At 40.1% G+C, this 72,089-nt stretch overlaps 1 protein-coding gene and 1 long non-coding RNA gene across 3 annotated transcripts; both read right to left on the bottom strand.

Moving 5' to 3' along the window:
- Positions 1–6,962: 6,962 nt before the first annotated feature.
- Positions 6,963–9,068, bottom strand: LOC121977542. Of its 2 annotated transcripts, XR_006110908.1 has the most exons (4): positions 8,586–9,068; positions 8,426–8,498; positions 7,965–8,069; positions 6,963–7,078 (listed from the first exon to the last, which is right to left on the bottom strand). It is a non-coding gene; the product is annotated as an uncharacterized LOC121977542 (long non-coding RNA). The 2 variants fall into 2 exon arrangements; XR_006110907.1 differs by having other exon boundaries at positions 8,426–9,068.
- A 10,951-nt stretch (positions 9,069–20,019) lies between these two features.
- On the bottom strand, positions 20,020–29,092 carry LOC121977541 (B3 domain-containing protein Os04g0386900-like). The gene is made up of 3 exons (XM_042530060.1): positions 28,905–29,092; positions 28,381–28,581; positions 20,020–20,560 (listed from the first exon to the last, which is right to left on the bottom strand). Exons 1-3 carry the CDS (start codon positions 28,905–28,907, stop codon positions 20,261–20,263), a joined length of 504 nt encoding a protein of 167 aa, XP_042385994.1. The 5' UTR covers positions 28,908–29,092; the 3' UTR covers positions 20,020–20,260.
- Between the last annotated feature and the right edge of the window lie 42,997 nt (positions 29,093–72,089).

Below are 72,089 nucleotides of genomic sequence, written 5' to 3'. Positions count from 1 at the left end.
AGGTAATCTCCATGTTATATAATCTGTTTAACAAAGATTTTGTTGGTGCCGAGAGTGCCAGCTCCATAGAATTTATTGGTGCTGGAAGTACCAATTCTGTAGAACCAAAAGCTCCTTCTCCTCTAACTTAACTTGGGTTGCTCACATCAAAAAGGGGGAGATTGTTGGAATCCCAAGTTGTTTTGATGTGATCAAACAAGCTAAGTTAGGTCTTGCGTTTGTTTAACCCTTGTGTCTAAGTGTGCAGGAGCTTAGGAACACAGGAAGTCGAGCGGAAGACGCGGCTAGCGAGAAGGACGGTACGGGAGAGAGCCGACGGGCTCGGTGCGTCCGAGGGACGAGGTGACCGCGGAAGAGTACACCGGTGGACGAGAAGAACGTGCGCGGCGTTCGAGGGACGAGAAATCGAGAAGGAAGGCTGCTCGAGGAGAAGGCCGGAACATGGGTTCGGGTGAGATCACCCAAGCTAGTGGAGCCGGAACAGAAGACCTAGACCGAGACGAGCTGAACCGAAGCGAAGCGACCGGACAGAAAAAGTCAACCAGAGTTGACTTTTGGGGTCCGGGGCGCCCTGAGCAGTAAAGTTGACCAGATCGAGTTTTGACTCGATCTGACTCGATCTGAACGTTGGGGGATAAGTTTTATCCCCCCAGGGCGCCCGGAACCCTTCCAAGCGGCCCGAATAAGGCTATAAATATAGCCTTGGTCTAGAAGCTTTTCAATGAACTCACTGATTGTAAATCCAGTGCTTGCACGCTCTCTTTTAGTCTAAGCTTCTGTTTTCTGCGCTATATTGCTGTACGAGGCTTCTCCGCCTGAAGGAGATTTTTAGTGAGCTTAATCTTCCTTGGATTAACAACCACATCGGTTGTAACCAAGTAAACCTTTTGTCCCTCGCTTTTTTTCTTTATGCTTTTAATTTATCAGCTTACTTTATATATACAAGTGTTAGCTTAAAGAGTTCGAGGAGGGTTTGTCTTTTTATGTTTGCAGGATATCCAACCCCCTCCTAGCCGGCCGCAACGGTCCTACAACATCATCTCCAAGGATGGTATTATGGTAGACCCCAGTAAAATAGAGGCTATGAGTAACTGGAAAAGACCCAAGAACGTCAGTGAGATCAGAAGTTTTTTGGGACTAGCAGGTTATTACAGAAAATTCGTAGAGGACTTCTCCAGGATAGCCTCCCCACTGACAGCTCTTACTAGAAAGAACAGAAAATTTCAGTGGACAGAGAACTGTGAGAACAGCTTCAGTGAGCTAAAGAGGAGATTGACCAGTGCTCCCATTCTGGCTCTACCAGAAAACACAGACAGCTTTGACATTTATAGTGATGCCTCTAAGTTGGGACTAGGAGCAGTACTGATGCAAAATGGCAAGGTGATCGCCTATGCCTCCAGACAACTCAAGGATTATGAAAGGAACTACCCTACTCATGACCTCGAGCTTGCAGCAGTTGTCTTCGCTCTCAAAATTTGGAGACATTACTTGTATGGAGCTCAGTGCAGAGTGTATACAGATCATCAGAGTTTGAAGTACTTCTTCACTCAGAAGGATCTGAATATGCGACAGCGTAGATGACTCGAGCTGGTCAAGGACTACGATATAGACATCCTCTACCACCCAGGGAAGGCCAATAAGGTGGCAGACGCACTTAGCAGGAAGTCCAGTGCCACCTTACTATCCCTGGCAGCCATGTCACCAACCCTACAGAAGGAGATTACCGATTTTGGTCTCGAACTTATAGCGGGATAGCTCTCTACTATGACTTTAGCATCTACCCTGCTTGGTGACATCCAGACAGCTCAGGGTCAAGACCTTGAAATTTAGAAAATCAAGCAAGGGTTGACAGAATCAGAAAGGGGAGAGTTCAGGGTCTCAGATAGTGGAGTATTATATTTTGGTGACAGACTTTGTGTTCCAGATCAGGAGGAACTAAAGAGAAAGATTTTAGACGAGGCTCACAGGACTCCTTATGCGATGCATCCGAGCTCCACCAAAATGTACCAAGACCTGAAGAAACGTTTGTGGTGGCCTGGGATGAAAAGAGACATCGCTAGATATGTTAGTATTTGTCTGACCTGCCAGAGGGTCAAGGCAGAACATCAGAGACCAGGAGGAGTTCTGCAGCCCATTCAGATCCCGGAATGGAAGTGGGAGGATATTTCCATGGATTTCATAGTGGGATTACCCAGAACCACGAATGGTTTTGATTCCATCTAGGTAATAATTGACAGGTTGACTAAATCAGCCCATTTCTTAGCTATCAGGATGTCCTACTCCATGGAGCAGCTAGCTCAGTTGTATCTCAAGGAGATCGTTAGGCTACATGGATTCCCACGGACCATTATTTCAGACAGAGACAGTAGATTCACATCACACTTCTGGGAGTGTGTACAGTCAGCATTGGGCACCAAGTTAAAATTTAGTACAGCCTTCCATCCTCAGACAGATGGTCAGACGGAGCGAGTGAATCAGGTACTTGAAGATATGCTCCGAGCATATGCCCTAGACTTCAAGGGAAGTTGGTGCAAATATCTGAGTTTAGCAGAATTTGCATACAACAATACCTATCAGGCCACTATTGGTATGACACCTTACGAGGCTCTCTATGGGCGGAGGTGTAGATCTCCAATCTGCTGGTATGAAAGTGATGAAGTGAAGAACTAGAACTTCAGACGCATCTAGTAGCAGATACCACAGCCCTATACAGCAGATCCACTGAGGAGAGACAACCTGTAAAAGCTATGTTGATACACGGCGCAGACCCCTAGAGTTTTCAGTTGGGGATATAGTATTTCTCCGAGTGTCTCCCATGAAGGGAGTAATGCATTTTGGGAAGAAGGGCAAATTAAGTCCCAGATATGTGGGACCATACCTTATCACTAGAAGAGTGGGCAAGGTAGCATATGAGCTAGAGCTACCCCATGAGATGTCAGCTATCCACAATGTATTTCATATCTCTATGCTGAAGAAGCATATCCCAGATGTCACCCAGGTGATTGAGCCCCAATCGGTACAAGTCCGCGAAGACCTCAGCTATGACAGTCGACCTATTCAGATACTAGACCGAGCAGTTAAGAAATTACGGAATAAAGAGTTACCATTAGTAAAAGTTATTTGGCAAAGTCACACAGCAGAAGAGGTAACTTGGGAGACAGAAGTCAGTATGAGACAGTAGTACCCAGAGTTATTCTAAGTTCGAGGACGAACTTTTTATAAGGTATGGGGGATTGTAACGCCCGAAAATTTCCAAATAAATTAGTAGAAGTATTCTATTATTTTCCTGGAATTTTAGGATATTTTTAAGGAATTTTTAGAGTAGCGGAGGTAACAAAAATAAATAAGAAACGAAAACAGCTTAAGCGGGAATCGAACCCGAGACCTATCGGACCTTATGACTTTTAGATAGATTAAGTAACCATGTGGCCCAGCAGGGGTGTGCTGAAAGAAGAGAGGATCAATTATATTTATGTTTGAGTTGGCCAAATAAATCACTTAATATAAATAGGAAACAATTAAGTGATGAGGGATTTGGGAACGCAACTTTTCTTTTCCCTCAAACCCTCACCGCCGACGCCACTTCTCTTCCTCACCCTCTCGGCACATTAAGCCAAGGAAAGGCTAAGGTTTCATCTCTAGGGTCATAAGGGCTCCCTCCGGCAACAACTCCGACACGAGGACGCTCTTCTCCGCGAGAAGAACACGTAGACGCAAGGAGATCGTCGAAAATATCTTCTTCACCGGAAAACTAGCGATTAGAATCGTAAGAAAACTAGCGCAAGAGGTAAGAAACCCCTCACCTGCAGTATAAGTAGCTCTTCGTACGTTTTATGCATTAGTTTGGGTATATGCAGAATTTTCAGTATATAGGGTGTGAATTAGCGCACACCAAGTGTTTGGTTTAATGCTTAGTTCAGTAATATGCCACTATAGGCATTTCCATAGTTTAGATAAATGCAAAAGAAGCATTTTATAGTACATTTAGTCTTGCTACAATTTTTATGGGACTACGGTCCAATGGGTGGGCTCCCACAGTCGCCTCTAGGTTCAGATAACCTAGAAATAGCAAGATAAGATAATCCAGCTATAACCAGTATTTTATTTTCAGCAGTGGCACTGTACTGGACTAGATGTCCATTGGGTTGGGCTCCCATAGTCGTCCCTAGGTTTAGATAACCTAGTAAACCCTACTAGATTCGGAATTTGCAACCTCGGATTTAGTTAGGGATGCGCGCACAGCAAGTACAGTTGCCGGGCCCATCAGTAGCATGATTATGTATTTTCATCTATTTATGATAAATAGCTTTCAAAACTTCACAATATAGTTTATGTGAATATAGAGCAGCTTAGCATCAGTTAGCAGTAGTGTAGTTTAGTTTTTATTTCAGTTTTGTTCTTATGGATCCACATGATGGTTTTATGCTCAGCTATGATTGCCATGTATCGTATGTGATTATGCCATGTTTTAGAATCCATGTTTAGAAATGCCAGCATATATTTCAAATAGCATGTTTTAAAAGCATAAGTTGCATCGTATGCATGTTTTGTGAGGTAGATGGTTTCTTACTAAGCTCTTGAGCTTACAGATACTCCTTTTCCTTATACTGCAGATAAAGGTAAAGGAAGGATGGATTAGAGGAGGCTTGAGGACAATGCAAGGAAGATGTGTGTGGATGGAACTTGGAATAAAGATCTTGGAGAAACTAAAAAAAAATTAGAAACCTTTAGCATTTTCTTAAGTTATTACGTTTCCGCACTTCTAGTTATTTTAATGTTTGGAATCATGAAAGACCTGTTTAGATTGTTAGTGAGCATGCTTAGAATGTCCGTTAATTGTTATTGGTATGTTTATAGCCATGTTAGAACTTATGTGTGTGAGTTTGGCAAGAAATAGTGCTGAAATCAGACTCCTGATATGAAATCAGAAACCCCGATCGATCAGCCGATCGATTGGGGGTCTTCAGTCGATCAGTTGATTGATTGAGGAGTTTGTACCATGAACAGTAAGCTCCGGGATCGATCCGCCGATCGATTCCGGACGCGTTCTGTCGCGAACAGAAGGCCCTGGAATCGATCACTGGATCGATTGGCAAGTCTGGATCGATCAGTCGATCGATCCAGAATATTACCCCCGCGCACAGTAGCGCGCTGAATTGATCAAGGGATCGATTAGTCAGGATGGATCGATCAGCCGATCGATCCAGAATCTTGTCCGTGCACAGTAGCACGCTGAATCGATCAGCGGATCGATCATATGACTCCAATCGATCAGCTGATCGATTGGAGTGTCGGATTTTAGCTGGAAGGGTCTCATTTCAGTCTTTCGATCAAATCGAAGGTTCGGGTTCCTTCCCTAGTGTATGCATGTCAATGGAAAGGTCTTTGAACTTAGTCCTACAGACTGTAATAGTCATTAGCAGAGTAAGATTTTAATTAGTACGGTTTTGAGCTCCCCCTACAGCTCTTAGCGTTAGCCACCTCGTTAGGTGACTCATCTATTGTGGTTAAACCACAATGATGTCTCTTAGAAGATTTCCTTATCTTCTTGACCTTGGACATATCATCCTTGCTATAGTCATATGCAACCCTAGCATAAGACTTTCCCTTAGCCTTGGATGATCCTCCCTTGCTATGATCATTTGCCACCCTAGCATATGATCTCTCTTTGGCCTTTGAGGTGCTAGATCGGTATCCCAAACCCGATCTATCATTATTGGGTCTTTGACTATCCAACACCATATTTAATCCCTTAGATCCAATAGTGAATCTCTTAAGGAATTTCTCCAAATTATCAAACTTTGACTTTAAAGCTTGATTTTCCCTTTCTAGGTTCCTAACCCTAGAGTCAACATGTCCACCTTGGATATTCTTAGACCTACCCTTTCTAGGCATGTGCCTCCCCTTCTTGGGATTAATTTCTTGGTTCTCTATTACCTTTTTCTCCTTAGGTAATGAGAATTTAACTTGCCTAGGTCTATCATGCATAGGTCTCCTAGGGTTTTGATCGACATTTACGCTACTCCTATCATGATATTTGAAATCAAAATTTTGCATGAGCATATAATGATTAACATTATTTTTCCTAACATGCATGGGAACATAAGAATTTGAATTTGAATTACACTTCAAATTAGGGTATACCTCCCTTACCTTTGAAGCTCCCCCTTGACTTGAGCTTTTCTTCTTCTTCTCTTTCTCCCATTTCTTTAATTGCGCAAGCTTCTTGATCTCCCTCTCACTACAAAAAAATAAACTTTTAGAAGCGGTTTTAAGACACCTATAGCAACGGTTTTCAACCGCTGCTAAATTTATTGCACCGGTTAAAAATCATTGCAGATGTTGGCGACGCTAAAGCCAACAGATGCGGTAAAGTTGACCGGTGGTTCATGACTAAGAGCCGATTCTGATGGGTACCTATAGAAGCGGTTTATGATCGATCTTGATGAATACCTATAGAAGCGGTTAATGATCGATCCTGATGCATACCTATAGAAGCGGTTAATGACCGATCCTGATGAATACCTACATAAGCGGTTAATGACTGATCCTGATGAATACCTACATAAGCAGTTAATGGCTGCCTCTATAGAATTTTCCAATCTAGAAAACTACCCTTTAGAAGTGGTTATAACCGGTTCTAGAGATCTAGTTATAGGAACGGTTAAAATCGCTACTATTATTGAATTACCAATTTTACAAAAAAAAATCCTATTTCCTATTATACCTGTAGAATTCCAAATCAAATGCTCAAATTAAATCAATTGACAATATTCATATTTTATTTCACAAACCTAATTTATTTCCATAACACATAAATTGGATTACAAAATCAACACATATAATTTGTATTTCATTTCAAAATATTCCCAACATATAACATTTAACTCCACACTATAACATAAACACAATATTTTTTTCAATCTCCAAAATATATACAACCTTCAATAACAAATTTTTTCCACCAAAAAAACATCAAAAGGCATATGCTCCAAGCAACAAAAGGCATGTGCTCCAAACGACAAAAGACATTTGCTTCAAGCGCGAAAAGTCATTTGCTCCAACCATCAATAGAAACCTTCAATAGAACCACCAAAGTATATTCTATCAGCATATTTCAATATATAATGAAAAAAATATTTAACAAAAGCTTGTACCAAATTAAAAATGTTGAATTAAGTGTAAGAGGTATGAAAAATTGCATGAATCAGAGAAACAAATTTTATTTTGAATATAACAATAGCTTATGCCTAATTAGAATTGAGAATTGTGCCTAAACAGGTTCTATTTTCCCTCTTGTTGTGCATCCTGCCTCAGCAAGATACTGAGTCACTAGTGTTGTCTTCCATGAGCATGTCTACACAACTTTTTTTTTCAAAAAAAATATAAAAGAGAAAAAACCTGACCTACGACGCTTATTACAAAGACCTTAACTGCTTTACAAGAACCTCAGAAATAATATCAACAGATCCTAACAAACCTGAACTAATTATTAGATAGATGTAGATCAAGTAGTACATGTACAATCAAGTCTTCTTTCATCATGACTCTTCTATTTCTCCTGCTCAAGTCTTCTTTCAATTCCATCAACACATACTAAAAATGTTCTCCTACACTTTAATTTCATCTGTCATGTTGCTTTTGAATTATATTTCCACAACATACTAAAACTAACTGGGATTATATTTTCACATTTGAGCTTCCACAATATTCTCCTACACTTTAATTTCATCAAAATAAAAACTAAAATATTGCTTTTGAATTTTGGCAAGGAGGTAATTTATACAAGCTAGGAAACATCTGATAAAGATAATTATTGCATACATATGCACAAGTTTATAACCACAAGTAAACTTGGTGTCTATTTTGAAACAAACATTATCATAACTTCCAAAATATTACTGTACACAATGAATAAAAAAGCATTGTATTAGGAAATAATGCAAGCCTATTAAAAGTCTTACTTGTTATTGCGGCTAACCCTGAATTTGTTCTCTTGCAACAATCCAAATTAAGTGATTTGATAGAAGTTAACCCAGTCTTTAACCGGTAAGAAAGTATGATTCCATCTGATAGCATGAACCATGGAACAAAATTAGAAGAAAAGTTTCCATTTTTATTAAAGACAAGGTATGCTTATGTTATCATGCTAACGCCACCAATGCAGATATCAAGCAACCTAATCCAGGACAGATTAAAAAGGTATCTAGATTATCATAGCCAACCTATAATTATGCTAACAATCACATAAACATGGGTCTCATTGAATAGAGAACATGTTCCACTCTCATACAACTTGAAGTCTATTTCCTTTTACAATATTAAAATAGATGAAGATTCATAGAGAAGAAACATAAGTTAAAAGAATGAATTCTTTAGCAATGAAAACTAACAGAATACGAATTGAGAAGTTAACAATACTAACCCTTTTAAATCGGCCCTGTTAAGGATGATCAGCATTTACGAGGTTCAATTTCAAAAGATGCCCTTTTCCGGACCTGCAACAAAGGCAAGTCTTTCAGCAGGGAAATATAAGATTACAAACTCAGTTAGGTATTTGATTAAACTGGAGGAGGGTGGGTGACATGTCTCAGCCGGAAGAGCTTCTGGACAAGGGACATCGGGATCTCTGGCAGCAGCGGCGGACCCACTTCAAGGCCTTCATGGATTCGGTCGCTGCGGGAGGTCGGAGGTCGGATAGCTCTTTCCTGATCGCAGTGCCATCATAGGAGGCACAAATGGGGGGAGGGTGCGCCATTCCCTCTTCGGCCTCCTATGCTCGTCCTCTTTAGTTATGGGAGATGTTGCGCTCACGAAGTGCGATGAGCGCAAAAGAATGGAATAGAGGAGCTTGACGGGGACCCAAGGCGCCGAGGAGCAACCACACCGCCACAGGAGAACAAGCTCGAACATCAGCGCAAGGGCGGCTTCGCTAGCACTATACGAATAGACTAATCCTAGGTGTGGGCGGCGCAGATGAGAGTTTAGGCGGAAGACGTTTTTCGTGGATGGTTTTGTCGGAGGAGGTTAGGTCGCGGAGGGTGGGTTTTGGCGAAGAAGGGTTCTAGAGAAAAATAATTAGGGATTTGGGTAGGATTTAGGAAATTTAAAATTTTAAAAAATTTGGAAGATTATTAACCGCCCGCGCTTTGCACATTGTTGTCCACGCTTTACATATTGTTAATATTTTAATAATAACTAGTCATAACCTATATTTTTTACATCATCATTTATATAACCTATATTTTTTACATCATCATTTATATAAGTATAATAATATTAACAACATACTCTATAAATCGTTAATATTAAATTTTAACAACGCACTATGTAAGAAGTAGAAAAGATTATTGACAGTATACTTTTTCTACACGCCGTCATTTGTACAAATATAATACTATCTATAGCGTATTTTATTAGGCGTGTCGTAAAAACTATTATTAACGGCATGTATTAATTGTGTGTCATTGATGGCGCGCTGTATAAAGTCACATTTGTTGTAGTGACGATATGATTGCAACACTGTACAATTAGAGAGAATATATCTATAAGCTTGAGTTAGAGTTTTGTCATCCAAGGTAACTACTTGAAGCCCTTTTGTTAGTCGCTCTACATGTAGAAACATCGGGAGTGTGAGAAATTCATCATTTGGTGTCTCTTTATGTCGTGTTCTGGGATTGTTTAATGAGTTGTTACCATATACATAACTAGAACAAAACACAACACATTCATTTGCTAAATATGTCTCTGCAATGTTGGCCTCTGGTCGTGCTTTATTTCTAACAAAATTTTTAAGTTTCCCTAGATATATTTCTATTGGGTACATCCACCGATAATGTACATGCCCAACAATTCTTGCTTCATGCGCTAAATGTACCACCAAATAAACCATTATTGTGAAAAAAGATGGTGGAAATATTCTCTCTAATTGACATAAAATCAAAATAACTCCTTCAGCCTTCTGTAATTCTTCTTCTTGTAGGGTCTTTGCACACACTGTTCTAAAATATTCACACAAAATAATAAGTGGAACAGTTACCTTTTTTGATAACATGCGACAAAGAGCAATTGGAAGAAATTGTTCCATCATAATATGACAATCATGGCTTTTCAAGCCCATAATCCTACAACGTCCAACATCCACACACTTTGAGATATTATATAACATACCATCAGGAACATGAATATCTTTCAAAATATCTTTTTTTTCATCTTTACACATAGAGAAAATGAAGCTTAGCATCATAGATATGCTATAAGCAAACTACAATAATAAACTTGAAAAATAATACGAATAACTTATAAAAAAAGACAAATTAAATTAAGGAATTCATTGAAAAAATTTACAAATCTACCGGCCAGCACAAATTAAACCCTAATCGATTATAATTTTATCATCATTAACATATAAAAACATTGTCACCATACGAAAACTAAACCAAGAAATTACCTCGAGAAACAAAATCAAATGCGATTTATGATGTGAATGTCGAAGGATGATGTTCGGGTGCAATTAATCTGATGGGTCGCTAGAATAGAGAGGATTGATGGAATATAGATGGTCGATAGAAAAAGAGAAGGTCGTTGGAACAAAGAGGGTCGCCGAAATAGAAAGGTTTGCTGGAATTGTGAAAATAATATGAGATGCGAGCATATTTTTTTTATTAATCTCATATGTAACCTTTAGAAGCGGTTTAGAACCGCTTCTAAAACAAACTTATAGGAACGGTTCTAATAACCGGTTCTATATGTGTCCAATAGCAACGGTTTACCAACCGCTTCAAAAAAACTCAATTGAAGCGGTTTTAAGAGCGGTTACACATGACCAATTCTATTGGGTCTGCTTTTACAACCGCTTCATCAACCGCTGCTAATATTTCGGTCCTAATGTCCAATTTTTTTGTAGTGTCTTCTTGGGGCATTTTGTGTGGTAATGTCCCTTCTCCCCACACGTGAAGCATATGATACACATCCTTTTTCCTTGGGTTTCTTTATTCCTACAACCCTTGTTAGTGTTTAAATTAACTTGAACGGGTTTAGGATTTACCTTCTTCTTACCCAATGGACATCTACTCTTGTAGTGTCCCTTCTCATTGCACCCAAAGCATATTATATGGTCTTTTGACTTCACTTTGGTGGAGGTGCTTGCTAGGTTGATTTCCAAGACTTCTTCTTCTTCTTCGCTTGTCTTGGATTGTTCTTCAACCTTTGAGGATGTCTCCTCATCCACACTAGTGGATGGCATTTCTTCATCCTTCTCCTCTTTCTCCTCGGAAGTTGAGTGCTCTTCACCTTCCGATTGCTCCTCCTCTACTTGAGCTTCTTCATCCGTTTCTTCGGATTTTTCTTCTTCTTGTGTATGCATAGGTTCTTCCCATTGAGCCTTCTTTATCTTGCTCCACAAATCGTGAGCATTCTCGTATTTACCTACAAGGCTCATTACGTCATTAGGCAAAATATCAATTAATATAGATATTACCTTGTCGTTTGCCTTTGACCGAGAGGTTTGCTCCTCCGTCCAATGTCGTGGTCGGAGCTTCTTCCCTTTCTTGTCCTTCGGGACTTCAAACGGCTCTTTGACCACCATCATGGTGTTCCAATCCGTGTTGAAGAAGACCTCCATTTTCATCATCCAATATGTGATGTCCCATAAGCCTCTGCCTTCAAGCTTTGGCGGTTCAATCAAGTCGGTCATCTTTGCTTCCTTGGCGGTTAGTCCAATAGAGAGCGACCTCGCTCTGATACCACTTGTTGGGGATCGGACGGCCGACTTGAAGGGGGGTTGGATAGACGGCACCCCCAAATACTCGCTTCTTTCTACAACGTTAGTGCGCAAGCGGAAATGCAAACAAAGCAAGTAGAAAGCTAAATACTAAAGGAAAGAATGCAAACCAAGCTACACGATCATTTACGTGGTTCGGAGATAAAGCTCCTACTCCACGGCGTGTCCGTAAGGTGGACGATCCCTATCTGTCGGTGGATTACTCCCCGGAAGATCTCCGGCTAAATCAAACCTCCTTGTGGGTGGAGAAACCTCACCACAAACTCACCAAGACCTCTTGGACACAAGGGAAACTCTTGAGCACTTGTAGACTACTAATTAGACCTTAACCAAGTCTAATTTCGTCAGGGATAACCAAGCTTCCAAACCATGGTTATATAGGTCGCGGGTTGGAAAACCCCGCCTACCAGTCGACTGCTAAAACATGCAGTCGACTGTCCTCTATGGAAATTCGACCGTTACATCCCAACGGCTCGATTCCACACTGTCAGTCAACTACCCCAGTCGACTTCACCAGTCGACTGCTACAGTACTGCTACAGTAAAACCCTAAAACTAGGATTTTACTCCGAGTACAATCTCTCATGCACTCGTACCCTCACTCTTATGACTCACTTGATGCTTCTTTGCAGCCTTGACATCTTGCCTTCAAGCTTACTTCCTTTGGCTCTCGTCCCTCGGATGCATTCAAGCCCTCGGCTCGTCCCCAATGTCATCCTTCGCGTATGCCTCGAAGTCGCTTCCCTCGGCCCTTGTCCTCGCTGTCTTGTCCACGGTCCCTCGGATGCTCCATCCTTCATCAGACCCGAAGCCATCAACCTGAGTCACATGTGTATCCTGCATACATGCACACTCACATACACATATCAAATAACAAGGGTGAACCTAACTTAAACTCTTTGCCCAAACACCAAAACACATGATCGCACGGACCATTGGGATTGCTCCAACAGGTGTCATATAAACTTCTTCATAAGATCACTATTTAGAAATGCATTCTTGGTATTCATCTGAGATATTCTCCATCGACAAACAGAAGCAACAACAATCAGAGTACGAACAGTTGTCATTTTTGCAACAGGAGCAAATATTTCTTCACAATCTATGTCATACTCTTGAGAATAACCTTTAGCCATAAGACGAGCTTTGTATCGTTCAATAGATCCATCAAATTTAGTTTTGATCTTATATACCCAACGAGAATCAATAGTATATTTTCCTGGTGGCAATGGAACCAAATCTCATGTATGCCTATGATACAAAGCAGTTAGTTCCTCAGCCATAGCACTCTGCCAAAGTGGGTTACAAACAGCTTCTCTATAGGATTCAGGTTCAGAAAGACAATGAATAGATGCAACAAATGAAGCAAAAGAACGAGAATAACAAGAGTAAGCAAAATTTGATAATTTAGTAGACTTACGAACACGAGTGGATTGACGATGGTGGAGAGAAGGATCATCCGCAACCTTAGGAGATAATTGGGTAGTGGCAGAAGGAGGAACATGTGTAGCGGATATCTCGAGATCAAAGTACTAGATTTAATTGAACTACCAGTAGGATTTATAGATGAATCTTCCTTAGTATCGGTATTGAAGGGATCAATGCAAAACATATCTGACTTTGTTATATTATGCGAACTAGCCGAAATAGAAAAAAATGGAATATGCTCAAGAAACATAACATGACGAGAGACATACAATTTTTTACTAATGAGATCAAAGCAACGATATCCTTTTTTACTAACACTATAATCTAGAAAGACACAAAGAGCAGACCAAGATGCTAACTTATTACGCTCTGCATGTGGCCGAAGGACAAAGCAAGTATAACCAAAAACACGCAAAGAGGAATAGACAGGAGCATGCCCATACAATTTTTCAAAAGCTAACAAACCTGAATTGTGTGAGGTTGGAATTCTATTAATGACATGAGTAGTAGTAAGGATTGCTTCCCCCTAAAAAGCGCTAGGAACACTGGCAGACAATAAAAATGAACAGGCTATTTCAACAAGATGTCTTTGTTTTCGTTCAGCCACGCCATTTTGTTCAGGAGTATCTATACACGAGATTTGATGAATAGTACCATCAGAAGCAAGTAAATGTGAAAATTGATTCGAAGTGTATTCATCCCCCCTCCCAAAATTACAACGAAAATACTTTATGACACTAGAATGTTGAGTTTTCACTAGAGCTCTAAAGTTGTTGAAAATTATAAGATAATCAAACATGTGTTTCATAAAATATATCCAAGAGTAACGAGTGCAATCATCAATAAACGAAACATAATACCTTGACCACCTTTTGTAGAAACATAATACCGCACATTAGAATGGATAAGATCAAATGGAGCAGAAGAAAAAGAAAGATTTTTAAAAAATCATAAGGCAGAAAATTTGGCCATTTACAACCACTACAATCAGAAATATCAAAACTTTTTAAAGATCCTAATGCTCCTGTAGATGCTAAAAACTTTAAACGAGATGCTGAAACATGACCTAAACGAGAGTGCCATAAATAAAAATCAGAAGATCAACGACTCAGATGAAAAGACGATAAATCCACACTCGAAGCTACAATTCTAGTAATTTGAGTTAATCTAAAACATAGGATCCTCCTTGCTTATGGCCTGTCACAATCAGCCTCCGAGATTGTAAGTCTTGAACATAACAATTGGATGAAGAAAAAGAAACTATGTATCCAGACTCACATAATTGTTTAATAGAAACAAGATTTAAAGTAAGACTCGGAATATAATAAATATTAGTAAGAGATAAAGAAGATGTAACAATTGAACCAATATCTACTAATGACATAGGAGTACCATCAGCAGTCGCAATAGATATAAATGAACTGAAAGAAAAAGAAACAAAAGATGACAAATTGGATGGCATATGATGGGAGGCACCAGAGTCCAAATTCTACAAGGATGAAAATATACCTGAAATACCAATTGATGACAAACCTATATGAGAGGAAGCTAACATAGCAGAGGGTTGTGAAGCAAGGAACTGTTGAAATTGCTCAAATATATATGAATTAGATTTCCATGAAGCATTTGCATGACCAGACATGATGACAGAATGAATAATTCTCAAATATCCAAACTATAAGGATACACATTTGTATGATCCGCAAAAACTGATGTCAGGATGACCCGTGATCACATAAAGAATCTGAGGTAGAAAAGGATGTCAAATGTAAAAATCAGTAGCATAGGGTGTTGGTGTCAAAATCAATAGAAAAGGACGTCAGTGTCAAAATCAGCAGCATAGGGCTTCAACACCAAAATCGACAGAAAATAGTGTCGGCGCTGAAATCGACAGAAAATAATGTCAGCGCCAAAATCGACAAAAAAATAGATGTCGGCGTCGAAATCAACAACAGCAGGACAGAAAATAGATGTTGGTGTCAAAATCAATAGCAGCAGTAGGAGACGGCAGCGGTAACAGAAAAGAATAATAGGAGGCGGTAAAAAAATTAGGTTAGAGAAGGAGAACCGCTCAGATAACATGTAGAAATTAAGAGAAGGAAAAAAATTAACCATATTATTGGATCTTAAAATTGATACAGAGTATAAAGTATTATATAGTTAAATTAAGAAACCCTAAACTCTATAAAAAAAAGTCCAAATTATCTTAAAAATTATAAACAAATAAATATATAATATAACAACTTGTTGTCCATTTATTTTGGTATGTTTGTTAATGTGGTGTTGATACGGTTTGGTTGTTGATAAGTTTTGGAATTTGTATTGTTTTGGTTGTTGTTAATGTTGATATGTTGTTCTGTATTGTTTTGATAAGTTTTGGTCGTTTGTGGAATTTGTATTGTTTTGTAGGGTTGTTTACAAGTTTTGGAAGCATAAATCTGCTGAAAAAATAGAGTTTGCAATGAATTTTGTAACAAATTTGTTGGCTGCAAAATTTTGCAAATTGGCGACAAAAAAATTGTTGGAAATTTTGTGAAAAAAAAAATCGTCACAAATTTGCGTTTGCGAAAGTGAAAATTTTACCACGAATTAGAGATAAATTTTATTTTTGGTGCAAATTTTACGATAAATTTATGTTTTCGTCGCTAATTTTATGATGAATTTATATTTTCATCATAAATTTTACAACAAATTTTGTGACAAAAATATATTCGTTGTAAATTTATGATGATATTTTTTTCGTCGCAAAAATTTACGATGAAAATTTTTTATTGCAAAATTTGCCACAAATGTTTCACATATTTTCATCATAAATTTTGTCCCAAAAACCTTTTTTTAGTTAATTTTCTTGATTTCCATTTGTTTAGATAGCCTATTTTACTTTTGAACTAGTACTCGACTTTAGGATCCCAGTGGACGATATTTATTACTTAACTACAATGGTGAACTCGTAGAAATCACACATCATGACACTCATATGAATGACTAACTAGGTATAGTTGTCCTATGCAAGTGTAATTACACATTAATTTCATTTTGGAGGGACATAACTATGGTTGACTTTTAGTCAATCAAATGTGTATATTCCATATATTAATATATATGTACATTTTAGATTAAAAAAAACTAGTGTAAATGGGACATGAATTAACTAGAAGCTTAAAGTAGTTTGTGTTCATGATGGAAAACAAAATGAAGGCTAGTTGATAATTTATAAATAAGGGACAAATAAGCAATTAAAAGGCTATTAAAAAAACTCAAATTCTTTCTTTTATCTTAACTATTTTTTTATCTCACTTGTTCTACTTATGCCTTTATTCTTGTACCAAGTATTCTTTTTATAAGAGGAATTTGTAAGAAATTTCTCCGTCCCTTAGAAGGTGTTCTAGGAAAAGAAAATATAGTAATTTTCGAGAGGTAGTTCACGGAAGAGTCATAGGCTATAAAGTAGGTAGGAGTTGAGAGTAAAAAATTTCATTAGTTAGCATTGCTCTATAATTTAGTTTATATTTTCTATTTGTTTTTGCTACATACTAATCAAATTATAGATAAACAAATGATACACTATTCATCACCCTCTAACATCACATATAAATCTAACAGCTACTAATCAAATTGTAAATGATAAAATGATACCTCTAGTCTCACATATTGATCTAACACATGCTATGATAATGCCTTATTGTTTCTTGAGCTTGCTTTTTTTACTTGGTTATACATGCTTCTTTATTTCTAAAAGAAATCTTCTTGGAAAAATGACCAAGTTCACTATATTGCAAGTTTCGATCCAATGAACTTAGGCAAAATATTTATAGAATAATCACATAAGATAATTTCTTCTATAATAGTCAAGATGATTTGTATCGTCTTCTCATTGTAGTAAAAGATGATTGTACTTATCTAAGACGTCCCTCACAATTCGTCCCTGGATTATGTAAAGGGAGGTAACTCACAGGGTCAACTTATAACCGTCTGTCAAGTAGTTAGGGGGTGGGAAGAATTTTTTTTTCCGGGCATGCCCCTGTTGAAAATTGATTTCTGTCCCATTATAGTAAAATTATCATCTTCTAACCAATTGAGCATCCCCATGGTGACTACATCGTCCTCTCATGTACATTGAGTATGAAGTATTAAATTATGCTATAAGAATATGGCTTTCTCTTCTGTTCACTTGGTATGTTTTAGTCTACTTGAACTACTTGTGTTGGTTGTCATGACTTTTCTAATATTTTGTGATAGGAGCTCAATCATCTTGTTGAACGAGGACTGCAACTTTTGGAGGTACAACAACCGTCAATTATGATATTGTTCTTCTCAATGTTAAAGGTGCATCTACTGTCTCTAGTCACCTTTGTTGATGTGGGCATCGCCCTTAGTTGTGATGCCAATAGTCGTGGAGCCACATGTTATGAAATGGATTTAGTTGAAATTGAAGTTGCTCTAGCTATTCTTCTGGTTTCATAAAATTTGGAGGATATATTTGTTTTTGTTGAAACTTAACGACCTTAAACATTTTGCTCATGACTTTTATGACCTCATCAAGTTTTTTAGATAGGGATTATATACCATTCTCCTTATCATTGAGGTAGTTGTTTAAACCTCTTGACAATGTCATCCCTCAAGCCTTTGTGATGATAGAGAGTTGGAATGTACTTCATAGATTTCTCCTTTTAAGTCTGCTTGTGGTGCCTAGTTCCTGCAGTAGCAAGCTATAAAGCAAGGCCAAAAACCTAGCCACCGGACGGCATGACTTAGCAAGGATGTGGCTCGGACAAGTACACTCCACCTCGCCATGTCTTATCGTGTATCACGAAATCAAAACCAAAGATAGTCTACAAGGAATGGGTTTGAACCTCAATGCTATAAATTATAGTTCAGACCGGCTCAAGGCATAAGCCATTAAGGTCTATACCTAGGGCTCCAATATTATTGGGGCCCCTAAAGACATTAAAAAAAATAAATTGAGTCATTAATATTAATTAATGATAAACATCTTATTAATTAATTCATTATTCTTATTTACACATTACACACACGTATCCTTATTTCCTCATAATTACAACTAACCAAGATTTTATTTTATTTAATCTTATTTCCTCATAATTATACTTAGTCTAGATTTTATTCTATTTAATTATATATCTTATAAAACTAATAAACTCTTTCCTTATCAATATCTCTAAAAAAAACCTAATTATTCTTTCACCAATGGCTATTTCTTTTCTCCTCATTAATTTTGTATGTTTATATTCTCTTGTCGATATTTTTTTTTCTTTTCTTATCAATAATTTTATACGTTTATGCTTTATTATCGATGATACTCTCATAGAACGTACTTCACCTCCTTTTTTGATAATATTTCTTTCTCACTCTTGTTTTTTTCTTTCTTGATAATAACATGAATCAGAGATTTTTTTATCCATACAACGTAAAGTAAAAATAATTTTATAATGTTAAAAAAATATCTAAATATTAGCAAGAAAACTAAATTTTATATAAAAATAATATTTTATTTTTTAAAAAATAAATTAAGTTTTTTTAAAACCAGTCATTCTCAATCCCAAAATTAAATGAAAAAAAAACTTGAGAAAATTTTTTTTAAATAGATTAAAGGATTTTTTTTTAAAAATTATTTTTTGCTAGGACCTTGGGGAATCTTGAGATGGCCCTGTTGTGGTTCTGCAAAAATGTAAGGGGGACAACAAACCATACCTTTTGTTTACTGGTAAGTCCTCAGAACAAAACGGTGATCGATACTTTCTGTCAGGCCTGGATCTAGATAGTTTGGGGTAGAAATTATCTGATTCCAAATTGAAGGGGAAGTTCAGATGTAAGCATGGTGGTGGTAAGGAAGAAAATGTTGTGCCGGTTGATTCGCATATATACCGCAAAGGCGCAGCCATTCTTGGCACACTAGATGGAAGTTGGTAACAAACACATTAGACATTAATTTCTAATGCATTTTACTCTATCGAAACTGTATTTGAAACTCTAAATCAAGTGTAGTTAATAAATACCTGTTTTCGTTTCAAGAAGGAAACATTTCAAAAAAACAGAAAACTAGATACAATCACAAATTGTTAACCAACTCAAAAGTTGGCATCAAATTCACAATACGAATACATAACTAGAATAACATAAGTTCCAACTAACAAGTTCCAAACACCAACATCGCAAATTCATAATGGGAATTAAGAAACAAACAATATTCACCACATAAATAAAAGTTAAACCTACCAACCAACAGACGATTGCCCTCAGCTCATGAACTTAGAGTACAAATATACTTTGTTGGCATAGAACAAAATTTTCATGATAAATAAAAGAGTGCAATGGGCAGTATAAAACAAGTAATAACTCAAATTTTATATATATATATATATATATATATATATGCAGAAAGCATAGAATAACATATAACAAAGTTGTGTTATGCCAATAACAAACTAAGGATGCGAGTGCCGAAGTGCCTTTCCTTTACTGTAGTCCCTTAAAAGAAGCTCGGGTGACTAAGAAAATAAATTTAAGTGATGAAGTAAGCTCTCGACACAAGTATAAACAAAACCGAAAGATTCCAACAAAAGACTACTGATGCCAACAAGAGTACTAGTAAGAAGTTATCCCTTCTCTTAAATCTGAAAAAAATAAAAATAAAAATAAAAATAAAAATAAAAAAGCCATATGGCAAACTAAGGAGATGAAAAGGTCATTTTTTGTATGTGAGTGCCCAGATATTTTTAGGCATAAATGTCAAACAATGTGTTTTGTGCACACAACTTCGGACTAAGGTTAAAATGTAAATACATAATGACCTATTGAAGTTGCGGGGGTGCCAAATACACTGATCAGATAACCAAAATGAGATCTCATTTGTAACAAAAACTAGTAATCTCATGTAATATATATTCATACTTGTAATACAAAAGGATGCAACATCCCCACATGGATTAAAACATAACCTAGAGAAAGAAGAGGAGAACAAAAGTTGCATTTGATTGATCATTGCATGATTTCTTATATTTATCTGTCGATGTTGAGCATGATCCAAGATCTAATCTATCAAAATAGGGTTGTCAGTTGAGCCTCCATCATCGCCATCTTTAGCATGAAAATGAACATCCACATGCAAAATTTGCACTCTGAAATGCAAATTCTTCTTATGTATCAATTCAAACACGACTCCATCTCCTTCACGTATATCATTATCAAAGATAAAATTGTTCAGTCCAGATCCAAAATACTTAGAAACTCGATCTCCAAAGTACATGACCTCCCATGTCTTGCCTTCACAAGAGAAGATTGCTGTGATAAGAATATCCCGCAGATGATTGTAAAATCCCTTAGGAATAACCTATACATCAAAGCAAAAAAACAAAGAATTGCTATTTAGTTACATCTGAACTTCTTCACGCAATCATATTAATATATAATTCCTTAACCCTATGATAATATCTTCTCTCACAGAAGTAGAGAAAATTTCCATGAAAAAGTAATAACCAACCACACAAATGAAGAAACAATTATTTAATAGGTCTAACAGACAATACTTATCAAACACACTTAACCAGAGAACCAGCCAAATAAGTTGAGATTTGACACTCAAGAAATCTTAAATCCAAGTTTGTAATAGATAGCTCGTCAAAATCACACCACCTATTATATGATTGCTAAAGTAGAATATCATAGCCCCCGGGCTATGATGTAGTGGAAAGGCGCCCAGTTGCCACCCAAGCGGGTGGCACACACATTTTGATTCCCAGCTACAACGCATTTACAGATATTTTTCTTCCAAATGGAACTCGCAACCAAGGGATGTTGGGCTTCTGGGCCACCGACCGCAGACGCTTCCCGATTTACTCTAGCGGCCAGCGGAAAACTTCCGTCGGGCCAAACCAGTCGCCCCAGGTTCGACGTTACCTGGTTAATCATTTTTTTTTAATTAAAGTAGAATACCACAACTTATTTCATTTGAGACTTGGCCTCGCATCAAAAACTCAATTTAATAGTCCAGAAATAACCAAGCAACATGTGACAATGTACCTCCACCATAGTCTATAGGCAGTCCTCACTAAACAAGCATACAATTTGTCTGAATTATTCAAATCTGCTCGAGTCAGAAACTGATCACTAACTCATGGAGGTCATGTTAATCCTCTTGATTATCAGATGATTATCCTTATGAAACTAATCTAGTGGGAGGTGAAAGTACTGCCAAAAGTTTAAACTATATAGATTGACAAGCATTAATGGATCAATAAAATTCATGTAAGTGGCCTAGAGAGTTAGAACAAGCACACTTGATGATAATGAAACACAACCAATATGATGAAGAATCGAATTAGTCATTGATGTGGGTTGTCACCTCCACCTTCCTGCCCGACCACACCTTCCCCTACAAGTTCAAATCCAGTAGAACTCTCCCATCCACACTGGCAAGCTGCTCTAAAACTTGCACACCAATAGCTCTCATCCTCTTGCACCCGAGCAGGTCCTTCATCTGCAAATTAACACTGATGGGGCGACGTAGCCGACGTGACCCCTCCAATGTGATGTCCTAGTTAACCAGGCACTGGCTAAGTCCTAGTGAAGTTAGGCAACTGAAGTCCTAGTAAAGTTAGGCAACTGATGTCCTAGTTGGAAACAAGACAATGATTATCTCCTAATGGAGCTAGGCAACTAAAAACCTAATTGGGAATCGGACATAAATCTTGATTAGGAATCGGACATAAATCTTGATTGGGAACCAAGTAAGAAAGACATAATTGGGAACTAGGTGAATCAAGTCAGTTGAGAGTTGTAGCTTGGCACCTCAGTGATAGTTCAGCTAGGAGCTGAGCAGCTAGAGCCAAAGTAAGTATGAATAACTTTACATTTTCTATCATACTCATTACGTGTAACAACGGAACAAAAATTTAACAGTTCCATGTGATCGGAGGGAGTCCAGATGACTGATTGGTGATAAGTCTCGATGAGGAAAATCGAAGGGCATCTAGGTCGAAGCGACTGAAGCATGCAGACAATCAGAGCCGCTTCCAGGCGACCAAGAGATGATGTTATCCAGCGATCAAGTCAGGTCAAGATCAAATTTAACTCCTCTCTAGGCGATCGGAAGACTTCCAATCGACCGGAGAATGCAGTTAACATTATATATCAAAAAAACATTACAACCACATCAGCAACTTTAAGGCGACTAGAGAGGCTCAATCGACTAGGACTTGCCACATCATCAACAGAGAAGGCTATATAAAGGGCATTGTGTCTTTTGTGCTGCAACACATTGCAACCTCACGCTTCAATTCTAATCGACAACACCTAGTGTAACTTTTCATTATTTTATGTGTTATCGTATCTGTTTTATTTATTCTTAACTTTTTAGATTCTTTGTCACTAAGATTTCTCCGGAGCAATTGAAGAAACAAAAATTACTTTTTATAATTGTTGTGTGATGGTACGGACATTTACTTAGACGGTCAATAAATACTCCAGTTAGGCAATGTGAAACTATGATAAACATGCATATCAAACAAGGAAGACCAAAAAAGACTTGGTTAGTAACAATAAAACAAGATAAAATTTATTTAAATATAGATGATGATATAGTAGGAGATAGAGCTCAATGACGTAAAAGGATCCATACAACCGACCCCACCTAATGGGAAAATGATTGGTTGTTGTTGTTGTATAATTGTTGTGTGTCTATATTTTTTATTTGGTTGATCAATTACTTGCATGTTCAATATTCTAGTTAAATTCTTTGCATGCTTACATTGTCTTGTTGCACTTGATTGAACCAATGCTAAATTATTTCTTATTTTCTTCTATGCTACTCTAGTTTACTTTTTAGTTATTTTTAATTATTAGCTTGCAAAATTCGTAACTCTATTCACCCTAGCGTCGAATTCGATCCTACAATTTAATATTAAAGTGGGTTGAGCTAATAGTAACTAGGAAGTCGGGTTAGGTGCATGTCTAGGTAGGGTGAGGAATACCCTACCAAGCGTATCTAGTCAAATGGAACTAGCAGAAGCTAACTCACTTCACTCTAAACCAGTTAGATCAATGCATTGTATTAAAGTTAATTTAACACTAGATTCTTAAGTTAGCTTTGTCTTAGGTCGTTCCGATCAAGAAGACCTCTGTGCCTTACCACTACTTGGAAGCTAATTTAGGAAACTTTTGCTCAATTAGCCCAAAGTAAAACCTAAATCTAATATAGGGCGAACTTTGTGATTTGAGACGAAATAAATCAATTTAAATCAATTATCAATTCGAGCCTAACCCAAACCAAATCCAAACCCTAATTACAATCAAACTAATACCTTGTCCTAGACCTTAATTATAACTTGAACAAATTTGTGTGATATATTATTGTGCAGCTAGCCCAAGGTTTGCAAAAATCTTAGAAAAATGTCTTTGCACGAAGGATTTAGCACAACCTGCCCTCCCCTCTTCAATGGCAACAACTTCGCTTATTGAAAAGGGAGAATGAAATATTATCTCATGAATGATATAGAGAACTATCTTATAATAAAGGTAGGCTTTTAACTACCTACAAAAGAAGTTGACAAGCTAATGCTAGTGTCGCAACGAAGGTTCTAAAAAGGATCCACTACTGTCAGCTCTAAAGCATCCAAATGAAGGAGAATAAATAAGTAAGCTGACTACACAATCGCTTCGAAAAAATCGTGAACAACATCCACGCAATCGGCGAACAAGTCAAAAATCATGACTTGATTAGGTATGCACTCAAGGCATTTCCAAGGACTACTTTGTGGTACATCAATGGTTGATGCTTATAAAGTATTAAGGATCTGTCAATTTTAAAACTAGATGAATTCTTTTGTGATTTTGATCTTCATGAACAGACAAGCCTTGATCGTATAGCTTTAATTGCATGTAAATCCAAGCCAAAATTCAAACCAAACAAAGAGGTCGTGTTAGAATCTGAGTCCAAGTCAACAATTGACGAAGATGTCTTCAACAATCGCACACTTGGTTAAACAAATGATCCATCGAAAGAAGTTCACCAGGAGTCATGAAAAAGGAAATCTCAAGTGTCAAAGTTTAAGGAAGAGAATTCTAAGGGGGCGTTTGGTTTAAGGGAATAGGAGTGGGGAATGGGAATGAGAATCATTAATTGTCATTGTTAATGTTTGGATTATAGGAATAGGAATACAAATAAAGGAATGAATCCTTGAAATTGGGCAATAACTCATTCCCATGTACCTCCCCTTCAATGAGCCATTACCTTATTTCCATCAATCAAAATATTCTCTTATTCCAAAAATACCCTTGACCTAAAACTAAAATTTTCTCCCTTAATATCAAATATTAAAATATATTTATTTTTTTTTTCTTTCATATCACTTCTCTCTCCTTGTTCTCTCTCATCATATTTTTCTCTCTCAACATTTTTTCACACACTTTCTCTCTCCTTATCTCTCCTATCACACTCTCTTTCCTCTTTTTCTCATTATACTTTTTCTCTCATCATACTTTCTCTCTCCTCAATCTCTTCCATCACACTCTCTTCCTTTTTTTTTCATCATACTTTCTCTCTCTTCCATCACACTCTCTTCCTTTTTTTTTTCATCATACTTCCTCTCTCTTCAATCTCTTCCATCACACTCTCTTTTTTTTTTCTCATTACACTTTTGCTCTCATCACACTTTCTCTCTCCTAAATCTCTCTTATCACACTCCCTCCTTTTTTTTCCTTAACACACTTTCTCCCTCATCATACTTTCCCTCTCCTCAATCTCTCCCATCACACTCACTGTTCTCTTTTTTTCTCATCACACTTTCTCTCATCATATTTTCTCTCTCACCATACTTTCTCTCTCATCACACTCTCTCTCCTCATTTTTCTCATTACATTTTCTCTCTCTTCATCCTCTCACATCATATTTTCTCTCTCATCTTCTCTCATCTTCTCTCATCATGATCTCTCATATCACACTCTCTTTTCTCATTTTCTCTCGTCACACTTTCTCTCTCTTCATTCTCTCTCATCATACTTTTTCTCTCTTTAATCTCTCTCATCACACTTTCTCTCCCATAATACTTTCTCTCTCATCATTCTCTTTCATCATATTTTTCTCTCACATCTATTTTTTTCTCTTATTTTCCTTTAAGGATAAAAAAGGAAATTTTGATTTATTCCGATAGAAAATATACAACTAACCAAACATTGCTTTTAAGAGTGATATCCATGCTCATACCCATTCTCATTCCACAATACAATGATTCTCATTCCGATTCATATTCCTAGGAAAGAACAAAACACCCCCTAATTTGAGAAACCAAATTAGTGAATTAAAATCCACATTGTGTAAGTTCACGTCTGGATCTAAATAATTAAATATAATGCTTTGGACGAGACAGTCTACATACAACAAGACTAGACTTAGGGTAGCTCGAGCCAAAATCATGTTTTTTACATTACATTAGTAAGAAAATGCTAAAAGTAAGATGGCTTGAGTTCCCAAGTCTTAGTTAATCAAGTAAGAAATGAAGGTTATTGGATACTTAAACAATATATACATGTGATTAATGCTAATGGTTGCCATGTGAAGCTAAATTAAAACCTGTTAGAGCTCCAACTTAAGGGGAGCTAACTCTTAAATCCGCTAAGACTAAAATTGACTCAAACTGTGCTTATATTTCTCGTTTTGAAATAAATATGATTTTAAAATTATTTTTTTTTAATATTGATTCATATTTTTTTTATCTTTCCTTTATAAATTAAATCATTTTGATATATAAAAAAGGGGGACAGAGAGAAAAACAAGGGTTAAAGTCAAGAAAACTTTGAATTTCAATTTTTTTTTAAAAACTGTTGGTTTAAACTTCCCAATTCAAACAAACCTTATCTAATTAAGGGGAGCAATAATTAAGGGAGAGTTATGTCTTAAATTAATATATTCATGTAGGACTACACTAATTATATTTTTGTATCATACATTGAATAAATTCCAAATCTATTTTTTATTATTGTTTATTAACTTTAATTTAATTTTCATACTATCAAAAAGAAAGAGATAGTTGGTGTTGGAAGCAAAATATTGAACCCATAAGTTTTGATGTATGATTAAAATTAAAGTTAGGTTTGTTAAAATCAAACTATGCCAGTGGCTAAGTCCTAGTGAAGCTAGGTAACTGTCAGAGACCAAGCAGTGGAATCGAGTTTCTCTCTCCAATTAGGAAACTCTCCAATTAGCACGGGATCAAATTTCTCATTCAACCCACGGCTTGAATAGGATCAAGCTTTTCTCCCTGGTCGACATGGGATCAAATTTCTTATTCTCCCCTTGACCTCAATGAGATCAAGCTTCTCTCCACGTTTGATATGGGATTAGATTTCTTCTTCTACCCATGACCTCTGCGAGATTGAGTTTCTCTCTCAAATTGACGTGGGATTGGATTTCTTATTCAAACTCAATAAGATTGAGCTTCTCTCCCCAATCAGCTCGAGATCGAATCTCTTATTATGCTCATGACCTCCCTGATCGGTGAGGGATCAGATCTCTTATTCTCCTTACAACCTCAATGGGATTGAGTTCTCTCACCAATCAACGAAGGATTGGATTTCTTATTCTCCCCACAACCTTGTGGGATCGAGCTTCTCTCCCGAGTCAGTGCGGGATTAAATTTCTTATTCTCCACAAGACCTCAGCAATGTTAGATCCGGTTGAGCTAAAAGGGGGGTGAATGACTCACTTCGATTTCTTGATTAACTTGACTTTGCGCAGAGAAAACTTGAAAGCAATGCTAACTCCTTGTATTTACTTGGTATCCATCACCTTGAGGTGACTAATCTAAGGTTCCACACCATGGTCACACTTTACACTATGAAACTTCTCCTCGGATCAACACCGAAGGTGAAGAAACCATACACAATGATCTACAACTCTCCCTCTCAATAGAATACCTCGCAAGGAAGAAGTTAGGAGATTAGCGTTTTGAGTACACCTACTTCTTCTTTGAGGGCTTAAGATTGTAGCACTAGTGAGAGCTTGAGCACTTGAGATTGAACTTGAGCTTAAGCTTGAGCACTGGAGAGCAATGGAGAATACTTGATCGCAATGGAACAGTTGCATTCAAACAGGCGACTTCGGATTTTCTTAAACCGTAGAGAAGGAATCGTTTTTCTTGTTGTTTTGTAAATCTTAATCAATTAAGAAGTGATCTTAGTCGATTACCGGGTGTCAATCAATTAAAGTAGTTGATTTGGTGTGTGTTTCATTTACGCGACTCCTCCAAATCACCTACCCTAATCGATTAAAATTAAAATAATTGACTAGCTTAAGCGATTAGGAATTATTCTGTTTTCGAACAGAGTGTCTCTTAATCGACCGAGTCAATCGCTTAAGCTTCAAACAGAAGCATTCTGTTCGAAGCAAAACGACACCGTAAGTGATTGATTCAATCACTTACGGTTTCCTAATCGATTACTGTAATCGATTAGGAAATCTTCTATTTCAAACAGAAGGTCTGTTAAGCGATTGGCTCAATCGCTTAACATCCTCTTAATCAATTAAGTGTTTCTCTTAATCGATTAACACACTTTGCTTCAGCTCCACACACTACTTAATCGATTAACACACTTTTAGTGTTTCTCTTAATCGATTAAGTGTTTCTCTTAATCGATTAACACGCTTTTAGTGTTTCTCTTAATCGATTACTTGCATATTGTATTGGGGCAAGATCCACACACTACTTACAACCCGCAGATCCAAACTTATAGGTCAATTAAAGATCATATAAAATCCTAACTTTAATATTCCTCTTTTTTTCCTACCATTCTATCTTCTCCATGATCCATGACTAACTTAGGCATCGGAGGGACCTCGCCGGAACGACTTCCGATGAACCCTCTAATGTGCATTTTCTATGCAAGTCCGACCACAGGAGAAGGCTTGGGTCGTCCAACAGGCGATACATTCCTTAGCCCGCAAAAAGTATAATATAGAACATCCAGCTTCAATTGAATTCTGTTCATGGGGTAATCATCATAATGCTTCATGGAAATAATGTTTTGAGCATCTGACCTATTGCAATTACTTAGTAACAGCTTATGAGTTTTCTGAACAATTGTTGTTCAAATAAATTTGGCTGCAAACAAGAGTGCTGTTGTTACATGTAATAGCACTGCAACTGTGTAATGACTTACTATTTTGTTATTAAGTAGATCAGAGCATGAGAATATATGTGTGAAGTAAGGTTCTCCGGTGAGTGGAAAAATCCGTCCTTGCCGAGGAGATTTACTAGACTTTGAAGGATGCGATAAACCTTGAGCGATGGCACACTGCTGAAGCCGAGTAAATGGGCGGCGAACATACTGAGCACTCGAGCCACACTCCACTTTCTTACTCTGAAATGTCAAAACAAGTCACGGAACATAGTCGTAAATACATAATCTTGGAGAAGACTGGGAAAATCTTGCAGTAGAACTACAGCAGGTGCTCTGAGACATTTGATTAATTGGGAACAAGACCTTAAAACACTATAGAGAGATTGTCGAGGAACTAAGTGACTATCTAGCAACATGAGAGGAATCAATGGAAACAAGAGGAGCCATTTAAGCCTCCATGCTGTTTAAAATCTTAAAAATGCATGGCAAATGTGCAGGAAAGTTGAAAACCCTAAGTTCAAAGGGCGGGAAAGACGGGAAGAGCAGTGGACTGGATGTCTCACCATTTTGCTGCCTGGGAAAACGAAGAGACAAATCCCAACCCCGATGGAAGTTCTTGTTGTTATGTTGGTCTTCCTGCACCGGGAACTCTGCACTGCGGGCTCGTTGATTGCTGGTCGAAGTCAGACAGACAGACGGCGCCAGGCTATACGTGCTTACAAAATCTAGATAAATCGCGAAATGTTCTCTGACGATCAGAATAAATTAAAAAATTCATTCAACACTGGTCAATATTTTAGATTCGGATATCTTCTTCGAACTTGTTAATTTTAAGTGACCATTTACTGCTAGAAAAATTTCTCGGATCAAAATGAAAAATTGCTAACACCAAATTCAACTTTCTTATCTGTGTTAACAGGAAATTGTTGCTTAAACTCCATTTTGATTTATTTAATTGACTTTATTTTTTAAAAAATATAATATAATATAATTTTTTAAAAAATTTCTTATTATTTAATTAAAATTGAATATATTTTCTATCTAATTAATATATTATTTACTACTAACTAATTCGAAGCACATACCAATATTTTTTAAAATAGATAATCAGGTAAATTGGAATGTATTACAGGAGTTTAAGTAAAAAAAATTTATATACAGTAAATAAAAATAAATTTTTTCTAATGCAAAGTAAAAAAGTTAAATTTAGTGTTAGAAATTGGAGGACAAACCAAGTAATAAAAATTAACCAAATTTTAGGATAATTTACAGAAAGTTGAGTCAAGTAATAAAATTAACCAATCATTAATTGACCATTAAAATTAAAAATTAAAAATTAAATATGCCCGCCGATCTAACTGTTTAGAAAATCTTGATTTTAAAATGTTCAAAATTTAGACTTTTAACTTAAGTTAATTATAATTTCTGATCCAAAATTATTAAATCATGATTCATAATTATTATTTATAATTTATTTTTTTAAGAAAAAATATTAGCACCAAAAAAACAAATGAATTGATTTATAAATAAAAAATTAACACTTGTAAGAAAAATAAAATACTTTCACATTGAAAAATTTAAGATATAATAGGTTGATTTATATTAAATTACACTATTAAAATATTTTAAATATTATTGGATACGACAACTCTCTGCACTGAGTTTGTATTTTTATTTTATATTTAAGTTTATTCCACATTTTACTAAAAGACACATTACGTTTTTTTTACCAATAATTTTTCCTAAAATACCTTTCTAGCTTATTACAGCTTCAAATTCAAGTAAAAAATTAATTTTTTAAAAAAAACGAATCAAATTCAACTAAATTGAATAAAGAAAAAAAAATATAAAATAAAAATTTAGTTATTTCATCGTACGCTTTCATACAAAAGTTTTGATAGTCTTGAAAATCTCAAATTTATATCAAATTAATATGGCTCAACTTTAATCACCTTATTAATTCATTTATAATTTAAAAAAATTGAACTTTTTAAGTTTAATGAGTTTTGATAAAAGTGATTGGGGACTTAAAAAGCTCAGATTTGCTTTAAATTTGTGTTTTTATACACCTAGGGTCATTTGAATTTATTCATATTTTTATTTTAAAATTTGAAGATTTAATTAAAAAAATAAAAATGATAAAAGAATGTTAATAAAAAATATTTTTAGATAATTATAAGAGAAAATATAAAAGTGAAATAAAATTTAAAAAGAAAGAAGATAAAACGAGAAAAGGAATAAAATAAAAAAAATTGTCCGGAGCTATTTAGATCAAAGCAATTCCACCTAGAAACTGGTTTGGTATATCTAATTATTTTTTTGTTATCAAGACAACTCTACGGTGGAGTACTTTATCAAGACATGGCTAAGCAATTCAAAAGATAATCAAGTGATTTGATTTAATAGATTCCTTGTTAAAATCTCTTGACTTATAACCCTCTTATCAATTTAGAAAAAAATTATCGAAATTTTATTTATTGCTATATTCGTTGAAAACAAATTTTAAAATTTGTAGGATGGCATCTGATGCTCATTTATTTATTAATATATTTATTTAAGCATGTGATATTATAATCTTAAGTAGAGGAGACTAACAGACAGCGATGGCGCGGCAACGGGAAGGGCCAGGTACCATCGCCCTCCATCACTACCGTCTTAATTCAACCACATCTCACGCTCTTTCTGTCTTCCGCCATTTCTAAATTTCTCACAATATTTTCATTAGACTTGGGGATGCAGCAAGAGCACGTGGGGGGCGATGCCATGCCATGCCTGCAATTAAAGAATCTTCCTTGAGAGTAAAGGTGATCAGAAATCTACTCAAACCAATTAGTTTGACTAAAATCATAGATCATATTAAGAGTTATTACTAGTGCAATTTATCCATTATGTATTGACTAAAAATTATATTTTAATTTTTAAATAATCTATTTGTTGATTAAGTTAATTAAATGGAATACTTGACTTAAGAAAAACAAATCAAGCGTGTCGAGATTAACTATTAACCATTGAGAAAATCTAACCAGTTGCCAGATTCAGCATTGAAAAGTTCAATAAATATTAGTGTAAAATATGGTATTCAAATAATAATTAAATAATAAGATTATTAGACAAATAATCTTATTAGAATTTTTAGAAATTTTTAGAAATTTTCTGGAAATTAATTGGAGCTCGTATGACGTATTTTGAGCGGATGTATTTATGGGCTCGAGAAAAAGTCTGTTTGAAATACCTGAAGATGGGAGTTGATTGAGAAACTAATCTAGGGCTTAATCAAATATACCTAGATTTATAAATCCTCTCTTTTATTTCCTCACCCGCGTGCCCTAAAACCCACGCCGACACCTTCCTCTCCCGATTCTCCCTTCGCGTCAAACCACCGCTGAGCCCTCACCTTGCGTCGCCGCACTCCCTCGCACGAGCACCCTCGGACGCCGCCGGCGTCTCCCCCCTCGTCGACACCCGAGCACCGCCGACACTTACGGGCGCCACCCTCTTCTTTGCTTTTTGCCCAACGTCGAACTCCCTCTTCCCGAGCTTTCACCGCGCGAGCATCACAGCCACGACTCCCTTTCCCTCTCGCGACTTCCTCACCGGAAACCGCCAAGCCACAGCCGTCGATCTCTTCTTTCCTCCTGACGGGAGCAGCACGACCGGCGATCTCTCCTTCTCCGAGCCGTGCCCTAACTGATCCAGTAAGTAGTTCCTTGTATGTAGGTTTTATTTGGTAGGATAGTAGAGGATGGTCTGGATTTTGTGTCATTGCTCGAGTTACTGCTCTATGTAGAGATTTGAATCGGCTTTGTTGGTCCTTGCACGAGTTTTAGGATGGTTTTGTTTTCTTGATCTCTGACCCAGTTTGGAAAGTGGAAGTTGTCTTTGCTTGTGTAGATTTTCTGCAAGTACTCCCTTTTATGATTGATATGAGACCTGAAAGATAAGGAATTGATACCTAGGAGGAATTTGTAGGGCTGTTTGTGAAGTTGATCGGTTGAACGTGAGGTGATTCGATTTCTTTCTATGATGTTCTTGCTTCGGTTGGTGATGTTGATGAATTTCTGCAAGAGTTTTTGGACGTTAAGGATAGTTTTATGTTTTGTTTTTTCTTCTTGATAGTTTAGGATTCCAGATTTAGAGCGTGAAGGCTTCTGCAAGATTTGATGATATTGCATTCTTACCACCCTTATAGTTTTGGATTAGTTGTTGGGGATTAAGCCTTGATTAGGATGTTTTTGCTTCTCCCTGTCGATTTTACAATTTTTTAGTAGAGTTTTTTGGTGATGGAAGCTTCAGGAAGTGAAATTCTATTTTTGCCTTGTGTTGAAATCCTGAGAAGAGGTTTTGAATCGACTTCTGATGTTGTTATTTCTTCAAATTTTGCAATGAAATTCTAGATATGAATGGGTAGAAATGAATTAGTAGCAAATGGAGTCAATGCTTTGCTTTGTTTCATTGGAAAGATTAGTAGATTTATGGAGGGCTTATTTTGGAGATTTACTTGGTTAATCTGTATCCATGTTAGTGGATTAGTTCTGTTACAAGATTAGTCATGAGTGGTCATTTGCATGAATTATGTAGGGTTTATTCATGGCGTGTTGTAAATGGTATAATGGCTTGGTTCAGTTAGGGTTTTCTGTTTGAATTGGATTTAGGTGACTAGTTGAGGTATGAGGGGATTTAGTTGTAATCATATGATTTGTTGCAGGACATTGCTACGAGCCAAGTGTTCCGGAGTGGAGACAGCCTAGCACGGTCGACAAGTAAAGGCGGGTACTTCTTGCTTTGTTTTCTTTTAGTACTTTGACCTTAGTGCATGAATTATTTTGGATAAGGACTGTTTACCTTGACTCCACTCTTACTTTCCTGCGCTTGATACTTCCACGCAATCTTTGAAAAATTCGTTCCATATCTATACAGTCTCTTGTTGTTGTCCATGATCAGTAGCAGATACTAGATATCATGTTTGTATGCTTTGACTGTTGCTTATTTATGTACGATATTAAGCATGCTGGCTTCATGTAGCATATCTGTTTCTGCTTATATATATATGATGACTGTTGCATTGTTCGTATCATGTCATTGCATGCATGCCGCATCCTCGGCCACTCGAGAGAGTGGTAGCTGGAGTTGATGCCGCTTGTCCTGTCGTGTCGCACTCGGCCACTCGTGTGAGTGGTAGCTGGAGTACGAGTAGCAGGGACCTCATCGCAGATGTAGCTAGTTAGCTACTATGCAACTGTCCCCTCGGCCACTCGTGTGAGTGGTAGCTGGAGTGGTGTACAGTCTGTCACTGACCCAGCCTCTCGACCATACAGGGGTCATGGTCCGGAGAGGTGGGCGGCAGTGGCCATCCGTGCATACGCTGTTTGTTATTATATTTGCTTTGGCTGCTACTGTCTATATATGCTGTTATTGCTTACTGTGGTTGTTCACATATGCTGATATGCTTACTTAGGTTGAGATATATTCTCATTGTAGATGTTTAGTCATTAGAAATTTGTATATACCTTGCTTATTACCTCTGTAGTATGAGCAGTACTGTAGCAGATTAGTACCAGTTCTGACCTACTATACCTAACATAGGATATGGTTTCAGGTATGAGCATTTATTTTGGTTCTATTATAGTATCTGCTATTTCTCTTATGAGGATGTATACTGTTGACACTCTCTACTTACATGTTATGTTCATGCACTATCTCTTTCCTTACCCGCTGAGTTTCAATACTCACCACCCCACAAAATGGTTTTCTTTCGCCAGGTAACAGGTAGATGAGTCATGGATGCTTGGAGAGATGCCGGCTGCCAGTCTTGGGTCCTACGTCACATTCGAGGATAGTTTTCGTTTTGGTTTTGTTATCGTTTGGGGTGGTATATTGATTTTGTGTATTTTGTTTTTCAACAAGTCGATGTGAATTTTGGGTCAAGTCTGTGATGACAGGTATTTTTGTTAGTGTCGTTGTTGGTTTTACGTTCGTATCGTTTTATGTCTTCCGCTGCTGTGTGATTACGTTCAGCCGTGTAGGCTTATTAATAATTGCGTGGTTGTATTTATTTTTGTCCAGTCGGGTAGGCCAAGTATATTAAACTGTGTGTTCTGTTGTTTATATTTTGTATATATATATATTCCAGCCGAGTGTGGCTGAGGTATATTTTGTATATAGTAATGCTTTAGATTGTCACCCGTACAGGGGAGATGCTGTCGAAATTTCTTCAGACAAGGACTCCTCTGGGGCGTGACAATTAGAGTAGATGTGAAATTTTAATAGGTGCTTGTATTGGTAAAAGTCTAATGAAAGAATTAACAGATAAGTGAACACTAGGCATTCGAGAAGTTCAATATATGTTAGGCAGTAGAAGTCTAGGTAGATTAGGTAGATTAGTGAGGATTGAATACTTGGCAAAGAAAGTATAGATAAATTATTGAAGACCAAATACTCGGTAGAGGAAATCCTAGCAAATTGACAAAGACTAAATACTAATTAGATAATAGAAGTTCTAACAAATCAAAAATAATTGAATGTTAAACAGATGATAAAATCCTAATAGATCAAAATTGACTAGATATAAAGTAAAATTAAAGTCTTGAAAGAATGAAGTTTAGGTAAAGAAAAGTCTTGATAAACCAAGGTTGATAGGATACTAGAGAGTCGTCACAGACTCCGAACCAAGTAAAAAAAAAGTGTTAGCGATTTCTCTTTCTGTACTTTACTTTCTGTTGCATTTACTCTCGGTTGATTTATAAAAATGTGAAAAACTAAGTTTCACCTTTCATGTTTTAGTTTAATTTAAGTTTATATTTAATTAAGTTTAAATTTAAATTGAATTTGAATTTGATTAATCTTAGTTTAATTTTAGTTTTAAAATTAAGTTTCATTTAAATTTTAATTTAGATTAAGTTTAGCTAATTTAAGATTAATTAAGTTTAATTAATTTAAGTTTAGGTTTAATTTGATTTAATTTAAGTTTAAGTTTAAATTTAATTTTAGTTAAAGTTTTAGTTTAGTTTTAGTTTAAGTTTAATTAATCCTTAATTTAATTCATATTTTAATTTAATTTTAATTAATTTATATTTATCTTACTTGGTTTAAGTTATCAATTAAGGTAAACTTATAAATTATGTTCAATTATCAGGGATTATTTTAACTTATATTTGATTTAAGCATAGACTTGGGTACCCCAAGTAAGCTTCCCTGAATAAACTTCTAGATTGTGGTGAGTTATTTAAACATCATTAGAATAACCACATGCCTTAGACAAAACTTTTTAATTATTTTCACCCAAAGAACTTAATACTAAATTTTAATCTAACAGGTTAGAACTAGCTCTATTTATATATTCCTAAATACCCAAATGGGTAGGTTAACTTATTGAGATGACAATTAGCTTGCCACCTTTCAGGAGTTTTATATTTAAGTAATGAATGTTATTTTTAAATACATAATATACTTGCTTTGTTAGATAAGCTTTCAGAACCTATGTTTGGACTTGGTTTCTAATGTTTTGACTCAATAATGACATGTAAGATTTGTTGTTTGAGTTATCTTTATATCTGAGTCTAAATTTGTTGTACATAGCTCGTTGGGACCCAAACATCATATTTAAATCCTTGAAGCCCAAGTTAAACTTTTTCAACATTTTCTTGAGTTTTTTCACTTGACCCTTCAAGGTGGAATTTTTTTTTTCAAGTTTTACAACTTGAGTTGAAGTTCCCACTTGAACATAGTCAATTGAGGATTCAAGTTGACTTGCTCTTTAAGGTGATTAACTTTCTTAAGAAGCAAATCGATCTGATCCTTAGATTTAGTTAATTTTTAAAACAAGTATTTAATAATTTTACGCATTTGAACTTTAGATAATAAAATTACCTCTTGTGGTCCTTTTGAAATGGATACAGATCTATGCCTCAACTCAGACTCGGACTTGAACTAGGACTCGTATTCTTTGTTCATCACCATAAGAGCTAGGTAACTTGATTGCTTTGGTTCTTCTGATTCCTCCGATGATGATTCATCCCAAGTGGCTTTTAGCACTTTCCTTCTTCGTATAGACTTGGTTTTCTCCTCCTTTAGGTTAGGGCAGTTGTGCTTGCAGTGATCCTTTTTGTTGCACCCATAGCAGGTTATTTCTGATTTTGATATGGTTAAGGTGCTTTATTCTTTCTTCAGATTTCTTTTGTTGAAATTCTCTTTAGAAAACATCCTTCATACCATGTTTTTACTATTTCTTTTCCATTGTTTGAATCTAAGTCTGACTCATTCTTAGATTCTTGTTTTAATTTTGACTTGGACTTAGCTTCCTTGATCTTGTTTTGTCCTACATACAAAGTTATATCCTTCTCGGTCTAGCTAGTGTTAGTCTACTCATGCAATTCTAATTTACAAAATAGTTCATCTAATTTTATAATTGAAAGATCCTTCGAAACTTCATAGGCATCTACCATCGATGCCCACAGTGTGTTTCGAGGGAAGGAATTTAGTACATACCTTATTATGTCTCAATTTTCTAAATGATGGCCGATGAGGTGAAGCATGTTGATGACGTCTTTTATTCTCGTGTGTAGTTATCGCAGTTGTGTCGCGTGCAGTTCCTTCATGTAGCTTAACTAGTCAATCCCAGAGTTCTTTTGCATTTTCACAAGGTCCAACTCGGTTGAGCTCTTCCTTTGTTAGACCACACTAGAGGGCGTTCATTGCTTTGTAGTTGATCTTAGCCTTTTCTTCATCTCTAGATCCCGTTTTTATAGATTTCGTGGTTCTCCATTATTGCTTGGTGGTGTTGGATCGATACGCACGTGAGAGGGGGGGGGGTGAATCACGTGATTTTCAAAAACTCATTTTTTTCCTTTTTTAAAATTTAAAGTACACAGAGGAAAAAGAAATAAGAAAGTGAGAACAAAGAACACAAGAAAACATAGTCAGTTTACTTGGTTCAAAGTCTTCAGTGACTCCTACTCTAAGGCCCAAGTCCTGTGAACCTATTGATGAGTAATCCACTAAAGATCTTTTCCGGTACCTTCGGAAGAGGGAATCGAATATAAGAATAGGGATAGTGTAACAACTTACACTTTCCTTTTAAAGCAGTAGAATTAAGAGTACAACACTAATAAAAAGGTTATCAACAAATTGGAGAGATCGGTGTGTTGCTGTCAGTCTACCGGAGAAGATTCGGGCGTCCTGGAAGCGTAGCTCAAAGGTAGATAGACTTTCTAGAGTAGTAGCAGGAAGTAGGAGTACTTGGAGGCCCAATCGAATGCGTAGTAGCTCATATATGCTGGTGCAGTTTACACTAATGGTCTAATCCAGGTTTTGATGAATGACAAGTAAGTTAAGTTAGGTTTCGTCGTGATCTAACCACTTGATTGAGTGGGTAGGAAATCCAACTAGGTCAACGGACCGACTAGATAGCTAGTACAAAATCCAGCTAGGTCGATGGACCGATTGGATAGCTGGTACGAAATCCAGCTAGGTCGACGGACCGACCAGATAGCTGATACGAAATCCAACTAGGTCGATGGGCTGACTGGATAGCTGGTAGAAGTTTAACTAGGTCAACGGGCTGATCAGATAGCTACAACAAAGTCCAAATAGGTCGACGGGCTGACCGGATGTCTGACAAACTGGTAAGTTAAGATAAGTCACCGGAGGAGAGTGACCAAGTGAGAATGCGTCTCGGTTGAAGGGACAATAGGCGTCGGTCCAGTTTAGGTCCATTTGGGATCCCTAAGCTGAGACCTTGACTAGTTCTTGGTCCTGGAAAAACATGAACTAATTATTACTCTATATTATTATTAAATTACCCTAATACTTATTTTGTGGGGTATTTTTGGACTTGCATTATTTTCTAGGGCAAAAGAAGAAAATTACCTTCGAATGAACAGTGTCCAAAGGCGCCTTCAAGCAATGAAGGTGCTTTCGTACTGTTCATAGAAGACACCTTCCATAGGATAAAATTTTGGCATCGTAGCGGATAAGTCTCGGACTGTTGGGGATCAAACTTGCCTCATTGGAGGTGCCTTCCATGGCTATGGAAGGCACCTTCTATGCTCTCTTTAAGGCTGCTCGTCTAAAGCTTCTTCAACAACTCCTATATGAGCTATCGCGCATCCGATTGAACTTTCGACTGCTCTAAGCTTTTGCTATGACTCTATTGCAAAGCTGCTGCGCCCGGCGATTGCTCTGAGGACTTCCAATCAAGGCCGGCAAACCGACATCAACATGAGCGCTCCCCCTTCGATCTCCAAAGTGTCGGTAAATTTTTTGTGTAATTAAATATTGCAAAAGAAAAAGTGCAGGGTGTTGCACTTGTTCTAACTTTACTTGTACTTCGATTCCCTCTCCCGGAGGTACCGGAAGAGGTTTATAGTGAATTTTCCATCGATAGTTCCGCAGGACCTAGGTCTTGGAGTAGGAGTCACTGAAGGCTCCGAACCAAGTAAATCGCTTGTGTTCCTCTCGTGCATGCTTTTCGTGTTTTTTCTTTTTCGCTGCGTTTGTACTCTGATTTTAAAACGACGAAAAGAGAATTTTTGAAAACCACGTGATTCACCCCCCTCTCACGTGCAACTCAATCCAATAAGTGGTATCAGAGCAGGTTTTGCTCTGATTTGGTACAACCACCAATCAAGGTGGGGGAATTGTCATTTTTTTCTGAACTAGTAAAACTCTACCTATTCAAATAATTATTTTCGTTCAATTTTAATTTGAGATTGGTGTAACACCTCTCAAATTTTTCTACATTTTATTTATCTCAAACACTACTAATCTAAGATCAAGTCTTGGTACCTCGTTTTAGTTTTTCTTTCTACAACTGTGAAATGACATGACTTGAAGGGTACAACACCATTCGTCCTCCCCTATTCAACGGTGATGACTTTTCTTACTAGAAGAAGCGGATAGAGGTGTACCTGAAGACCAACTTTGACCAGTGGTTCAGCATCACCAGAGGCTACAAAGCTCCAGTCGACAATGCCAGAATTCCAATGGACCCAGAATATTAGAATCCGAAAATGAAGAAAAAGGCGCAGATCAATTTCAAAGCACTCAACACAATTCAGTGCAGACTAATGAAAGAAGAGCTGAATCGCGTTGGCCCACACGAAAATACAAAGGAACTTTGGGACAAGCTCATAGAACTGCACGAGAGAACCAATGATACTAAGGTAACAAAAAGAGATTTATTTTTAAATAAATTGTTTAATGTCAAAATGCAGGAAGGTGAGACTGCTAGTTAGCTACATGTGAGGATAAAAGAAATACTCAACGAACTCCACACAATCAGCCTCCAATTAGAGAACCAGGACCTGATAAGGTATGTGATCTGGTGGTAAGAGCCCGGGACCCCCTAACGAGGGGTCAACGCCACGTGGAGGTCAAATGGCCAAGTAGCCCGCCGGAGAAGGATGAGCCGACCGGACTTGGAAGAAATGGATAAGGCCGATCGACACGGGGTCTTTGGACATTCGGTAGTAAAAGGCGCCCTGACCGGGTTGGGGTTCCGACGCTCAATGAAACAATGTCTCAGAGCCGAGAGGAAGTCATTCGCCTGGAAGTCTCCCCGGCATCTCAGCACAAGCGACAGGCGAGATGTGAGGGGCGTGCCGTCCGGCCGGCGCAGGGGATGAAGGCCGTCCGGACGATGTTCTCCATCCAGCCGGCCGGACGTACGTCCCGGCCGGCGGTAAAGGAGAACAGGAACATCTCCTGATAGCCGTCAAGTCACATGACTAAGCCATACTCCTAGTCTGACAACGGGGTGTCTTGTTATCCCATCGAAGGCGCGATGAGACCGTTGCAGTATGGCGTCAGGTAAGTTTTCTGACAGGCACACACCGAGGCATGGGCTGCGGATACGCACGCGTCTCGATAGGCGTGTAGGAGCTTTTTCATCGCCCTATATAAAAAACCGTAGACTTCGCCGGAGGTACGCATTCTACAAGCTTGGGAGCTCCTTTTTCCACTACTTACCTGACTTGAGCGTCGGAGGGTCGCCGCCGGGAACCCCTTCCCGGTCCGACTTCTGTGCAGGATCGCCGGAGGTTCGAAGGCCTGTGCCATCGACTAGGAGAGCGCCACGTGCCCAGCGTCCCTTGGTTCGGCGATTCGGACATGATCAATTTGGCGCCGTCTGTGGGAATCGTTCCTGTGTCCGAGCGGAAACAATGGATGAAGCTGGACGACAACACATGGTGACGCTTACGAACGAGGAACTCGACGCTCTGATCGAGATAAGGGCTGCCAAGCTCGTGGAACAAAAACAGAAGGCCACAGCCGAGCGGCCAGAGCAGCAAGCAACCTCAGCGTCTGGCGGTCGAGCGGAAGCACCACCGGCCACCGCTGCATTTCACCGAGCCCTATTCCACACCCCTGAAGCTGCAGCAGTTCATAGAGATCGGGGATCTTCTTCGGATGAGATGCCTAGACGAGACAACAGAAAGGGGAAAGCCCCCCGAGTGGACTCATCTCCCGAGCGGATCAATCGCCAATTTTCGGAGGCTATTTTGCAAGACCCTCTGCCCAAGCACTACGTGCCTCCGACGATCGGCGAGTACAATGGGACAACTGACCCGGATGATCACCTGGGTAAGTTTGATAACACAGCTATGCTCCACCAATACACAGACGGAGTAAAATGCCGAGTTTTTCTTACCACTCTCTCGGGATCGGCTCAACGGTGGTTCCGGAGGCTGCCGGACGGATCCATCACAAGCTTCAAAGACTTCCGAATGGCCTTCCTCCACCATTTTGCGAGTAGTCGACGGTACCAGAAAACGAGCGTAAGCCTGTTCGCCATCAAGCAAGAAGCCCGCGAATCGCTCCGAGCATACATCCAGCGGTTCAACAAAGTGGCGATGGACATTCCAATGGCCACCTCAGAAACGATGATGAATGCCTTCACACAAGACCTAGTGGATGGGGATTTCTTCCGATCGCTCATCCGAAAGCCGCCCCGGGACTATGATCACATGCTACACCGGGCGAACGAATATATCAACGTGGAAGAAGCGCAAGCGGCCAGGAAAAAAGAAACTCCGGCCGAGCGGGCTCCTCCGACCGAGCGGAAACAGCACGCCGCTCATCAGCCGCCTAGAGGACCAAGGGCCGAAGCAATCCGATCCCCCCACACCAGCTCTCATGTGCAAGAGGTAGCTGCCGCCCGGCCCAAGCCAAAGAAGAGATGGACCCCGATGTTCTGCTCCTTCCACCGGACGGATACGCACAACACAAGGGATTGTCGAAGTCTTCCTGTTCCCCGGAACGCCGGACGACGGTCTCCCTCAGTCGACAGGCGACAGAGAACTCATGAAGCCGATCGGACGCGAGTTGATAGGCCTCGGCAACAGACTCCCAATCGGCATCGTTCTCCAAGGCAGGAGAATCGCTGAGCGTCCAGAGAACGGTCTCGACCGTCCGCTCGGGAAGAGGAAAATAGAAGCAATACTTCCTGAGGCGAGATCAACGTTATTGCTGGCGGGCCGACCGGAGGAGACTCCAACCGAGCTAGAAAGGCGAGCGTCCGGCAGCTCCAGATTCATGCGGTCGGCTATAGCCAAGAACGAGCGGCAGGGCCCGAAATTAGTTTCGGGCCCGGGGACTTGGAAGGAGTTGAAGTACCCCACGACGATGCTCTGCTCATCAAAGCGGTAATAGCCAATTACACTATTCACCACGTATTTGTTGACACAGGGAGCTCAGTCAACATCATATTCAAGAAAGCATTTGATCAGCTGCAAATTGATCGAGCCGAGCTGCTACCCATGACAACTCCGCTCTACGGGTTTACGGGTAACGAAGTTCAGCCGGTCGGGCAGATCCGGCTGGCTACCTCGCTGGGAGAAGAGCCGCTCAGGAGGACAAGGACAACAAACTTCGTGGTGGTCGACTCTCCCTCGTCCTACAACGTCATTTTGGGACGACCGGCTCTCAGCGAATTCCAAGCGGTTGTCTCAACCTTCCACCAGAAGATCAAGTTCCCCGTGGAGGACAAAGTGGGAGAAGTACGGGGAGATCAACTAGCAGCTCGGCGATGCTACATCGAGATGGTCCGAGCAGAAGCCAACTCCGCTCGGAAGGCGCCCCGTATCGAGGTAAATGCCATCACCGAAAAGCCACCCTCTTTAATCTATGAAGAAAAAGAGGAAGTGCAGATACACCCAACCCGACCGGAAGCCACGACCTTCATCGCATCCGATCTGGAGGCGAATCAGAAAAAGGAGGTGATCCAATGCCTCAGAAGAAACCATGATGTTTTCGTTTGGTCGACACACGAACTGCCTGGGATTTCACCAAGTATCGTGTAGCATGAGCTCCACGTCCGACCGGACGCACGGCCAGTAAAGCATAGAAAAAGGGATTTCAGCGCCGAGCAGAATTCCATCATCCGATCGGAGGTGGAAAAACTTTTGGAGGCCGGCCATATACGCGAGGTGCAGTTCCCGAGCTGGTTTGCTAACGTAGTGTTAGTCTCCAAGCCGGGCAACAAGTGGAGAGTATGCATAGATTTTCGGGATCTCAATAAAGCTTGCCCGAAAGATTTTTATCCTCTGCCCCGAATAGATCAGCTAGTGGATTCTACGGCCGGCTGTGAATTAATTTGCATGCTCGATGCTTACCAGGGCTATCACCAAGTGCCGCTCGCCCGTGAAGATCAAGAAAAAGTCAGCTTCGTGACGGCCGACGACACCTATTGCTAAATGTGATGCAGTTCGGATTGAAGAATGCGGGGGCCACATATCAGCGCTTGATGAATAAAGTATTCAGAGAGCAGATCGGGCGGAATCTAGAAGTTTATATGGACGACATTCTCATTAAGTCTGTCCGAGCGGCGGATCTCTTCAAAGACATGGAGGAAACCTTTAGAACGCTGCGCGAATATGGAGTCAAGCTAAATCCCCAAAAGTGCCTGTTCGGAGCAAAAGGAGGGCGTTTTCTGGGATACATAGTGACCGAGCGGGGTATTGAAGCAAATCCTAGCAAGGTGAAAGCTCTGCAAGACATGCCGCCGCCGAGAAGCACGAGGGAAGTGCAGCGTTTGACCGGTCGGATAACGGCTCTCTCCAGGTTCATCTCCAAAACTGCCGACCGAAGCCTCCCTTTCTTCAAAATATTGCGCAAGGCCACTAAGTTTCACTGGGATGAAGAATGCGATCGGGCGTTCGAAGACTTGAAGGCCTATCTGAACTCTCTCCCAGTATTGGCCAAGCCGACTGCTGGTGAGCCACTTTATATGTACTTATCTTCAACCGAGCATGTAATCGGCTCGGCTTTAGTGAGGACGAGCGGAGAGGAGCCGGTGTATTTCCTCAGTCATATTTTAAAAGATGCTGAATCCCGCTACACTGGGCTCGAAAAGTTGGCTTTTGCGCTGGTCCTCGCCGCTCGGCGCCTCCGCCCATATTTCCTGGCGCATACCATTATTGTCAAAACCAATAGCCCGCTCGGACGTGTGTTACTGAATCCAGAAGCATCTGGGCGGCTCATCAAATGGACGACGGAATTAAGTGAGTTCGATATCCAATATCAGCCCCGCTCGGCGATCAAAGCGCAATCCTTGGCCGATTTCGTGATGGAGGTGCAAAGGCCGGAGCCGGAAGCTATGTGGAGAATATATGTGGATGGGTCGTCCACTCGGCTCGGAAGCGGGATTGGAATATTGTTGCTCTCCCCTCAAGAAGAAAAGATGCACTTATCCGTCCGGTTGGATTATAAAGCTACCAACAATGAAGCAGAATATGAGGCCCTCATAGCTGGCTTGCAGGCTGCCCGGCATGTAGGAGCCGGTCGGGTAACGCTTCATTCGGATTCGTAGTTGGCCGCTCAGCAGCTCTCTGGTACCTTCGAAATTAATAATACTCGACTCAAGCTCTACGTTGAAGCCTTCAAAAAGCTCAAAGCCGACTTTAGAGAAGTTATTGTTCAGAAGATACCCAGAGCAGAAAATCAAGCGGCCGATGAGTTAGCCAAGCTCGCGAGCTCAATAACGCCGATCGCCATTCAGCAGCCAATTGAAAAAGTATTGTTGGTGGCGCATGTCGACCGGATGGCAGGCCTCACGATTCCGAGCGACTGGAGAACACCCATCATAGAGTTCCTCCGCTCGGGCGCCACACCATCCAATGAGTATGAAGCTCAGCTGCTAAGGAGAAGAGCCGGTCGGTTCACACTCATCGGCGATCAGCTTTACAAAAAGGCTTTCTCACGCCCGCTCAGCTTACATCCTCCAAGAAGTACATCAAGGATCGTGTGGAGGACATCCGGGCGGACGATCGTTGGCCAAGAAGATCCTCCTGGCCGGGTACTTTTGGCCGACGCTACAAGCAGACGCCGCTCGGACCATGTCGACGTGCCTTTCATGCCAGAAGTACCATAACTTCTACCACCGACCGGCAGAGGAAATGAAGGCATCTACATTCTCGTGTCCGTTCGACCAGTGGGGAATGGATATCGTCGGTCCATTTCCTATGGCGACCGGACAGCGGAAATTTCTACTAGTGGCGGTAGATTATTTTTCCAAGTGGGTGGAGGCCGAGCCGCTAGCCAGGATCACCGAACAAATGGTCAAAAAGTTCATATGGCAACACATCATTTGTCGGTTCGGCATCCCTCGCCGACTGATTTCCGACAACGGACGGCAATTCACAGGGAAGGTGCTGGAGGATTGGTGCAAGAGCTACAGCATCGAGCAACACTTCACGTCCGTGGCTTATCCCCAAAGCAACGGTCAAGCCGAAGTAGCCAATCGGGAAATTCTTCGCATTCTGCGCGCTTGGCTCGATCACATGGGAGGAAGTTGGGTTGATGAAGTGCCGGGCGTCTTATGGGCCATCCGAACGACTCCTAAAGAAGGGACGGGCGTCACGCCTTTCCACTTGGTGTATGGCGGCGAAGCGGTCATCCCTGTTGAAGTTGGTGTCGAGTCCGCTTGGATCCAAAATTACGATGAGGACAACGCCGAGCGGAGGAACATGGAGCTGGATTTGGTCGAAGAAGAAAGAGCCAAGGCGTCTGTTCGGCTGATGGCGTACCGGCAGTGGATGAAGCAAAACTACAATCGCCGCGTAATCCCCAGATCATTCCAGGTCGGCGATCTTGTTTGGAAGAAAGTCAAGCCGGTCGGCAACGTTGGCAAGCTAGAAGCACCGTGGGCGGGCCCCTTCAAGGTTATTGAAAAGCTTCGCTCTGGCGCTTACTATTTGGAGGATGAGGACGAGCGGTAGCTGGATCGACCGTGGAGTGCGAATCATCTCTAGCCTTATCGAGCGGGGTGAAAGGTGCACGAATGTAAATCATTTTTGTATATGTTAGTCGCCCGTGTCCCTGTAATGCAGGAAGCAAAATTAATTCAAAGGATTGCCAAGGGTTCTGCCGATCGGCAGTTTCGAAGTGAGCCTTACAAAGGCCGTAGACGAGCTGGCGTCTATAAACGTCCGAGCGGAAGACCGTCGAGCTCGACGTTAAATATCGAGAGACGAGCCGGCGTCTATAAACGTCCGAGCGGAAGACCGTCGAGCTCCGACGTTAAATATCGAGAGACGAGCCGGCGTCTATAAACGTCCGAGCGGAAGACCGTCGAGCTCCGACGTTAAATATCGAGAGGGAGCTGGCGTCTATAAGCGTCCGGGCGGAAGACCGTCGAGGACGTTAAATATCGAGAGACGAGCCGGCGTCTATAAACGTCCGAGCGGAAGACCGTCGAGCTCCGACGTTAAATATCGAGAGACGAGCCGGCGTCTATAAACGTCCGAGCGGAAGACCGTTGAGCTCCGACGTTAAATATCGAGAGACGAGCCGGCGTCTATAAACGTCCGAGCGGAAGCCATTCACATGACACGATCAACGACAGCCTGGTCGTCAAGACCAACATACGGCTGAGCGGCTCGCTTATCAAATGTGTACGGAAAACCTCTTTGGGGGTAAGGCACAGAGCAAAAGTTGGTCAGTAGAGGTTAAAAGATATTAGCGTGTAAACGCCGAGCGACTTCGTTAGAACGCCGAGCGACTGCTCAGTCGCATGATAAAAGACATTAAAAACAATCGACTTGTCTGGTAGAGCGTGGTGCCAAGTGTGGTGCCGAGCGGAAGAGCTTTAAAGAACACTGCAGTCGTGATGAGAGAAAAATTTCTTGCCAAATAGAAGTTGAAGGAACAGAAAAGATTATCTATTATACACTGGGTGAACCAGAAAAGATGGGCCGAACGGCTGGAATACAAAAAAGTTCATACACAGAAAAAATGCTTATCACGCGTCAAAGTCAAAAAGAATGTCGGGGATGGCGCCCATCACGATCGCGAGGTCCTCGGGGGGGATGGCCAGCTCGGCGGGCAGGTGGCCCTTAGTCTTCAGGTAATCTACCGTCGCCTTGATCGCTTCTTCGAAAGTGAGGGATATCTTGTCAGTGAACTTCTCTCCGAAATCTTCCGAGCGGAGATACGCCTTCCTCACTTCGTCCGAACGGGCCGACTCCCCCTCTTGATATTCTTTGAGCGCGGCGTGGGCAGCGTCGCTGGCAGCTTGGAGATCCTTCAATTCTCCATCAAACCTAAGGAGATCGGCCGAGCGGCTCTCTTTCTCGGTGGCCAGCAGAGCATCCAGATCCTTAATGCGTTGCTCCAGCCCTCTGATCTCCACCTTCATTCGGTCCATGTCTTCGATGGCCTGGAGCTTCCAAGAGGTCGCCGTCTTGATATCTTTATCTCTTTGTTTGACCATCGCTTCGAGCCGAACTACCTTGCTTGCTAGATCAGTAGCTCGTTTCCGTTCGGCTTCCAGCGATATTTTGGCCTTCTCCAGAGCGGCCGTCGACTGTCGGCTGTCTCCCGCGGCCTTGAGTTTTTTCAATTCATCCTCCAGCTCGGCCAACCGATTGCTAACGGCAATTTGCTCCACCCAGTTCTGCGAGCAACAGTAAACAGGTTCAAAAAACTTAACTCAAATACGCGCACAGAGAAAAAGAGCATACCCCCGTGGCCCTGCCCGGGAGACATCGCTTTTATTCTGCGCCGAGCGTCCTCCCAAACTTGTGCAAGAGGACCTGTCAAGGTGATCTGCTGCTCGGGGACCACTGGCCGATCAGCAGCTGCCATGTATTCCTTTGAGGGGAGGCGCAGGACAGTTTTAATTAAATTCTGGCCGCTCGGCTCGCCCTGAGAAACATTGGCCTTACCGGACGGCCCACCGGTGGACGAGGAAGGAAGCTCGCCTAAGTGCCTGATACGGCGCAAAGTCCTAGAAGGGCTCGACGGCGGCACATCAGAGCTTGCCCTCGGAGAGCCATGTGGGGTCGGGGTACTATCTAGGGAAACCGTCCCAGACAACATCGGAGCATTCGCGCTCAGCTCGGGCTGTGGCTCGTCAAGTGGAGTTGAGACAGACGAGGATTCCGGTCGTCGGCGTTTCCGAGTGACTAGCGGAACATCATCGGCCGAACGGCCCTCCACCTCAGCTTGGGTAGAAGGTTCTGCGTCGCTCGCTGCCTCGTCATGAGAGGTGGTAGCGTCTAAGGCTTCGAGGACAGTTGGAGTCCCCTCACCTTCTTCGACGGCCGGATCAGCTGGAGCAAGGCCCCGCTCGGCGACCTCTTTGTTCTTCACCGCCTCGATCTGAGCGGCTTTCAGTTTGAGCTTTTCGGTTGCCTTGGCGCGCCACATGACTTCAGCTGCAGAAGCAAAAAATAAATCAGTTAGAACAAAGCAAATGGGAGGATAAGGGAACTTACTCATGCTGCAGGGCAGATCGGCCGGGGTAGAAGACAAGCCAAATATGTACATTACTCCCGGGAGAAGTAGCTTGTCGATATGATATCGTTGGCCGACCAGCTGTTCGGCTGCATGAAGGTAGGCCGCGTCGCCTCTAAATTTGCCGAGCTCCGGCTGTGCTGGCATCGTCGTCTGCCACTTGGTACGAAAAGGTGGCCGCTCGGGAAAACGTTTGTTGGAGCTCGGCATATTATCAAAAAGGACGAAGCCTATCCTAGACTGGAAAACAAAGGTGCCCCACTCGGCTTGCTTGGGATAAAAAAAGTAGTGGAAAATTTTTGGTTCTAAGGGGATGCCGTTCAGTTTGAATAAAACTATCACTCCGCTCAGCAACCTAATAGAGTTGGGAACTACCTGGCCGAGCGGAATGCGAAAATAATTGCAAACTTCTAAGAAAAACTTGTGGGGTGGAAAACGCAGTCCGGCCATAAATTGGTCTCGGAAGAAAAGAACAGTGCCGGGCGGCGGATCGTGAGGCCGATCGGCCGGTGTGGCTAACACTATTTGGTGGTCGGTCGGCAGGTCATAGGCTCGAGTGAGGCGCAAGGCGTCCTCCTCGTCAAACCGGCTTTCCATGTTCGAATACCAAAGACTCGGAGCACCGCCGGTCGGCTGCGAGGTGCTAGTCATGGTCGACAGACAAGGATACGGGACCAAAAGGGAAGGTTCAAGCAAGGAATGGAGGAAAACCGACTGAAGGAAACGATTAACAAAAAGAAGAAAACGTTGGGAACGAGAAGGAGGGGCTTACGAGCAAGAAAGATGATCGACGGGGGCCTGGGGGTTGCCGAAGAATTGAGGGGCGAGGTCGCCGGAGAAAAAAACGAGCAGAGGAGCGCCGGAGGAAGATGAAGCAACAAGGCGGCGGAAACGGAGTCGCGGGCTTTATATCGCCGCCCGGGAGCAACCTCCACCGTCCGATCCAGGTCGTCGATAACGAGGTCATCATCCAGCCGTCCATTTCAAACGGCGGCTGTCCCATCGGAAGTGACGCCACCGCCATACTCTGACAAACGCATGATCGCCATGTGTCAGCTGGATACTGGCCGCATTTAATGAGCTCCCCTTACCGTGCACAGTGCACGTGATGAGTAGTAGGGGAGAGCATAGGACATGGAGTCCAAGAGACCACAAGGCACGGGCCAGATATTGCCGAACGGGCGAGCATCATTAGACCTGGCCGAGCGGCCCAATGCAATTATCGTTGTTCTGTCAGATCGGCAGTCCAGTCAGTCGGACTTCGCCTCCTTCGACTAGACTCGAGGGGAAGGCAAGTGATCCGGTGGTAAGAGCCCGGGACCCCCTAACGAGGGGTCAACGCCACGTGGAGGTCAAATGGCCAAGTAGCCCGCCGGAGAAGGGTGAGCCGACCGGACTTGGAAGAAATGGATAAGGCCGATCGACACGGGGTCTTTGGACATTCGGTAGTAAAAGGCACCCTGACCGGGTTGGGGTTCCGACGCTCAATGAAATAATGTCTCAGAGCCGAGAGGAAGTCACTCGCCTGGAAATCTCCCCGGCATCTCAGCACAAGCGACAGGCGAGATGTGAGGGGCGTGCCGTCCGGCCGGCACAGGGGATGAAGGCCGTCCGGACGATGTTCTCCATCCAGCCGGCCGGACGTACGTCCCGGCCGGCGATAAAGGAGAACAGGAACATCTCCTGATAGCCGTCAAGTCACATGACTAAGCCATACTCCTAGTCTGACAACAGGGTGTCTTGTTGCAGTATGGAGTCAGGTAAGTTTTCTGACAGGCACACACCGAGGCATGGGCTGCGGATACGCACGCGTCTCGATAGGCGTGTAGGAGCTTTTTCATCGCCCTATATAAAGAACCGTAGACTTCGCCGGAGGTACGCATTCTACAAGCTTGGGAGCTCCTTTTTCCACTACTTACCTGACTTGAGCGTCGGAGGGTCGCCGCCGGGAACCCCTTCCCGGCCCGACTTCTGTGCAGGATCGCCGGAGCTTCGGAGGCCTGTGCCATCGACTAGGAGAGCGCCACGTGCCCAGCGTCCCTTGGTTCGGCGATTCGGACAGGATCAGTATGTTGGTGCGGTTAGCACTAACGATTTAACCCAGGTTTTGATGAATGACAAATATGTTAAGTTAGTCTTGTTGTTGTCTGACACCTTGATCGAGTGTGCAGGAGAAGTCCAGACAGGTCAACGGGCTGACCGGATGTCTGGCAAGAAGTCCAAGCGGGTCGACGGGCTGACCGGACGCTTGGCGAGAAGTCCAGCTAGGTCGACGGGCTGACCGGACGCTTGGCGAGAAGTCCAGCTAGGGGCGGCGCGTAAGTGAGGTAAGTCACCGAGGAGAGTGATGACGCGTTCCGGAAGGGGACATTAGGCGTCGATCCGGCTTGGGTCCATTCGGATGTCTAAGTCGAGATCGTGACTAGATTCCTGGAAAGACGGAATCTAAGTCATACTCTTTTTATCCATCTGTTAAACTTTAACTGTGCTAGCAATCTGTTTTACAGGATACATATTTGCCTCGGACTAACTTTGTTTTGCAGGAAAAGGGAGTTTTCTGAAACAAGGTGGTCCGGGCGCCGGGAAGGGATCCGGGCGCCCGGAAGAGATCCGGGCGCCCGGAAGGTGAATTCTATCCAGCCGAGTCGTCGCCACGTGGAGCATCATGGTTTGTGCAGCTACGTCACATTCCAGGCGCCCGGAAGGGATCCAGGCGCCTGGAACAACATATAAAAGAAGCCCCAGACAGGAGCTTCAGCACAATCAATTTTTACTGAGAACTCTTCTACTGTTGGTCTTGCTGCTCGACGTTCAAGTGCGACGTCAACAACGCTCCGACAAAAGTGCTCCTTCGGTTTTTATTTAATTTTCTTTGTCGGTATTGCTTTATTGTCACTAGCATTTCCTGTACTTATTCTGTAATCATATTTCGACTTGTTAGTGATTGCCCAACGAAAGTGGTCAAGGACCACGGGCCTTCGAGTAGGAGTCATCACAGGCTCCGAACGAAGTAAAAACATCTGTGTCTATTTTATTTTTCCGCTGCGTTTAAACTCTTGTTTTTTCGAATCGATATTCACCCCCCCTCTATCGAATCTAACGGTCCTACAAGTGGTATCAGAGCAGGTACCGCTTTGATTTGGTGCAACCACCAATCAGACAGGGGGTGAATTTTTTAATTAATTTTAAAACTGGTGTTTCGTTAACTTAATCAATTTATATTAGTGCAACACGAATCTAGATTTATTTTTCCTATTTTTCTCTTCCCGCACTACTAATCCAAGACCAAGTCTTGGGATATTTTTTTTGGTTATTTACCTGTGCACAGAATGTCTCAACAAGAAGGATTCAGCACAGTACGACCTCCACTCTTCAACGGGGACGACTTTCCATATTGGAAGAAGCGCATGGAGGTCTACCTCAAAACCGACTTTGACCAGTGGATGAGCATTATGAGACCTTACAAAATTCCAGCAGACACCTCCGGAAATATACTGGATCCTGAAGAATGGACAGTTGACTTGAAGAAGAAGGTGTCAACAGAAAACAAAGCGATCAACACTCTACAGTGCGGACTAACAAGAGAAGAGCTAAACAGAGTCGGTCCACACAAAAACGCTAAAGAACTGTGGGACAAACTGATCGAGCTGCACGAGGGAACAAGCGACGCTAAGGTAACAAAACGAGACCTGCTTTTAAATAAAATTTTTAATATAAAAATGCAGGAAGGAGAAACAGCGAATCAACTCCACGCGAGGATCAAGGACATCCTCAACGGGCTTCATGCGATAGGCCACCAGATGGAGAACAGAGACTTGATAAGGTACGCATTAAACGCCTTTCCACGTAATAGTTTGTGGGCATCAATAGTGGATGCCTACAAAATTTCTAAGAATCTTTCTAAATTAAAATTAGATGAGCTTTTCTGTGAATTAGAATTACGAACAAACTAATGTTGGAGCCGAGAAAGGTATAGCTCTATTTGCGGGTCCTCGAAAGAAAAGAGAAGTAAGCTGAATTTGAAGAAGACTCACCAAGACTCAAGATGAAGAACACCGTAAACTTGGTAAGAAAAATGTTCACCAGGAAAAAGAGACTTCAGCAAAAGGACCTTCAAAAGATCAGCTCTCCTCGAACAAAAGAACATGACTTGCTACGGCTGCAACAAAAAAGGAACGAATGTCCAAAACTGAAGTTCGACAAATCAAAGCCAACCAAAAGAAAGCACTCAAAGCAACGTGGGATGACTCCTCGGACGAATCGGAGGAAGAAGAGCAGAAACATCAGAGCCACGCGAAGCCGAAACTGAAAATGAGTCGGAAGATGAAGACGGGTCCGAACCCGAAACAAGCCACGAGTCCGTACTCGTTTCCGAAGGCTCGAATGAGGTATATTTTAATTTAAACAAAAAATTTTTTAGAATCATTTCTTGTTTAAATAGTAAATTAACCAAAGTAGAAAATGAGAACAAATTACTTCTTGAGGAAAATCAGAACCTCAAGGAACAATTAAAAAATTCGAATCCAACTCAAGATCTAACACTTGAGGAGGAGAATTTATCATTAAAAAATGAAATAAACAATTTAAAGGAGATGTTAGAAAAATTCACAACAAGATCAAAAAATTTAGACCTAATCCTAAATAATCAAAAAACATGTTATAATAAAACCAGACTAGGATATAAGTCAAATTCAAATAAAACCTTCAAATCATTAATAACCCAATACAAGTCAACCAATTTAGCTTGGGTTCCGAAAGCGTGTCTGACCACGCAAGTAGGACTTAATCAATATTATATACCTAAAGAAAAAATACATTATATAAAAGTGTATAAACCAAACCAAAATCCAAAATACAAACCTAAATCAAATTCAAAATCTAAACAGTTTAAAAATCAACAAAATTATCACCAAATTAACTATAACTATAAAAAGAATCGACACAAGCCTAAAACCAAAATCTAAATTAATGGCCAATAATTCAGGGGGAGGCTCCAGAATAGCTGGCACCTCCAAAACTAACCTACCCGACAGGGTAACCCAAAATAAATTAACCCGACAGGGTAATTAGGATTAGTTAAAAAGAGACCAAGTTTAACTTGAATCATGGTACTGGTGAAATTTTTGGATGATAGTACGTTAGGGAAGCTTGGGCATCGCATGTCTAGAAAGATATGACTTCGATCTGGTGCATTTGGCCAAGTGGAACTGACCAAAGCTACCCTTAAATGAATCCTAACCAGTTAGACCAAGATTTAGTTCTAAGTTCCGTGGATAGGACTATTCGGAAAACCTCGAAAGGTTGGTTACTTCTAATGATGTCCATGTGACTCACCAAGCTTAGAAGTTTATCCGAAGAATGCCTATTTGTGGAAACCAAAACTAAATCTGAATCTAACACACGTTAAACCAAAACTCCATAATTAAAAATCCAATTTCATCTCACGAAATCATAGGATTTCCTGATTGAAAATATAGATCGGGTGAGATGAATAAGGTTTCAAAATTTTAATTTTAAACTTAAAAAAAATGTATTTTCAAAATTTTAATTTTAAACTTAAAAATTAATTTCAAAATTCCAATTTTAAACTTAAAAAATTATTTTCAAAATTTTAATTTCAAACTTAAAAATTAATTTCAAACTTAAAAATTATTTTCAAAATTTTAAACTTAAAAATTATTTTCAAAATTTTAAACTTAAAAAAAAATTATTTTCAAAATTTTAAACTTAAAAAATTATTTTCAAAATTTTAAACTTAAAAAATAAATTTCAAAATTTTAATTTTAAACTTATTTTCAAAATTTTAGACTTAAAAATTATTTTCAAAATTTTAAACTTAAAAATTATTTTCAAAATTTTAAACTTAAAAATTATTTTCAAAATTTTAAACTTAAAACTTATTTTCAAAATTTTAAACTTAAAAAAAAATTATTTTCAAAATTTTAAACTTAAAAAATTATTTTCAAATTTTAAACTTAAAAAATTAATTTCAAAATTTTAAACTTAAAACTTATTTTCAAAATTTTAAACTTAAAAAAATTATTTTCAAAATTTTAAACTTAAAAAATTATTTTCAAATTTTAAACTTAAAAAATTAATTTCAAAATTTTAAAATTTTTAAACTTAAAAAAAAAAAAATATTTTCAAAATTTTAAATTTTAAACTTAAAAAATTAATTTCAAAATTCTAAACTTAAAAAATTATTTTAAACTTAAAACTTAACTTCAAACCTAATTTCAATAAGGGGCAGCAAGCGCCCCCAATCTTTGCACCACTAATTCTCACTTTTGCCAAGGTTCACTCCGAACCTCAGTGCGAAAGTACTCTAAATCTAAATTTTCTTGCGGTGAAGACGCTGTTGCGATTCAACCGAGGTCGTCAAATCTATATTTTTCAATGGCTCCTCGGTAAAAATTCTTCCCCTCTCTGAAAATTTTATTAGAATTTGTCTTCTTAATCTTTTCTTAGAATATTCTTTTATTTATATACAGTAGGAAACGAACAAATACTGGTGCTGGACCCTCCAATGCTAGTACAGACCCTAGGTTTCCCACAGACGAACTTAGGATTAAGTTTGAGTCAACTATTTATAAGGCCATTAGGACTACCTGCATAGATAGATCGTTCTTTTTAAGGTCATGTCCCTCCGCTTTAGAGGTTATAGGCCACTATAACTTAAGGAACCTTGTCGAATGTACCAGTCCAATAAATATAAGTCTGTGTGCCGAATTTTGCAATAACCTAGTAAAAGTAGACGATCTCACCTATACCACTAGGGCAGCAGGTACTGATATTGTATTTTCCCCTACGACTATCCGAGAGTTTTTAGAGTTGCGTCCATCTACTTGCTCCTTTTTGTGCTATCCTCCGAGGGATCTACCATTCGAAGATCCCTACTCACATATAACTCTCGATACGATTTATTCGTATTTTTTCGGGGGAGAGAGAGATCCCACTGTGACACAGGTAGAACTTCGGGTCCAGGACTACGCTCTTTATAGGGTTGTAGTCCTTTGTATTTTACCACTGACTACTCGGGACATCGCTGTGATGCGCCCATTCCATTCGTTCTTACTTTATGCCCTAATTCATAGGTTAGACATTGACATCAGCCTACATATCTTCTCCACCATTATCTACTCAGCTGGTTTTGTGACTGATAGTCGAGTCCATATGTCATTTGGTCACATTCTGACAGCCTATATGTCCTCGTTGCACATTGATGTCACTAGAGGAGACGTTGCCCATATGATCGAGTTCGATGTTATAGCCGCTCGGAACTTTTCCCTAGCCGGTATCCAGATAGATAGAGATGACGGGACTATGTCTTGGCGGAGGGGGGCACAGCACCAGCCCGATCCAGACGCACAGGTGGACGAGTTCATGCTCGCACTATTTCCAGAGGAAGCCGCTCCGGCTCCACCACCGCCCCCAGCTCGAGCACCACGTCACGCTCATCGCTCTCTAGCCGACCGTATGACCGGACTAGAGAGAGCTATGGCGAGTCTCCAACAGGAGAACTCTGACTTTCATCAGGACATTCGGCGAGAGGTAGCCGAGTTACGAGCTGCCGGGGATACCCGACACACTGAGCTGATGGCGCTTCTCCGATCCTTGGGGTCTGGACCACCCCCTTCATCTTCTCAGTAGATCTAGTTATGACTCACTTCTACACTACCTGTAAATTATTTTGGATCTATCTAGTGGTATTTCAGACTTACATTGAAAATGTTCTATCTTGATAGGCTAGGAATTTTCAATTTCAAAATTGTTTTCAAAAATCACTCTTTCAAATTATAAGTCAAACTTGTTTGTTTTCAAAACTTTCCATTTTTAGATTTTCAAAAACAGTTTTGGCCTTAGACTAGTTTTTGAATCCTTAGAAAGCATGTACCCATAGGACTAGTTTTTGAGCATCTCACCAACACCTTAGGTTTACCTTGCTTGTGTTTGACAAACATAGAAAGGGGTGAGATGCATAGGCCAACTGTCTGAACTTAAGATGCTTATTTCAGTGCATCAGCATAAAATACAAGTCAGATATTAATCAGATTAAAGTTCATCAGTCAAGTCAAACACTGATTGGTTATAATTAACTTAATCTGACTAACCAAGTGAAAGCTACTATCTTCTGATAGTTAGTTAGTACCTAATTGGTTAGACAGCTGGTTAAAGATAAGTGTCAAGTTCAGGGGGAGAAATTAATGTATGTTTGAAATATGTTTTTTTACATCTATGTTAAAACTAACTTAGTTTTAAAACACCAGTTTTCAAAAAGTTAAATTTAACTAATTTTAAATCCCACCTAATTTTTAAACCTGATTTTAAAAGTTGAATATTGCAAATTTAAACTTATTCAGTTTTGTAACATATGCTTGAAAATTCAACTTTACAAACTTAGCTTTTATCAAATTAGCCTTAAAACTTTAGTTTGGCAAAAATTTTACTTCTTAAAAAATTATTCTTACTTGCTCAATTTTTTTTAAAAATTGAAGTTGAAAATTTACCTTGTTGAAAAGTAAATGTTATTTAAACATGAAAAGTAAATTTGAAAACCTGATTTGAAAATCTTTACAAAACTTGATTAACTTTATACTTTTCAAAATTTAACTTGTCTCCCCCAAGTCAATTTGACTATTTTTTTTGGTGTTTACCTTTACTTATTTTTGATGAATGCCAAAGGGGGAGGAGGGTTAGGTGGTTAAGTTAGCTAAACCAATTTGAAAACACAAACTAACTTTAAAACCACATAAATGCATGTTGTTTCTTGCATATGTTTTCACTAACTTAACCAGGTTGTCATTCCATCAAAAAGGGGGAGATTGTTGGTGCGGTTAGCACTAACGATTTAACCCAGGTTTTGATGAATGACAAATAGGTTAAGTTAGTCTTGTTGTTGTCTGACACCTTGATCGAGTGTGCAGGAGAAGTCCAGACAGGTCGACGGGCTGACCGGATGTCTGGCAAGAAGTCCAAGCGGGTCGACGGGCTGACCGGACGCTTGGCGAGAAGTCCAGCTAGGTCGACGGGCTGGCCGAGAAGTCCAGACGGGTCGACGGGCTGACCGGACGTCTGGCGGGTAAGTGAGGTAAGTCACTGGAGGGGAGTGACGTGAGGACGCGTTCCCGGGAAGGGACATTAGGCGTCGATCCGGCTTAGGTCCATTTCGGATGTCTAAGTCGAGATCGTGACTAGATTCCGGAAGACGGAATCTAAGTCATACTCTTTTATCCATCTGTTAAACTTTAACTGTGCTAACAATGTTTTACAGGATACATATTTGCCTCGGACTAACTTTGTTTTGCGGGAAAAGGGAGTTTTCGAAACAAGGTGGTCGGGCCGGAGTCCGGGAGCCGGAAGGGATCAGGCGCCAAGGCGAATTCTATCTAGCCGAGTCGTCGCCACGTGGAGCATCATGGTTTGTGCAGCTACGTCACATTCGCGCCGGAAGGGATCCAGCGCTCGAGACAAGATATAAAAGAAGCCCGCATGGAGCTTCCTGACAATCAATTTTTACTGAGAACTCTTCTACTACTGGTCTTGCTGCTCGACGTTCAAGTGCGACGTCAACAACGCTCCGACAAAAGTGCTCCTCCGGTTTTTATTTAATTTTCTTTGTCAGTATTGCTTTATTGTCACTAGCATTTCCTGTACTTATTCTGTAATCATATTTCGACTTGTTAGTGATTGCCCAACGAAAGTGGTCAAGGACCATGGGCCTTCGAGTAGGAGTCGTCACAGGCTCCGAACGAAGTAAAAACATCTGTGTCTATTTTATTTTTCCGCTGCGTTTAAACTCTTGTTTTTTTGAATCGATATTCACCCCCCCTCTATCGAATCTAACGGTCCTACACAGTATGCCTTAATACATTTGTTCGAAATGCACTATGGGCATCCATCATGGATGCCTATAAGATTTCGAGGAACTTGTCAAAGTCAAAACTAGATGAATTATTCTGTGAACTAGAATTGCATGAATAGACTAACGCCAAATTCGAGAATGGTCTTGCTCTTATTGCAGGATCATCAAAAGACAAGTCCAAATCCAAGCCGAAACTTGAAGATGAGTCTGACCTAGACTCAGACGATGAAGAACACATAATGAACTTGGTAAGAAAAATGTTTACCAAGAGAAAGAAGAACTTCACCAACAAGGACTTGCAAAAGATCAACTTTGCTTCCAACTCTAACAACAAGAACGTGACCTATTTCGGATGCAACAAGAAGGGGCACTACAAGACCGACTGTGTAGGATTGAAAGTGCTAGAGGGGGGGGGGGGGGGGGGGGGAATAATGCTAGTGGCTTTCATGTTCATTTTAAAACTATCGAGTAATATATAGCGGAAATAAAAGAAACAATGCAAATACCAAGATTTACTTGGTTCGGAGTCTATGGTGACTCCTACTTCAAGGCCCGCGATTGTTGATCGCTTTTGGTGGGTAATCACTATAAGTTCAAAAATTCTTTACAATTTGAAGTACAATATTAAAGCAGTAAAAAAAATTATACCAACAATGGAAGACAGTAAACTTGAAGCTTCTGGTTGTCGGAGTTTTGTTACACCTTTGTCGGATGAGCTCTGGTTCTTTGAGCAAAGCATGGAAGGAAGATTACGATTTCAAGTTATATCCTTGTTGCTACTTGAACCAGCCTTAAGTAGGCCGTTGAGGGCGCCTCCAACTTCATGGAGGGCGCCTCTAAGCCTTGGGTCAACCGTGTGTGGATGAGCTCTGCACTGCTCGCAGCTTATCCACCTCAGGAGACCTCCAACCTCCATGGAGGGTGCCTCCAGCTTAGTGTCCAGGGTGCCTCCATGCTCCATGGAGGGCGCCCTCGGCCTGCTTCCTGCATTGCTTCGGCCAAGGCACCCGAGGTGCCTCTAAGCTCCATGGAGGGTGCCTCGGATACTATTCATCCAGGCTTTTAGTTCTTTTTCACTCCCTGCAAGATACGTTAATACAAAATATAAAACATATCATGCAAAATAGAGTTAGCACAAATAAAACAAGATTAATATAAGAATTTTGCAGTCACCGGACTGTTCGGTCCTAACTTTGGATTTCCATCCGAAAATCCTAGGTCGAACTAACGCCTACTGTTCCCTCATCGGGGAATGCGTCCTCACCTACTCCACTCAGGAGAGTTTACTTGTTACATGACCGGTCCTCCAGACTGACTGGACTTTTGCTCAGCACCTGAGCCTCCAAGACTTTCTGCTGGATGTTCGCTCCATGACCCGTTCAGTCTTCCACCCGGTTCGTGACACCAAGATTTCAACCTAGAGTCTCCGACTCTAGGATTTTTGACCGAAGCCTTCGACCCACCAAGACTTTCCGCTTAGGGTTACACCCCTAGGAGCTAGGGTTACCACCCCTAGGAGCTAGGGTTACTACCCCCTAGGGTTTTCCACCTGCCTAACCGCTGCTAAGACTTTTGCCTAAGTACACTTAGGACTTTCCTGCAAACTCATTCAAACACGTTAGACCACACATAACCTTAACTTTGAACCCTTTACCATTATCAAAACTTAGATTCGATCGTCGGATGCTTCCCGCACCAACAATCTCCCCCTTTTTGATTATGACAACAAATTTTAAAGTTAAGTAAAACATAATAAGAGTATAAATGCATACAAATTAAAAGGATGTAATATTAATCAAGTAATTATCACAAACTGAACAAATTGAACAAATTTTTAACTCAGGATATAATTATTTAACTTTCACTTTCCTCTCTCCCTTTGCCATATATATAAAAATATTAAATAGAGAAAAGGATGTAAAAATCTAGCTTTTAATCTGTTTAACTTGAAGCTCCCCTTGAAGGGTAGCACCTTTTTTTTTTTTAAAAAAACTTAGTTAAATTCTTAGATTTTTAGGAAACTTTGTCAAGTACCTAGCTTTTGGAAAAGAATTTTGATAAAAGGCATAGTTAAGGATTTAGATAAAAAGGATAGTTAAGTACTTTAGCTTTTAAAAAGAAAAAAACATAGTTAAGTACTCAGCTTTAAAAAATTTTGATAAAACTTTGTTATGTCCTTACCTTTAAAAAGATGTTGATAAAGACTTAGTTTTGGTAAAGGACTAAGCTTTATAAAGGTTTTAATAAAAAGCTTAGTTAAAAGTAGTCAGTTTAAAAACAAAAATTATAAAAGCTTAGTTTAAAAACTTAGTTAAGTACTTAGCTTTTCAAAAGATTTTGATAAATCACTTAGTTTTAAAAATATTTTTTTTCTAAAAATACTTAGCTAAGAAAATGATTTCTTTGAAAAATATTTAAAAAATACTTTATCAAGTACTTAGCTTTTGAAAAGATTTTTAAGAAAAACTTAGTTAAGTACATTGAAACTTAGTGAAAAATACTTTTTCAAAAACTTATTTTTCTAGATACAAAAATATTTGAACTTGATGAAATATCTAATGTTTGTTTTAAAAAAATTGAATTTCCTTTTTAAAAAAAACTTTAACTTAAAAAAAAAATTAATTTTGAAAATTTTGAAAAAGAATTAATGCTTTAACTTTCTTTCACACCCCCTTAATTAATGCCAAAAATATTTTAGGGTGTCCTAGATTCCAGGCATAAAAATTCAAAGTAAAAATACAAGTTTAAAATAGAAGTAATTATTTATTATCCTAATTTTCCATCTCACCCTCTCTAAGTTATCAAACATGTTTAACTTATGAGTTTGTGTGAGATGAACTTAAGTTAATTTTCAACTTAATTTTAAGTAAATATTTAAAGATATTGAAAATACTTATGTTTGAACTTAAATTTAGAGAATATTTAATTTAAATTTGACTTTAAATTTGGATTTCAAAAATATTAAATTTTGAAAATATTTAAGTTTGATGTATTTTGAAAAATATTTAAGTTTGATATATATTTCAAAATATTAAATTTTGAAGAATTTAAGTTTGACTTAGAATTTAGATTTCAGAAATATTGAAATTGAGATTTAAAAACTTAAGTTTGACTTTTGAGTTTGAATTTTAAATTTTAAAATGTCAGTATAAATTTAAAATTCAAGGATTAATTAGCATTTAGAAATAATTAAGATTTTGAAGGTTAATTATACTTTGGAAATCAATTAACATTAACACTTTTAAAATTAATTAAATTTGAATGTTAATTGATATTTGAAACTTAATTAGATATGGAAGGTAATTACTTAAACTTTTGAAATTAATTAAAGTTTTGTAATTAATTAAAGTTTTGAAATTAATTAAACTTTAAAAATTAATTAAGCTTAGAAATTAATTATAATTTTGAAATTAATTAAGAATTGTGAAATTAATTAAGTTAAGTTTTTTAAGTTGAGTTAAATTTATTAAGTTGAATTAGTTTAAGTAAGTTAAATTTATTAAGTTGACTAAATTTATCCTAAGTCCACCTCACCCTTTTCTAAATTGTCAATTAGGGAACCTTATGAGTTTTGTGAGATGGTTAATTTAATCTTAAATTTAGATTGTAATATAAGGATTGGTTTACATTTCAATTAGACTCAGGTTTTACAATTAATTAATTAAATATTTATTTTGATTATTGGCTTCCAGGTTATGGAGATACACTATGTCTTCTTGGGTATGTGATCATCCACCACTTCTAGACAAACCGTTTCAAAGAAATTGAATATTTAATTTCTTTACAATAACTCCTAGGTCTAACTAGTCAAGTGTAAATCAAGCCTAGGTCCTTATCTAACCTAGTTTAAGCATGTAGAATAAAAGCAGTAAAAGCAATCATCAAAAAAATATATTTATTAATAAAAATAATCTTTCTATTAGCTCCCCTTGGATCATAGCCTCGATAGGGTCTATCAAGGTAGTGTATTTGATCCTTGGGGATCCAATATTGGCCAAGTCCAACTTGATTAATCAAGTTTGACTTGGGGACCCATGTTTGGACTATTTTTCTATTAGCTCGATTTACAAGTGATAAATAAGACTTGTATTTTCGTTTAGCCTTAAATTTAAGTTCGGATCGGTTGTAGACGACTCTCTGTTTCCAAGAATTAGGTCAAGATTCTTGGAACCCAAGGTGAACTGTTCTAATGTTCCCTTAAGTTCCTTGACTTGATTTTTCAGACTGGAATTTTCTTTCTCAAGTTGTTGAACGTGAGTTGAAGTTCCAGTTTGAATAGGTTCGGTCAAGGAGCTTATGCTAGTCACTTCCTTAAGGGTTGTTACCTCCTTTTGGAGTGACTTGACTTGGATATTTGACTTAGCTAATTTGCGCATTAAATAGTTAATTAAATTATATAGTTTATCTACTTGAGAAGATCTTACAGTGGTGTTTGACCCTTCGCAAATGGATAAGGATCCATGGCTTGTTTTAGATTCGGCTTCGGATTTGTTCTCGGCTTCAAACTCAGAGTCAGTTTCGACAACGTATGCTTGTACCGGTAGAGCGAGGAATCTTGTATGCTTGTGTTCTTCTTCGTCGGACTCTTCATAGGACTCAGACTATATTGCTTTCAAGGACTTCCTTCTTCATTGCTTTTGGTTCGAACAGTTCGACTTGTAGTGTCCCTTCCGGTTATAGCCGTAGCAGGTAACTCCAGATTTGGCCTTTGTGTTCAATTGGGTCACCTTCTTCTTCTTTAGTGCTTTCCGAACTAGTTTGACTAGTTGGGTGGTGATTTCATCTTCGAGATCCGATTCATCTTCATATTTGGGTTCATCTTGACACTTGATTTTTGGTTCTCTCATTTTACATGTACCTGCAGTCAAAGTAATACCTTTCTCACCTGGCAATGCATTAGTCTACTCATGCAATTCAAATTCAGAGAATAATTCATCTAATTTAATTAACGACAAATCCTTAGATACCTTGTAAGCGTCTACCATTAACACCCACAATGTATTCCTCGAAAAAGCGTTTAGAGCATACCTTATTATGTCTCAATTCTCCACCTTCTGTCTGATTGCATGGAGGTCGTTGAGGAGGTCTTGGATGCGTGCATGTAATTAACTTGCCGATTCTCCATCCTACAATTTTATGTTATACAGTTTATTCAAAATTAAATCGTGCTTACTTACTTTCATATCGGAGGTGCCTTTGTGCAGCTCGCTCAACTTCTCCCATAGTTTTTTTCGCGCTTGAGAATGGGTCGACTCGGCTGAGTTCTTCTTTGGTTAGGCCGCATTGAAGAGTATATGTTGCTTTGGTGTTAGCCTTGACCTTCTTTATTATACTTGCGCCCCAGTTCTCGCATGATACTGGTTTTCCCGTGTCGTCGAGTGGGAGTGAGATGCTGATTTTGACGATCATCCACATCTCGAATTGGGTTTGGAGGTAGGACTCCATTTGGCCCTTCCAGTAGTCAAAGTCTTCGCCGATGGAGAGCGACGGGCGGGCTGTACTATAGCCTTCTTGATGAGCCATTTAAGAGGAAACCTCGTACACACAAAAAAAACAGCAAAGATTCTAAGACTGGGTCTTGGATTTAGTAGTGCGGGAGTAAGAGAATATAATAAGAACTCGAGTGGTGGTTGCATAGACTTCGAGAAACGGAAAAAAATTGATCGATAAAACAAATTGGAAGGCGGCAATTTTATAAATTCTGATTGATTCCAAAAAATTTTAAATTACCACGAAAAAATTGCTTGAATGGTGGTTTCACCAATTCGAAGCGACTCTGCTCTGATACCAATTGTAGGATCGAAAGCGCTAGAGGGGGAGGGGTGAATAGCGCTCATGACTTTCACGTTCGTTTTAAAACTATCGAATAATACGATACAAGACTGACTGTGTAGGATCGAAAGCGCTAGGGGGGGGTGAATAACACTCGTGGCTTTCATGTTCATTTTAAAACTATCGAGTAATATGTAGTAGAAATAAAAGAAACAATGCAAATACTAAGATTTACTTGGTTCGGAGCCTGTGGTGACTCCTACTCTAAGACTCGCGATCGTTGATCGCTTTCGGTGGGCAATCACTATAAGTTCGAAAATTCTTTACAATTTGAAGTACAATATTAAAGTAGTAATAAAAATTATACCAACAACGAAAAATAGTAAACTTGAAGCTTCTGGTCATTGGAGTCTTGTTACAGCTTTATCGGATTGTTCTTTGAGCAGAGCATGAAAGGAAGATTGCGATTTCAAGTTATATCCTTGCTTTTGCTCGAACTAGCCTTAAATAGACCATTAATGGCGCCTTCAATTGCATGGAGGGCGCCTCTAAGCCCCGGGTCAGCCGCGTGTGGATGAGCTCTGCACTGTTTGCAGCTTATCCTCCTGAGGGCGCCTCCAGCTTAGTGTTCAAGGCACCTCCAAGCTCCATGGAGGGTGCCCTTGGCCTGCTTCCTAAGCTGCTTTGGCCAAGGCACCCGAGATGCCTCCAAGCTCTATGGAGGGCGCCTCGTGTTAGCTAGAGCCCTAGAGCCAATCATTTGTTGATTGTATTTTGGACTTGTTGTATCATATTCTATATAAATAAAGGCATTTGGTTTTTAGTTATTATACTTACTTGTATTGGTGCCAAATAAACTAAGTATAATAACGTCCTTGAGTAGAAGGTTCTCACCTATATCAATCGGTTAGTTGAACTTGTTGATACAGTCTGACCTGGCTGTTGTTTTGATGTTGACACTGATTTAAGTTTGTATCAGATATTAATTAAACTCAGACTGATTGATGATCAAGGTTGATCATGAGGAGAGGAAAAGTCCAAGTACGGATACTTGGCATGCAAAGTCGGAGAGGGCTCGGCAGCTCGTTCTTCGGACTAGGTCAGAGAGGGCTCGGTAGCTCGTTCTCTGGACCGGACGAAGTCGGAGAGGGCTCGGCAGCTCATTCTCCGGACTAGGTTAGAGAGGGCTCGGTAGCTCGTTCTCTGGACCAGACGAAGTCGGAGAGGGCTCGGCAGCTCGTTCTCCGGACTAGGTCAGAGAGGGCTCGGTAGCTCGTTCTCTGGACCGGACGAAGTCGAAGAGGGCTCGGTAGCTCGTTCTCGGGACCAGGTCCGAGGGGCCTCGGTGGCTCTCTTCTGGACCGGACGAAGTCGAGAGAGCTCGGTAGCTCGTTCTCGGACAGGTCCGAGAGGGCTCGGTAGCTCGTTCTCAGGGCGGACGAAGTCGGAGAGGGCTCGGCGGCTCGTTCTCCGGACTATGTGAGAGGGCTTGGTAGCTCATTCTCTGGACCGGGAAGGCGTTAGGGTTTAGGGCTGAGGCTCTAAAACTAACACAAGACATTGGATCGGCCTGTTGACCGATCCGTGATCTCTGTTGTCCGGATCGGCCGATCGTGATACATGAGTCACTGATCGGTCTCGTGATCGATAAGTGACCACAGAAAGTCTTGGGTTATCGATGGTCGGGACCGATCGAACCTGTGAACATACATGGGTTATCTGATCGGTCTGCACCGATCGAAAGAAGCGATCGAAACGCTGGGACTCAAAGCGAGGGAGATCGGTGCGGGACCGATCCACCCATATAGCCGATCGTCCGAGCCGATCGACTCTTCCACGACCGATCGGGATGAGTCTGATCGGTCCAGAGCTATGGATCGATCATTGACCGATCCACAACTTGTCGTTTGTTTTCTTCTCGATATTTCGATTCACCGATTCACCCGATCAAATCATCTGTGAGATTTTTAAGTTACAGGTTGCGGTATCGTGCCATTGGTTAATTTCAAATGAAGCTCCATCGAAGAATAAGAACAAGTGCCCTTTATGTTGTATTTCACCGCAAGTGATGCAATTCGGGCTTCAACGTTCACTGGCCGCGATCGGTTGGACTCTTGCTCATTGGTTCGAGCTCGAGACACCGGGAGAAGACGGTAGTGGGTAAGACCGATAGAGAAGAAAGAATGGATTGGCGTCGCCGAGGGGCTAGCATGGTCGGCCATGAAGGTGGCAGAAGTAAGAAGAAGGAAGAAGAGGGTTTGCTAAGGTTCCGAAAACCGTCGACTCGAAGAGGAGGAGAGGAGAGGCGTTGGCTCGATGACCTTCGGCTTTGTATGCTGCTTAAGCCGGCGAAGTTTCATTTGTTCCCGGCAACGGCTCTCTGTATTCTGTGACTGTTGTGGAGAGGTTACTCCACCGAGAAGGAGAAACACTTAGCCGGATTTTGTCCGTGGTGTGATCTACCGAAAGATCAAGGGATCGCCCACCTTACGGACACGCCGAGGAGTAGGGGCAAGTTATCCCCGAACCTCGTACATCGTTTTGTTAGTGGTGGTTTGTTCTTTTCCTTGCATCAGTTTTCATTTTACTTATTTCCGCTGTGCTAACAAACACTTGTGAGGAAATTGATTGGATTTTTAAAGGAGGCTATTCACACCCCCCTCTCTAGCCATCCGAAGGTCCTAACAAGTGGTATCAGAGCGAGGCGCTCTTCATCCGGATTAACACCCTAAAGAGCAAGAAGATGGCTATGAAGGAAGGTTTTAGTACCAATCGCCCACCCTACTTCGATGGAGCGGATTTCCAATATTGGAAGAGTCGTATGGAGTATTATCTCAAGACCGACATCTCCATGTGGTTCTCAGTCAAGGAAGGTTTCTCACCTCCGAAGGATGAAGAAGGTAAGGAACTAGAGTCGTCGAGGTGGTCCGCCGAGCAAATTCGCAAAGGACAAGCCGATGCCAAGGCGGTTGTCACACTACAATGTGGAATAGCCAAAGATCAGCTTGTCAAGGTAGGTCCATTCGTGAGTGCAAAGGATTTGTGGAACAAGCTCATCGAGCTCCAAGAAGGAACTCGAGACTCTCGGATCGCCAAGAGAGACTTGTTCCTAAACCAACTACAAAATCTCACCATGAAGGAGAACGAAACGGTAAGTGAACTACACGGAAGGTTCAAGGAGATCATCAATGGTCTTCATTCCGTGGATGAACGCGTAGAAAATCGCGATCTTGTAAGGTACGCTCTCAAAGCTTTTCCGAGGAATGCCTTGTGGTCATCTATGGTAGATGCCTACAAGGTCTCCAAGGATCTTTCAATTGTTAAGTTAGATGAATTCTTTTGTGAAATGGAACTTCATGAGCTTGCTAACAAGGGTCAAAAAGAGAAAGGTATTGCTTTAGTTGCAGGAGAAAAGAGCAAGGATGGAAGGAGGAAGAAAGAAAAGAAGAAGGAGAAAGAAATTCCTACATCCTCATCCTCCTCTGAGTCCGATGATGAAGGAGGATCATCATCAAGCGAGATGGCCAACTTCGTGAGAAGAATCATGAGAAGGAGCCGAAGATACAAAGGGAAAGGTAAGTCTATTGATCAAAATATTGATAAGACTAACGTTACTTGTTATGAGTGTAGCAAGAAAGGACACTATCGGAGCGAGTGTCCGAAACTCAAGAAGAAGGAAGAAAGGGCCAAGAAGAAGAAAGCTCTCAAAGCTTCTTGGGATGAATCCTCCTCAAGCTCATCGGAGGAAGAGAAGGAGAAAAGCACTCGTCAATTAGCACTCATGGCAAGGGAGGAATCGGACTCTGGAAGTGATACATCAGCCGCGGCTTCATCATCTTCGGATGATGAAGAGGTAACCTCTCCACATTTAGAAAAATGCTATAAGACTATTGCTCATTTATCTACACTGCTTAAGAAATCAAAAACTGAAATCAAATTATTAAAAGAAGAAGTAGAACACTTGAAGACTCTTAGGGAAGATGAGGTTGATGACCTTCATCAAGAGCTTCTTGAGGATGAAAATAATTCCCTAAAGAGTGAAGTTGAGAAACTCAAGAAAATGCTTGAGAAATTCTCAACTAGCTCTAATACCTTAGATATGATTCTAAATGCCCAAAGGGCGGTCTACAACAAGGCTGGATTAGGATACCAACCTAAGGAGTCTAGTTTCATTTCCTTAGTGTCTAGAACCCAATTTCATAGATCACATGCTTCTAGGGTTCATGAGACTAGGAAGGGTGTGACCAAGACATGGGTTCCTAGGTCTTTCATTGTAGATGCATTAGGTCCCAAGATTTGGGTACCTAAAACATCTATCTTTCGTGTCTTGTAGGCAGTTGTCAAGGGGGAGCATCTATCAACTTGGTTTGTTGATAGTGGATGCTCCAAGCACATGACCGGGGACAAGTCACTCTTTACCACCCTTCAAAACAAAAATAGAGGTAATGTATCTTTTGGTAATAATAGTAGCCTTAAGGTTATAGGAGTTGGAGATATTCAAATATCTGAATGTCTCCAAATCAAAAATGTCCTTCTAGTCAAGGGGATGACTTTTAATCTCCTAAGTGTCAGCCAATTGTGTGATACGGGTTACACAATTGAGTTTCATTCAAGTCAATGTCTGGTCAAACACATTGACACACTTGACACGGTACTAGTAGGCACAAGGGTAGATAACATTTACCAAGTATCCTTTAAAAGTGCTACTAATGCCTCTGCTAAGTGTTTCATGTCAAAAGAAGAAGAATCATGGTTGTGGCATAGAAGATTGGCTCACGTAAACATGAAGAATATTCGAAAGCTAGCCAACAAAGGATTAGTGCGCGACTTACCAAGCATCAAGTATTAAAAGATAAAATTATGTGATGCGTGTCAAAAGGGTAAGCAAACAAAAGCGGCTCATAAAGGTAAAAGCGCTGTAAGTACATCTACTGCTTTAGATTTATTGCATATGGATTTGTTTGATTGCAGTAATGTTATTTCATTGAATGGGAATAGATACTGTTTAGTGATCATTGATGATTTTACTAGATATACATGGACCTTCTTTTTGAAAAATAAGGATCAAACCAGAGATGTTTTTGTTTCTTTTTGTAGAAGAACTGAAAATGAAAAATTGACAACAATTAAAACAATTAGAAGTGATCATGGTGGAGAATTTCAAAACCATAGATTTTTAGAATTTTGTCAAGAAAAAGGATATAGGCATGAGTTCTCTACTCCAAGGACCCGACAACAAAATGGGGTTGTGGAGAGAAAGAACCGAGTCTTGCAAGAGGCTGCACGAAGCATGCTCAATGAGTACTCATTACCGAGCTACTTATGGGCTGAAGCGGTAAATACCGCTTGCTATGTGCAAAACCGAGTCTTGATACATAGGTTTTTAGGAAAGACTCCCCATGAACTTTGGTTTGGGAAACCCCCTACAATTAAACATCTTAGGGTGTTTGGTTGTAAGGTGTTTATCTTGAACACCAAGGATCATCTTGGAAAGTTCACGGCTAAGGCTGACGAAGGGATACTAGTTGGGTACTCTCTAACCAGCAAAGCCTATCGAGTCTACAACAATAGGACTAAATTGATTGAAGAGTCCTCTGATGTAGTATTTGAAGAAATCCCTAAATCAAATGATCAATCAAGGGATGTAGGAGAAATTCAATTTGAACTTAGAAATCTAAGTTTAAATGATCAAAACATAGAAAGAGTCGAAGTTGACTCCGATGACGATGAGCAAAGGCAAGAGAGGACTCAGTCTGATCCTTTACCTGATACTGAGACCTTGCCTGTGTCTAGTGAGACCATTCATGAGGCACCGCCAACACCAAGGCAATCTAGGATAGCCTCTAGTCATCCCCAAGACCAGATTGTGGGAGACATTCAATAAGGGGTTAGGACTAGGTCATTCTTTAGAAATGAGTCTAATGAGGTCGCCTTGATCTCAGAAATCGAATAAAAATTAGTTGATGAGGCATTGCACGATCCTGATTGGATCATAGCTATGCAAGATGAGTTAGGTCAAATTTGAAAGGAGCTAAGTGTGGGACTTAGTTCCTAGACCTAAGAAGACCACCATTATTGGAACCAAATGGGTCTTCAAAAATAAGTTAAACCAAAAGGGAGAAGTAGTAAGAAACAAGGCAAGACTTGTAGCCAAGGGCTACAGTCAAGTCGAAGGCCTCGATTATGATGAGACTTATGCTCCCGTGGCTCGATTAGAATCCATTCGCTTAATGCTAGCTTTTGCTGCACATAGAGGCTTCAAGCTCTATCAAATGGACGTCAAATCAGCCTTCTTAAATGGTTTCATTAAAGAAGAGGTCTATGTTGAACAACCACCGGGGTTTGTGAATACCGAAGCTCCAAACCACGTGTACAAGCTCAAGAAAGCTCTTTATGGGCTTAAACAAGCACCTCGAGCATGGTACGAAAGGTTGTCAACTTACCTATTAGAAAAGGGTTTTGTGAGAGGTCAAATAGACCCAACACTATTTCTGCGTAGAGATGGTGAAAACATATTTGTAGCCCAGGTGTATGTCGATGACATAATTTGTGGCTCAAATAACAAGGGTTATTTGAATGAATTTATCACTCACATGGAAAGTGAGTTTGAAATGAGTCTGGTGGGAGAATTGACATTCTTCCTTGGACTTGAAATCAAACAAACTCGAGATGACATTTATGTCCATCAAACAAAATATACTCAAGAGATGCTCAAGAAATTCAAAATGAGTGACTCTAAGGAAGTATCCACTCCAATGGCGACAAACACTCGCCTTGACAATGATGAGAGTGGAAAACCAGTTGATCTAACGCAATATAGAAGCATGATTGGTAGTCTTCTATATCTCACAGCTAGTGGCCGGACATACTTTTTCTGTGGGCATGTGCGCTAGATATCAAGTCTGTGCCAAGGAATCTCATTTAATTGCGGTTAAGAGAATTCTGAGATACCAAGGGCACAATTAGAGTAGGTCTATGGTACCCTCGCACGGAGTCTTTTGACTTGATAGGTTATACCGACTCCGATTATGCTGGGTGCAAATTGGATCGGAAAAGCACTAGTGGGGTTGCCAATTTTTAGGTTCATCATTAGTTAGTTGGTCAAGTCGGAAGCAACATTGTGTTGCTCTCTCCACGACCGAGGCTGAATACATTGCCATGGGAGAGAGTGTATCACAATTGTTGTGGATGATCCACACTCTAGAAGATTATGGACTTTCGTATAAGGGAGTGCAAGTGTTGTGTGACAACATCAGCACAATAAACCTAACAAAAAACCCAGTCCATCATTCAAGGACCAAACATATTGAAGTGTGTCACCACTTCATTAGAGATCACGTAGCTAGGGGAGACATTGCACTCACCTATGTTGAGTCAAAGTCAAACCTAGCCGATATTTTCACCAAACCTCTTCCAGAAAATGAATTTAGTCATTTGAGGAGAGAATTGGGAATGTGTTTGGCTCAATAGGCCATTAGGACTCTATCATGATCAATAAGGACAATTAAAACAACAAGAGAAATAGGAAAATTAATTTGGGCAATTTGGGAACATCTCACACAAACTATAAGGTTTAACAAATGATTTTTGTTTGCTAGAAATGGGGTGAGATGCTAGGATCAGCCGAATTATTCAAAATGTATCATGCATCCCTTGAATAATTAGGTTGAAGAGACATAAATTGAGTATGGGGAAGACCATTACATAATTCATGTGTATTTAGTTCCTAAATCTTACTCATATATTCCAACCAAGGAAACTTGGTTGGACCTTTACCTAGAAATTATGAAACTTTGGTTGATGGACTGTTTGATACACTTGAACGATGCTTTTCATGATTTTGATTGATACTAGGACAAGTCCTTGAAAGAATGATAGCAAGTTGGTTATATTTTGACAAACTTGAAACTGAACATAACAAAGGTCAAAAATTTCAGTTTTCAGGCCTTAAGTTGTTTGTTTTCTAAATGTCTGCAACTTTAGGGCTATAAACAAGTTCAGACCATAATTTTTAGGTAATCGTTATGCTTGTAGATCCTCCAGGTTCTAGGTTCTGAACTTGGAAGTTTTCCTAGAGAAACTTCCACGAACTATCGAACATCTCTATGAATTTCAGTTACTGAAATTACTAATTTCAGTTACTGAAATTACTGGAGAGATCTAAGTATCAGACACTGATCGGTCTCCACGACCGATCAGGAGGTTCTGGCACGCATCCACCTCTGATCGATCCGGGGACCGATCAGGAGTTCCTCGATCGGTCCGTCGACCGATCCAGAACGAATCCATAACTCTCCGGTCAGTTCTATGGTTCGCAGGAAGGCTACCTGATCGGTCTCCACGACCGATCAGAGGGTTTCCTGATCGGTCCGGGGGACCGATC

The sequence above is a fragment of the Zingiber officinale genome, chromosome 4B (assembly GCF_018446385.1).
Source record: "Zingiber officinale cultivar Zhangliang chromosome 4B, Zo_v1.1, whole genome shotgun sequence".
NCBI lineage: Eukaryota > Viridiplantae > Streptophyta > Magnoliopsida > Zingiberales > Zingiberaceae > Zingiber > Zingiber officinale.
This window is presented reverse-complemented; position numbering and strand designations above follow the sequence as displayed.

Coding starts and splice junctions, on each gene's coding strand:
- LOC121977541 (XM_042530060.1), bottom strand. Junction 20,561..28,380: donor ATCTACTTAATAACAAAATA/GTAAGTCATTAC, acceptor TTTGATGTATAG/GTTATTCCTAAGGGATTTTA.